The sequence below is a fragment of the Mus caroli genome, unplaced genomic scaffold, assembly GCF_978045245.1.
Source record: "Mus caroli unplaced genomic scaffold, Mus_caroli_1 scaffold_18, whole genome shotgun sequence".
Taxonomy (NCBI): Eukaryota; Metazoa; Chordata; class Mammalia; order Rodentia; family Muridae; genus Mus; species Mus caroli.
Window position 1 is genome coordinate 78778471 of NW_028227273.1, and position 72089 is coordinate 78850559.

Genomic DNA, 72089 nt, shown 5'->3' on the forward strand with positions numbered 1-72089 from the left:
TGCAAATCACGTAAATTATTTAGAATTTTGTAGTCTTACATTTAAAAGGCAGATTAAATTAATAGTAGTATAGTTTGCTTAGATAATACATTCAAGAAAATTAATTTTCAGTATATAATTACTGTTAAATTAATGAGTTACTTTTGTATTGTTTGTAGTGAGTCTTTGAGACTAAAAAGGTATTTCACACTTACACACAAGGCACATTTGAAGGGGTTAGTAACCACGAGGTTGATATCTGCCAGAAAAGAATACACACCACCACACACACTGCTGTCCTCCGCCATATGCCCAATAAAGCACTGCTGGTTTCCTAGTATAAGAGAGTGGACAGGAGGTGGCTTGGGCTTACAATGTCACTAAGAGGTCAAATCCTGCTCAATGTTCAGGATCTTTACCCGCTAAGATGCAGAATGCAAGAACAGTGAATCATGGGAAGGACAGGAATTTCCTCCAGAGGTCAGAAGCTGTGGTCATGTCAAGCAATCTCCTGTGTCCTCTGTGCTGTGGTTACATCGCTGGTCTTTGTCTGCACGCATGGAAGCTGCATCAGAAGGCTGCTCCCAAGCACAGCGTCCACTACAGCACTGGCCACATTACAGGCTGGTGCTCCACACTCAAACATTCAGCTGACCTCAGAGCTGTAAGGCTGGCCGACACTTAGGAAGTGTCATCCCCTAACAAATAAAAATGTCCCTGATGAAAAGTCTAGAATAATTTCTGAATCTCTTGCTAGATTGTGGTACTGATACCAGAGACAAGCAATAGAGAGAAAGCCACTCTGTGGAGGAATGTTATAGCTGCTCGCGTTGCCTGTGAGGTCCAGGAATAGATGTCTAATAGGCGGTTGAATTAGATTAGTCCAAAGCTCAAATTACAGAGTGCTCTGGATTGAGGATAAAGGCTTGTCAGGCAGAAACACAAAAGCTCATATTTTTAGATATTTAGCAACCTTTACTTTATAATTATCCCTTTTTTGGTTAATGACAAATTTAATTTTTTGCCACCAATGTGAGGCGCGCTGTTAAAAATGGGTAATGAAGAATTGTTACTCTTCTTTCGTATCTCCTGTGATAAAGGACATTGGTTTGTGTTCTGTACAGAGATTTCGTTCAAGGATTGTTAACTGATAAAGAACAGAAAGAGAGCGGACATGCTTAGGAGGTTTGGGGTGAAGCTCTTCTCATATTGACCATATTTTATTCTTAGAAATATTTCTATAAGAGAGTTAGGAAGGTATTGCATAATACTTACAATGACTGTGGAAAACTAAAGAGGTCACCAACATGTCTCAGCATATGAAGGTGCTTTCTGGCAAACCTTACATTCTGAAGCCAATCTTCAGGATCCTCATAGTGAAAGGGGAGAACTGAGTGTCACAGGTTGTCCTCTGATCTTCATACATGTGCTTCTGGCACACACATTTATTCACACATATGAGCACACACACATACACACAAACACACGCACATGCAAGATAAATGCTAGATAAATGATTTCTTCAAATGTGCTATAGGATCGATGTACCCACACAGACACATTACATAGATAGATATATAGATGATAGATAGATAGGTAGATAGATAGATAGATAGATAGATCTATTAAAAAAACTTTTAAGAATACTTACCCAGGCGTGGTAGTGCATGCATTTAATCCCAGCACACCAGAGACAGAAGAAGCAGGTGGATCTCTGAGATTGGGGCCAGTCTGTCTGATAGATCGAATTCCAGAGCTACACAGAGAAACCCTGTCTTTAAAAAATAAATAAATAAATAAATAAATTTAAAAACAAAGATGTTATAGGAGAACTCTTCTTTTTTTCTTTTCTTTTTGTTATTCCATTTGTGTGTGTGTGTGAGTGGTGTGTGTGTGAGTGAGTGTGTGTGTGTGTGTGTGTGTGAGTGGTGTGTGTGTGTGTGCCTGTGAGTGTGTGGTTTAGCAGATGTACATATGTGGATTCACATGTACGTGAATGCCCAGGCCTGTGACGACCCAAGGCTGGTACAAGGAATCCTTTTTTAATGAACTTCCACCTCAACTCACTGAGGGAAGATCTTTCACTCAAATCCAAAGATGGCCCACACAGCTACTCTTTCTAGGCAGCTTGTTCTGAGGATTCCTTGTCTCCACCTTCCAAGACTGGAATTACATGGGGAGCCCAGACTCACTCAAAATGTATGTGAGTCCCTGGGGATCTGAACTCTGGTCTCCAGAGCTGTGCTTTGCCATGGTCCTTCTCCCTATACCAGAACACTCTTAAAACAATTCTCCATCATTTCCAGAATTACCATAGTAGCTCAAACGGACACATTAGAACTTAGTCTTCAAACGGATTCCCCTGGAGATCACCATAAGATAACCAGCTTTAGCAAGTATATTTGTCAATAACCCAGGCACAGACTCGCAGTCGTCTTCTAACCCAAATTTTGATTTACCAAATCCAGAAAACACTTGACTTGCTTTTCTTTGTGGTCAAGTTTTTAAAAATTGAAAAAAAAAATCTAGTTTTGGAAACAAACTCCATTTCATTATACAGCTGAGGCTGGCCTAGAACTTGCAATGTAGCTCTGCTGGTCTTGAACTCATGGAAATCCTCCTGCCTCAGTCTTTAACTTACTAGGATTACAAGCCTCTTGTGGGACTAATGGTATGCATCACCACGTCTAGCCATTACAAGGTCCTTAACCCTTCATCTAAGTACAAGTTCAGAAACTTGAGGAGAAATACACCTTTACTGTCAGTAAATTCTAACTTAAACTTAATGTTGAAAACAAAAAAATTGATAACAAACCACTATAATACGAACAATTCTTTTATCTGCAAGAGAAAGCATATGTTCAAATAACATGCAATTGTTAAAAAATATCATAGATCATGTTTACAACTATCACTCCTTTGAAATTATAGCAGTTATTAGACATGTTAGATTATATTTAATTTAATAACATATTACTGTATAACTCAATATAAGACTGTTTTGTTAGCCATATTTGATAAAATTCTCTCTTTCACTATTTTATATATTTTCAGGACAATTTTTACCAACCAGATATAATGATACATGAGAGCTTGTAACCTCAGCTCTCTGGAGGTGTAGGATCAGCTGTTCAGAGTCATCTCAGCTACACAGGGAGTCTGTGACACTATGATACACAATTAAAAGGCTCCCCCAAAGTAAACAGTAAACACAGTCATTTGATTGAGAATGGACCCCATAGGATCATATATTTGGTTCTCTGTCTCTCTGTCTCTCTGTCTCTCTCTCTCTCACACAAATGTGTGTGACCCAGAGAAAGTAAAAGACTTCAGTGAATGGAAGAATAGCTCTTTGCTGATAAATTGAGATGTATTACTGAATTCTGTGAAGAAAATTGGACCCAACCTGGCACATGACACAGAGTTCTGCCCAGCCCTGGGTTTGCTGGGTTTGCTGTCTGTTAACTCCGTAGACTGCAGTCCTCCTTCATCTGGTTACTATTCCTCAGTAGTTGTTTTCAGTCAAGGATAAAAACCATTTAATCACAGATCTTAAGCCCATTAGGAACATTAATTAATGTCTGGAATCTCTTAATGAGGTGGGTTAAAAACGGTTGTCATTTCAGAGTTAGAAGATCATGTCTAGGCAAGTTTGGTGATTTATTCTTAAGCCACCCAGAAATTTTGGCTTATTTCCAGAGTCAATAGTTTTATCTTCTACACATAAATAGTTCTTCTTTTCACTCCCAATGTAGATTACTGAGGCATCTTACTTTGCAAAATATTTTAAGTACAGAGACAGTCTTTCTTAAGGTAGAAACATTTGACAGCATCGCTTCTCAACCCAGCAATTTACTTACTGCATCATTCTTCAAAAAACAGTAAATGTTTTGGATGGAGAGAAAATGTCTCAAATCAAAATAAACCATTAGTTATGGCCACCCAAACAACACCTGCACAATGACAACACCAGTTGATTATGGCTATTAGGCTAGGGAGTCTCTTGCAAGGCCCTATCCTAGGTGAATTATTGTGAACAATTAGTGGCTTCTGAGAGGAGGGAGAATAGATTTTCTCCAGGCTGAATCTCCTCCACTACCAAGTGGTCAGCCCTAAACTCACATACATGCAGGCAATGCTAAATGAACATGGCAGTTTGTACACACAGGTGTGTATATAATATATATTATATTACATAAATATATACTACATGTATACATATATAAATACACATACATACACACATACATTTGAGGAAGTTGGGAGGGATTATAAGAGCAGAGATAGGGATGGAAATGATGTAAAAACAGTAGTCATGTATGACATTCTCAAAACAAACAGACAAAAAAACCCAAAATACTTTAAAGTAAAAAATTCAAGCCCACCGAGGCCAAGGATTCTCTCCTCTAAGACCCTGACCTGACTGTTTTGAGAAGTCTTACTTTGTAAACCAGGCTGGTCTTGAATTACTGTTTAAACTAAAGATCTCCCAACCTCATCTTCCCAGGTGCTGGCATATTACTAGACCTAGCTCTGTGTCTAACCCTAATTAACGTTTTTGCTGTTTATTTGCTTTTATGTAATAATGTGCATTTTAAAAAATTACTTATAACTTATCTTTTTTTTTAATGGTGTTTGATCTTACTTCAAAACTTTCCTGAATTTTTATTTGGCTGGACAGAAAGACAGAGGACATAAATGCAGACAGGCACATTTGAGTAAATAAATGCTGGATAAGTAGGTTCTCCTCGTAGAAAGATGTCAATCAACAGGTATAAAAGGGATGAGGAAGCAGATGGTGGTGCACGTGTAATCCTAGAGGTAGGATCATCTCTGATTAGGAGACACTAGCATCATGAGGTAAAACCTTCTGGGAAGTGTTTCCCCGTGGTCAGCACACAGAAGTTTTGGTCCAGGAGGGACATGGGCATCTTGAGCTAAACTTGGAAACATCTAAGTCTCCTATTTAGACCTGGGTTTAAAAACATGTCAAGGTCATGGAGAGAAGCTGAGAGTTGGTACCATGTGTCAAGATTGGAATTCCTGAAGAGAGGCCAGACGAGGTCGTTGGAACAGGCTTCGGTGACATTTTTGTGCCTCTAACACATAGGAAGTGCCAGGCATGGTGGCGCACACCTTTAATTCCAGCACTTGGGAGTCAGAGGCAGGCGGATTTGTGAGTTCGAGGCCAGCCTGGTCTACAAAGTGAGTTCCAGGACAGCCAGGGCTATACAGAGAAACCCTGTCTTGAAGAACAAAAACAAAAACCACCACCACCAACAACAACAAAAAAAAAACACATAGGAAGCTTCCACTTAAAACCTGCACAGGAAAAAAAGTCCACATACTAACATCCTTCTCCATAAAAACAAAGCTGATATTATAATGGAAAGATGGCCAAAGAGGTTAAGCAAGCTTTTTGTGAAATATAAATCACTAATTTCACCTTAAATGTTTTAAAAATTGGTGGACAAGCAGAGCTGAAGAGGTGGCTCAGCAGTTTAGGAGGGCATGCTATATAATCACGAGTTATGGGAGTTTCATACTGGTATTACAGGCTGGGTATCTCATAGCAAGCTCCCAGGAGTGTGCTCACAGACACAAGCACACAGACACATACATACATTTAAAAGAATGAAGGCAGCCGGGCGTGGTGGCGCACGCCTTTAATCCCAGCACTCGGGAGGCAGAGGCAGGCGGATTTCTGAGTTCGAGGCCAGCCTGGTCTACAAAGTGAGCTCTAGGACAGCCAGGGCTACACAGAGAAACCCTGTCTCGAAAAACCAAAAAAAAAAAAAGAATGAAGGCACGTTGATAGACTATTATAACAAATATAATACTCAACTACAATTGGCTATTGTAACAGTTAAACACTCTGAAATGTTTAAAGCATGTGATACAATAGGAACTTTTCATATGCTGATCATGGGACTTTAAATCAAGATAGACAGTTAAAGGTAAAAACAAAAACAAAAACAAAAAAAACCCCAGCTCTCTGTGTAAAGAACACAATCTTGTCCCTTTTCCAGGATGTTCTCAACAAAATAGCGTAGATTTCTGAAGGTTACTCAACAGACACCAAACTTATTTCAAAGGCTTGTGGGGTGAGTGTTTTTATTCACTATAGCCATTGATTGAATTACTACCACTTAAATGACCATGTCAAGGCTGGTCACATGGTTAATCGGTAAGGGTTTCTGCCCCCAAGCCTGAGTAGGATCCCTGGAGCCTATACAATGGCATGAAACAAACAACTCCTATACACTGTCCTCTGACTTGCACACATGCACATGACATGCATGTTCACATGAACACAAAATAAACCAAAAAACATTTAAAAATATGGGGCTGGAGAGATGGCTTCAATGGTCAAGAGCACTGACTGTTTTTTCCAGAGGTCCTAGAGTTCAATTCCCAGCACCCACATGGTGGCTCACAACCGTCTCTAACAGGATCAGATGCCCTCTTCTGGTGTGTCTGAAGACAGATACAGAACTCATATACATAGAATAAGTAAATCTTTTTAAAAATTTTAAAAATATCAATCCTAATATCCAGGATTACAAGCAAATGACAATAACAAAAATTGCTTAATAAGTTATAGCATAAGCATATGAATGAGATATTATATGGCCAGTAAAAATACTTTAAACAGTTATTTAAATATAGAAATTGTTCAGTGTATGTTAGTTTTAAAAGTGAGGTAAATACTGTTTTCATATTCTGATTCCAATTTTATTTCCTTCTTTCTTTAGTTCATTATTTTTCCGTGTGTGTGTGTGTGTGTGTGTGTGTGTGAAGCTCATGTGCACATGTAAGTATGTAGGTCAGAGGATAGCACTGAGTGTCATTTCTCAGACGCCATCTATGTAGGGTGTTTATTGTTTTTGTTGTTTTGTTGGTTTTTGTTTTGTTTTGTTTTGCTTTTAAGATGGGATATCTCACTGGCCTAAAATTGGACAAATACTTGAGCTGTTTGGCCAGTGAGTCCCAGGGATCTGGCCATTTCTACCTCCCCAGTGCCACCATTACAAACCTTCACCACTATTCTGTGGATATTTTTACTTGGGTTCTGGGGATCCAACTTAGTGCGTCATGATTGAGCAGCAAGCAGCTCACTGACTGAGCTATCTTCCAGCACCCCACTTATTATTTATTTATTTACTATTTTTGAGATGGGGTGCGCCACCACACCCGGCTAACTTTCTTTTTAATTGCTATATGAGAATGGAAGGGCTGGAGAGAGGCTCAATGACTACGAGCACCTGATGCTCTAGCAGAGGAGCTGGGTTTGGTTTCCAGCATCCATGTGTTGGCTCAGAACCATTTATAACTCCAGTTCCAGAGCACTGGGTGCCATGTTCTGACCGTCTCAGGCACAGGCATACACATGCTGCACAGACATACAGACAAAGTAAGTAAGTAAGTAAGTAAGTAAGTAAGTAAGTAAAATAGATTTAAAAGGACTATGCAGCCGGGCAGTGGTGGCACACACCTTTAAACCCAGCACTTGGGAGGCAGAGGCAGGCAGATTTCTGACTTTGAGGCCAGCCTGGTCTACAAAGTGAGTTCCAGGACAGCCAGGACTATACAGAGAAACCCTGTCTCGAAAAACCAAAAAAGAAGAAGAAGAAGAAGAAGAAGAAGAAGAAGAAGAAGAAGAAGAAGAAGAAGAAGAAGAAGAAGAAGAAGAAGAAGAAAAAGACTATGCAGTATTATTAAATTTTTAAAAATTCTCATTGAATTCTTACACAGAGTTCATCGTTAAGGAGAATCAACACTCATGACATCCGTTTAGGGTGTAGTGTCAAGAGTGTACTACAATCTCAGTGCCCACAGACCATAATTACTCTCAAGTGTCAAGAACACAAACTGTCAGCAGGATCTCAGGGTTTGAGGAGAATGAGTTTAGACAGGGTCACACGTAGCTCAGGCTGGCCTTGATCTATGTGGCTGGGAAGGATCTTGAATTTGTGATGCTTCTGTCCATAGCATGGCTGTGTCCCACCCCCACCCCCACCACATTTTAGAAACTTTGTCTTATCTTACTTTCCCTGCCACTGTCCTTTACAAAAGCAAGGATCCCTGCTTGGTGTGGTGCCTGATGTCTGTAATCCCAACACTTGGTGGGGGAGGCAGAGAGACAAGAGTTTGAAGACAGCACAGGCTACACAAAACCACTCACAAACAAACAAAAATAGGGTGGGATTTAAGAAGAAAAAAGAAGGGAGGTAAATAGAGGTAGAAAGATGATGCCACCGGAAGCTTGATTTTACTTGGGGTGTGTCCCTTGGGCGACTGTAAGAACATTAAAATGTGCTCCAAAATGGGTAACCTAAGACAGCTGAAGTGTGGTGGCTAACAATGTAAGACATGAAGACCATGGAGAAACCTTTTCTTGCTCTCTCGAGGTTCCTGTGACCTTCCTTTGTTTTGCTGTCATTGTTTCTCCCTTGTATAGTAAAAGATACTGTCCATATTGGATTAGGGCCCACTCTAATGACCTAATTCTTAATTATTTCAGAAATTTTTTTTTTCTAAATATGGACTTATCCTGAAATACTGGGGGTTGGGCCTTCAAATCTTTCGAACTCACAAAATCAATTTTATGCAACAGTAATTTAAGAAAATCATGAGCAAATCTTAAAGGGACTGGAACAGCGGATAAAAAAAAACTCTGAATTCAAGGCTAAGGAAATCAATATTTTTAAGTAGGGGAAGAAGAACCTTGAAGACTGACAAGAATCAGACCAGTGACAGGCAGTTCTCACTCTCCCATTAAGACTTCAGTGAGGCAGCCAGAAAGTTTCAGGTTTGCTTTTGGTTGGTGATTTTTTTCACAACACAGCCATCTGCAGATTTAACAGGTAAGATGTGAGGACCAAGAGGATAGCAGAAACCAACAGTGGAAATGGCTGGGTGTGGTGCAGAGGGAAGCTCTGCTAGTTCCCAGGGGAATTCTGAAGCAGCTCTGGGATACCTCGATGCAAAACAGACAGAGTGAGACGTGGGGAAATCTGCCATGGTTTACAAACAAAAGGTGCCAGAATGTTCTGTATACTGCAAAGTCAATTCAAATGTGCACTCAAGACACTGTCCAGCAACTGGAACCACACTGAGTCATATAAAACCTGTAATGAGCTTAATATTCACAGGCCACATGTTGGGCAATCGTCCCTGATCTATGGCCTCATTATGACATCATTCTCTTTAAGAACAGTTTTGTTTTTTGGAAAACTCCACTCTAGAATGATTTGTGGTTGTTTTGAGTCAAATCAGCGCAGATGTCTCCTGTGGTAACACTGAATGTCTTCTTAAAGAGTGTCTGTGCAGATGAAATTGGTTGTGTTTCAGAAGTTTGAGGTCCAGATGCAATTGGATCTGGAGAGGACAAGATGCAGAGTAGAGCTTTATAAAGGATTAACTGTTCTTCCGTACTGGGTGTAGACAGTCAGAATTTCTGTCCCTCATACTTACCTTGGACGCAACTACTATTTATTATTGGTCTTAGAAAAATCAACTAATTTTATAACTCAAACTGGTTTAAATGTGATATTGCAAATATTTTAGATATTAGAAAAAGTAACTTCTCTTTTAGTTTTAAAAGTTGTGTAGTATTCATTATAAATGTCACAAAGGGGATGGGGTCTGCAGTTCAGGGTCAGCATGAGATTAGAACGCTTAAGACCTTGTACATAAACCCTCAGCACTAAGAAAGTAAAAGGATGAAAGAAGAAAGAAGGGAGGGAGGGAAGGGAAAAAGAAAGAAAGGGAGGGAAGGAGGGAAGAAGGGAGAAAGAAAGAAAGAAAGAAAGAAAGAAAGAAAGAAAGAAAGAAAGAAAGAAAGAAAGAGAGAGAGAGAGAGGGAGAGAAAGAAAGAAAGAAAGAAAGAAAGAAAGAAAGAAAGAAAGAAAGAAAGAAAGAAAGAAAGAAAGAGAAAGAAAGGAAGGAGGGAGGGACTGAGGAAGGAGGAAAGGAGGGAGGGAGGAAGAAAGGAAGGTAGGAAGGAAGGAGGAAGGGACAAAGAAAGGAAAAAGAAAAATGACACAAAAATTGGAATATATGGGTAATCAATAAAAATTTCAATTTATTTGTCTACTTGTTTGATATTTTGACTTTCTCCCTAGCCAGGTTACATAGATTAATGCATGGGACTGTGCCAGGAGAAGATAGATGGCAACTGGCTATTTATAACCTTGGGCTTTCCACCCATGCCCAAGTTGCAGGAAATAACAACTCTGAGACTTTATTAGAAATAACTGCCTAGGACAAAAGCCTTGGATTGTTCCATGAGTAGCCCATAACTTAATCATTCCGTTATTCTATTAAGTTCTGCCACAAGCATGGTTATTGCTGCTGTCTACTTCAGCATTCTGGAGTGAATCACTCTTCCCAAGACTGTCTCTCTCCCAGACTCCTCTCTCTGTCTCTCTCTGTGTCTCTGTGTCTCTGACTCTCTCTGTGTCTCTCTGACTCTCTCTCTCTCTCTGACTCTCTCTCTCTCTCTCTGAAAGATATCCCACCTTCTAATCCTGCCTCAGCTCATTGGCCATAGGCTTTTTTATTGATAGGTGGTGCTTCCATACATTGTACAAAAGATTCACTCTACAGTTATTAGACTCACTCTCACAGATCTATAAGAAAGTATATTTGCCTGTTATGAGATACACACCTATTCTGTGCAGAATGGTCACTATTCAGTTGCTTGTCAGAGTAGGCCCAGGGTTGCTAGATTTCAGACTTTTCAAGGGAAAAGATCTCTTCCAGAAGACTCCCTAGATTTTAAAATAAACCTTACATAGAATGTGCAAGGTTCTGGGTTTGATTTCAGTTCCATAAAGAAGTTCAGAAACTTGGGACTGAAGAGATGGATCCACAGTTGAGAGCGCTCACTGCTCTTCTAGAAGACATGCATCTGAGTCATGACTATCTACACCTTACCTCTTGTAGCTCAGACCTATTGCAGCTCACAACTTGTAATTCCAGCTCCAGGAGATCCAACATCTTCTTTGGGCCTTTAAAGATATGCACACACTTAGCAAATATTCACACACACATAAAAACAACTATTTTTTAAAAGAAGTTTAAAACTTCCTGTCTGAAATAACATAATGGATCTTGAATGGTTTTAACTATTCTTATTGCATTTATTTAGTTTGTGTGTGCGTGTGCGCGCGCGCGTGCGCGAGCAAGCATGCACATGTCAAGTCCTCCACATGTGTGCCCATCAGATGACAACCTGAAGGAGCTGGTGCATGCTTTCCACCAGGTGGGTCCCAAGGATCAAGTGCCGGTTCTCGGTTTGGGCAGTTAGCACCTTGACCAGCTGAGCTGTCTTGCCAGCTGGAAGTGATAGAAAGAACTTTGATTCTGCATCGGATGTGGTAGTGCGTGCCTACAATGCCAGAACTTGGAAGCATGACGTAGGAGTAACGTGAATTTGAGGCTGTCTAGTCTACCTCAAAGGGAAGTCTTGTCTCCAAACAAATAAGCAAGCAAACAAACAACAACAACAATAAAGATCACACTATAGCTAAACCAAAGTAAATAAAAATACTGCAAACCATAGAAACACTGTATTTTATCTATAGACTGGTTAAGGCCAAATTATGTGGTGAGGTAGGGTGTCATATTGCCAGCCAGACTGTGTGTGGGGTGCATGTTGAGAGCATCTGTCAGGACCAGGTGTGTATAAATGCACGCATTCTCTGACGCCATAATTGTGGTTCTATAAATTTTTTTTTTTTTTTTTTTTTTTGGTTTTTCGAGACAGGGTTTCTCTGTATAGCTCTGGCTGTCCTGGAACTCACTTTGTAGACCAGGCTGGCCTCGAACTCAGAAATCCGCCTGCCTCTGCCTCCCGAGTGCTGGGATTAAAGGCGTGCGCCACCACGCCGGGCCCTATAAATTTATTTTAGCAGATGTTTGCACATTAACATAATACATACAAAAGGACCATATACCACCTTTCAAATAAAAAGTCCTGTGAACAGTTGGAAAGTCTAATAAAAGGGAAGGAGCTGCTTAACGTCTTAGTTTGTATTAATGCACAGGGATGCTAAGTACCGCTAGAAGGAAATGAAGGGGCTGAGCTTACCAAGACTTATCAAGATCCTCATATACATTACTAGTGGAAAGTTTCTCCTTCTTTCGTGTCTTTGTGCAGGAAAAAAATTTATCTGGAAGACACAGGCAGTATAAGCAGATTTTTCACTTACCACAGTGAAGCAAACATGTGTGGACAGTATATTCTAGAGAGATTGAAGCAGGCCCCTGAAAGGGGAATAGCAGCAAAAAATACAAATAAATAAATAAATAAATAATCCAATTCCCTACTTAGAGATTTAAGTTTGTCTTTCATCAAACACAGGTATAAGAAATCCCTCTAACAAACCTGTGTATGAAGGTTCTTTACCTGTAGTTGGAAGTGAAGGCAGTAAGATTATTTTGACAACTGAGTTCTACCCTCCAGACACATACAGGAGAGAACTGACTCCCACAGCTTGCCTTCTGATCTACACACACACACACACACACACACACACACACACACACTGTGCACTTGCACATATAAAAGATAAAAACAATTAAATATAATTTTTGAAAAATCTGCCTTTAAAATAGTACCTGGTCTAGAATTTACAGCATAACGTCACTCTTTTTCACTATTTATTCTCAAAAAGTTCAATGACAGCCCATTCTCAAAACCTAACTTAAATTGTCATATGACTATGCATTTTAATTTTAATAGAACTTAAAATACTGAGGTCAAAGGACTAAAGCTCAAATGAGTGCTGCCTACAGGAGAATCTGTCCATTGCAGAGAGGGAGCCAGTTGAGTAAGCCTTGGCCAAGAGCCTGGGACAGGAAGTGCTCGCAGAGTCCCCAGGGTTGTGGTACTGTGGGACTGTTCAGGTTAAATACTGTTCATTAAAGTTTTGCTTCCCAGGAGAGAAAAACAATAGTGACTAAAACTGGCATGTTAGCAAAGCTACCTCCAGAGACTTCCTGAAGCTCTGTGAGGATGGTGCTCGAGTATTTCAAGAGGTTTCTCTTACTGTCTCTTTTACCTCATTACTGCAAAAGACACTTAAGGTGAGGAGGGTTGTTTTCAGACTGGCATCGTAGTTCCCGGTTTGTTGAAGAGGAGGTCCTCTGGTAATTTAGCAGGAGAGTTTTAATTTCATCTGTTGCGATGGATCCTGCCATCCTGCATTCCTAGAGAGACTTTTGAAAAATAACTGTTACAAATCTGTAAGCAGATGATTTGGTTGCAGAGTGAAACAGAGGACGGTGGAGGAAGTTGGAGGAGCAGAGGCAGGAGAGACAGAACTGATTAGTGCAGGGTGGGGATAGTGTTGATTCACTACTCTCACAGCCAGGAGCCCGCCCCCCCCCCCCCCGCCCCGCACTAAACTGCGCTAGCAGAAGCAGTTAGGGAGCTACAGAGTATCAAAGAAGGGGAATAAGAAAAAAGTAAAGGAATTGTGTAAAAAATTGTATCCAGCCTGAGGGGAAAGGATGAAGGTCCCTTGCAGCCGGAGTTTCTCTTCTTTGTGAAAACTTTTTTTTCCCCCAAGATCAAACGGGAACCAATGGGGCCCTTGGGAGAGGTTACCTGGAACATTTTGGGGGAGGGGGTATAGAGGAACATTCCTTAAGTAAAACATTTAAAGGAACGAAAATGTAAGTATGAGGATAATGCAGGGTAAAGAAGGGGGCTAACCACCGTGTGTGTGTTCTTGTGTGAGCATATGGGTAGAAACCAATGGTCATTGTCTACAGTCTTCATGTTTCTCTTGCTCTCCACCTTGGTGTTGTTTTTTGGATTTTGGTTGTTTTTAGGTTGTTTGTTTGTTTTTACCTTTTTGGTTTGTGTTTTGTTACTTGAGACAGGGTCTCATTATGTACCTGCTTGGCTGGCCTGGAATTTGCTATGTAAATAAAGCTGGCTGCAAACTCAGAGGTCTGCCTGTCTCTGCTTCTGGAGTACTGGGATTAAAGGTAGGCACCACCATGCTGAGGCTCCACTTCACTCTTTTTTTTTTTTTTTAGAGAAAGGGAAAGGGAGAGGATGAAGGAGAGCAAAAGAGACTCTACATCGCCCTGACCACACTCTGAACCTCTTGAGTACTGGGATCAAAGGCATCACCACCATCACACTCAATCTACCTTAGTTTTCCAATGGTTCTCATTAAACACTCAGCTAACAGATTCAGCTAACCCGCCTGACCAGTGAGTTTTGTGGATCTTTCTGTCTCCACATCCTAATACTAGGCTTATAGATGCATGTTGCTATGGATTTTTATGTGGGTGCCAGTGATCCAAATTCAAGTCCTCGTGTTTGTACAGCAATGATCTTACACATTGATTAGACACCCCAATACTGCACTGAGGTTCTCAAGAATGCTGAACTTACTTGGGACAAGAAGTCTGGAGCTGAAAACAACCTAAAATGCTTTGAAGTTAACCCCCACACACACACATTTCTGTCTCTCTGGATACATCAGGATCTGCTTGGGTGATCTGACACCCATTTATTAAGCCATTTTCAATATCAGACTGTTATTTCTAACCACAATGGAGAAGCATGTGTTATTTTAAACCCTCAGCCCCACTTTGTACATAAGACCTCATTCTCTCATCAGTTCTGTAAGACTTTGGTCAGAAAACAGATGCTTACCTATTACCAGTGACTTCAAACCCTCTTGTAATTCCATTTGATCCAGACCTTCCTTTTTAAAACTTCTCATTTTTGAAGCCAAACATGTTGTTGCACACCTTTAATCTCAGTACTTAGGCAGCAGAAACAAGAAGATTTCTGTGAGTTCCAGGACCAACCAGGACTACATAGAGAGACCTTGTCTCAAAAGACAAACAGGACTACACCGTCCAGGAAATCAGTTAGGCAGCCTTCAATCTCCCTCCTCCCCTCCAATTCCAGTCTTATCCATGACTTTATAGCAGAACATCTTCTGCAGCCTCCCTTTCCTGTTTGACCATCTTCTGTGGCCTTCTCCTTCCAGTCTGCACCCATTTCCAGCATCTATGCAGATGCCTGTGGCACCTCCAGATTTCCTACCACCTATGGACTTGCTCAGAACCCCACCTCACCCCTTCTAGCCCATCCCCATTCCTTGGAGTCAGCTCCCAATACCTAGAAACATATATTACTAGGATCCCCCAGCGGATCCTCTTAAGAGAATCTCAGAAGCATTTCTTACCAGGCAACCCACAGCTGTCACACTCTCCTAAGAACCAGAGAGGCAACTGAATCCAAGCAATGGCACACCAACACCAGATACCAGCACCAAGAATTACATTCATCTCAGACTCAGATGTTTAGACTCCAGAGTGAAAAGATAATCAATAGCAGCCAGGATGCTATGTCTTCACTTAATCTCAGCAACCCTACCACAGCAGGCCCTGAGAAAAGCAACGTAGCCGAAACACCAAACAAGAACTTCAAAGTAGCCTTTGTAAATATGTCCAAAGACCTTAAAGATGATATGAATAAATTCAATAATGAAATCTTTAAAACACAGTGACATGAAATGTAAGGAAAAAAAATGTAAAGAAATGAAAGTGAAATGGGATAAAGAAAACCCAAACTAAGGGAAAATAGGAATCGAAAAACTTAGGAACTTAAACAGAAACTCCAGAGTCAAGATTCACCAATAAAGTACAAGACATGAAAGACAGACTCTCAGGCATTGAAGATAAGATAAAAGAACTGTATACCTCACTTAAAGAAAAAAAAAGTGTGTGTGTGTGTGTGTGTGTGTGTATTAGGCACAAAACACCCAGAAACTCTGGGCACTATGAAAAGATTAAATCTATGATTGGTAGGAATAGAAAAAGAAGAAGAAACCCAGGTCAAAAGCACAGAAAATATTTTCAACAAAATCGTAGAAGGAAATGCCAATCCAGGGACAAGAAGCTTATAGAACCAAGTAGATAGGGCAAGAAAAAAGTTCCCTATGACATATAATAATCAAAACACTAAGCATACAGAAGTTAGAAAAACTATTAGAAGCTACAAGGGAATAAGACCAAGTAACATATAAAAGGCCTATTAGAATAAAACCTGATTTTTTTTCCAGTGGAAATTCTAAAAGCTGGTAAGGCCTGGACAGATGTGCTACAGATTCTAAGAGACCACAGATGTCAGTCCAAACTACCATTGCCTGCAAACTATGGTACTACTGTGGTATATTGAGAAAGAAAAACACTCTGTGATAAAAATCAAATTTAAGCAGTATTTATCTATAAACTGAGCTATAGAGATGGTTCTAGAAAGAAAATAGGTGGAACAACATTATGAACTAACCAGTACCCCAGAGCTCTTGACTCTAGCTGCATATGTATCAAAAGATGGCCTAGTCAGCTATCACTGGAAAGAGAGGCCCATTGGACCTGCAAACTTTATATGCCCCAGTACAGGGGAACGCCAGGGCCAAAAATTGGGAGTGGGTGGGTAGGGGAGTGGGGGGGGGAGTGTATTGGGGACTTTTTGGAGAGTATTGGAAATGTAAATGAGGAAAATACCTAATAAAAAAATGAAAAAAAAAAGAAAACACAGTAAATAAATAATATCAGAAAACCACAAGTCAGGAAATAAACCCACAGCACAACAACAAAATAACAAGAATCAAGATACATTGCTCACTGATAAATCTTAACATCAATGGTCTCTATTCCAGTAGAAAAGGCAAGGACTAACAGACTGAATTTTAAAACAGGGTTCAGCCTTCTGCTGTTGTATCCCAAAAGCCATACCTTAACATCAGGAATAGAATGTATCGAAGAGGCAAGGCAGTGTAGCCATTTTAGTTTCCGACAAAAACGACTCAAAACAAAACTGACTAAAAGAGACAAGGAAAAACACTACATACTCATCAAAGGAAAAATTCACCAAGATGACATTTCGAGTCTTAATATCTATGGCCAAAACACAAGGGCACCCACTTCTGTCAAAGAAACACTGCTAAAGCTTAAATCATATATTAACCCTTCCACACTAATAATGGGAGACTTCAATAACCCATTCTCACCAATGGACAGTTCACCCAGACAAAACTAAGCAGAGAAATACTGGAGCTAATAGATGTTATAAACCACAAGGACCTTACAGATATTTAGGATATTACAGACCATTCCACCGGAACATAAAATAACATATCTTCTCAGAACTCCATGGAATTTCCTCCAAAATTGACCATATACTTGGACACAAAGTAATTCTCAATAAATGTAAGAAAATTGAAAATAATTCCTTGCATCCAATGTGTTATGATGGGGGAGGGGTTTTGTATATGTTTCCATAGGAAAAGAGAAACTATAGATTCCAATTTGATAAAAGTCAGATATGATGGGGAAGATCTCAGCTACACACAAAAGGAAAGAGATGAAGAAGACCAAACAGAACAGATAACATGATTTGCTGATTTCTTTGCTTGGGAACAGCTTTGAGAACAGCTGAGACTTAAATGTCTATGTGTAACCAATAAATCTTGTTAGCTACAAAGTCCTCAGGAGCTATCACAGAGTTCTTTTATTTTTGTTTTGGTTTTTTTGTTTTGTTTTGTTTTGTTTTTGGGGTTTTGTTTTTTTTGTTTTTTTTGTTTTTTTGATTTTTCGAGACAGGGTTTCTCTGTGTAGTCCTGGAACTCACTCTGTAGACCAGGCTGGCCTCGAACTCAAAAATCCGCCTGCCTCTGCCTCCCAAGTGCTGAGATTAAAGGCGTGCGCCACCACTGCCCCCAGAGTTCTTTTAAATGACATAAATAAACGTGTATATTGCAACTTGCTAATAATGCAAACTACCTTAAGAAAGACAGATATCGCCGGGTGTGGTGGCGCACGCCTTTAATCCCAGCACTTGGGAGGCAGAGGCAGGCGGATTTCTGAGTTCGAGGCCAGCCTGGTCTACAAAGTGAGTTCCAGGACAGCCAGGGCTACACAGAGAAACCCTGTCTCGAAAAACCAAAAAAAAAAAAAAAAAAAAAAAAAAAAGAAAGACAGATATCTTTCACCTGCTCAAAGAGTAAAGCATCTTTGTTAACTGATCTGTGTATCTTGAACATTCCATACCTAAGTTAATGTAGAACCGTATCTTCCTTGTGAGAGCTTGTATATTCACAGAGAATAACAACCTGACAAACAACACTGACAAGACTCACCCTTAGGGATGCTGAACCATTGAGGGATATTGTTCTAGCCTTCTGTCTGACCCTAGTCAGACTGCCTCAATGTGATTTCCTCAAAAGGCTTGCTTCCAGGACAAACTCAAAGCAGCTAGCTTAATTGGTCTGGCATTACAGACTATTCCAGTCAGGACTTCAGTTAAACCCTGAATTTTTTTAACATATGCAGACTGCACAACAAATGCTTAAGCTAGATTTCTTTTTTGGTTTTGTTTTGTTTTTGTTTGTTTGTATTTTTTGTTTGTTTTTGTTTTTTTGAGACAGGGTTTCTTTGTGTAGCTCTGGCTGTCCTGGAACTCACTCTGTAGACCAGGCTGGCCTTGAACTCAGAAATCTGCCTGCCTCTGCCTCCCAAGTGCTGGAATTAAAGGCGTACGCCACCACTGCCCAGCTACTGGATTTCTTAAGACTTAATCATTTTCCCAAATTTTTTTGCCTCCAACCCTCCCCCCCAAAAAAACAACAAAAACAAACAAATTTTAAAAACCCTATGTCTAAAAACAACAGGAAATGGTTTTAAGAGAACAGTGCCCCATTCCTCTTGGGAAAAAGGCCAGGGGGATGATTTTTGTCATTGATGAGCTATGAGGGTTTGTTGCAATTAAAGGAGTTGGTTACAAGTTACTAAATGGTCTAGATCAGGGAGAAAACAAGATATAGGAATTTAGACTCAGAGATTTCTCTCTTTCTTTTTCTTTTCTCTATCTGTCTTTCTCTCTTATGTAGAGGAGAGGGAAAAGAAAAGAAAGAGGGGCTATAGGCATACTTTAGGGAAAAGGGGTAGATTATTGGATCTACTCTTAAACCAAGAGACAATCTATAACCAATAATCTTACATTGGAATAGACCTCTTGATAGTGGTACAAATATTAAGGTTATTTTTGTTATAATATACTATGTATATATGTTTTCAACTCCTATTGGAAGTATTGTACCTAGATGATTTTTAAAAATGTAGGTGTAAAGTTTTAGTTCTTTCCAAAGCTGCTATTACAAATGTTTACGATAATTAAGTAATACAAGTTAATAGTCAATCAGAGGTATTGTCTTGTAGGTTTGGTTATTCAAAAAATAAATTGTATTTAGTGTCCTGTAGATATTTTCAAGGTTAATCAGATAATAATAACTAAAAAATAAGGAAAGTTGGCCTATTCAGATATGCTAGGGATAGATCATCTTCAGAAACCTCAGAGACTTGCAAAATATGGCATTTAAAGATATTTTATTAATTTAAACCTTTTTTGGGCAATGAGATAGATTTCCTCCTAGAAGTAACTCCTATTCCTCTTCAGAGAAGATGATGAGCATCAGAGAACCTCCTTTTGGAGGTTGTTTCAATTGTGGCAGCCTGTCACTGGGCAAAAAAAAAAAACTGCCCTTGCTTCAACTGCAAACAAAATGCTGTTGAAACTGGACAAACTTAGTATAATAAAGTCTTATTGCTAAGCTTTTCAAGGACAAAGTAGGCTAGCTCTTCATAAATCCTGTTCTAAAAATAGGTCTGTCAGATATTATGGGCCATAAGGCTGAAGATAGATGCTCCAACATTATAGAGACAAATCTGGGGGACTGTACAGTTCCTCTGTCATTTTAGAAGCTGCTTGCCTGCACTTCCTGTATACTCAGGTAATATTTACTCCTTCCCAAGTCTCTGATGGGGTTGAAGACTAGGTAGTTATAGTCTCACAATTAAGCTTAAGTTGCTTAGGATTTAAGAAGATGTTTTTAAGTCTAAGAAAATAGAAAGCTCTAAACTCACCAAGTTAAGATAGATAATAGAGTACTTTAAACAAGGTTTCCAAATGCAGGTGTACTGGACATTGTGAATGTAAATCTTACCTAATAGTTTTCATAATTGTTATTATTGTATGTAGTTTATTACTGCATGAAAAAGAGCTTTTTTATTGGACTGAAAGGGGGAATTGTAAGGAGAATATGAATGAATTATGTGTCCACTAAAAAAAACTATGGCCTATAGAAAAGGGTAGATTAGAAGTAGGGACATCTGGGAGGCAGAGAGGATTCTGGGATAGATCTAGGTATGAGAAGAGTTGTTGGGGAAGATGTGAGGAGGACAGATGCATGGTATCTGAGCAGAGGTAACCAGCCATGTGGCAGAACTTAGATTAGAATAAATAAGATATTCAGTTATACTCTTAATGGGAAACACCTAAGGCTCATGGCCTAGGTATTTGTAAATATATTTCAGTTTCAAAGTCATTATTTCAGGAATTTGGGGCTGGGAGAGAAATAGCCTGTTATACCTATCAGAACAGCTTGGGTTGAAGCTGATTATCAATAAAAAGAGAAACAACAGAAAGCTTACAAACTCATGGAAACTGAACAATTCTCTACTGAATGAAGATGGATCAGGACAAAAATTTTAAAGAAATTTAAAACTTTCTAGAATTGAATGATAATAAATATATAACATATCCAAACTTATGGGACAGAATGAAGGTGGTTCTTAGATGCTAGTTAGTCCTTTATAGGACTAGTTAGTTGTCTAGATTTAAAAAATACTAGAGTGTTCTCATATTAGTAACAATATCACACTTGGAAGCTCTAGAACACAAAGAAAAAGACACCAAAAAAGAATAGGAATACTCAAACTCAGAGCCAATATCAATAAACTAGAAACAACAAAAAATACAAACAACCAATAAAACAAAGGGTTGGTTCTTTGATTTAAAAAAAAAAATCAGTAAGATTGACAAACCCATAGCCAAGTTAAGTAAAAGGCAAAGAGAAAAGATCCAAATTCCCAAAATTAGAGATAAAAGGGCAATATAACAAGACACTGAGGAAATCCACAGAATCAAGACAGACTTTAAAAACATTTATTCTACCAAATTGGAAAATCTAAAAGAAATGAATAATTTTCTGCATATATATTGCCTAACAAAGTTAAATCAAGATTAGATAACAATTTAAACAGACCTGTAACTACTAGTCAAATAGCTTCAGTAATTAAGCTTTCCAACAACAACAAAAAGCCCAGGGACAGATAGTTTTTGCACAGAATTCTACCAGACTTTCAAAGAAGAGTTAATGCCAATATTTCTCAAATTATCCCACAAAATAGAAACAAAAGGAACATTACCAAAGTCACTTTATGAGGCCACAGGTATCATGATGCCCAATCCATATAAAGACTCAACATAAAACAATTACAATCCATCAATGTAATCCATTATATAAACAAACTCAAAGACAAAAACCACATGATCATCTCGTTAGATGCTGAAAAAGCATTTGACAAAATCCAACACCCATTCATGATAAAAGTCTTGGAAAGATCTGGAATTCAAGGCCCATACCTAACCATGATAAAAGCAATATACAGCAAACCAGTAGCCAACATCAAAGTAAATGGTGAGAAGCTGGAAGAAATCCCACTAAAATCAGGGACTAGACAAGGCTGCCCACTCTCTCCCTACCTATTCAACATTGTACTTGAAGTCCTAGCCAGAACAATTAGACAACAAAAGGAGATCAAGGGGATACAAATCTGAAAAGAAGAAGTCAAAATATCGCTTTTTGCAGATGATATGATAGTATACATAAGTGACCCTAAAAATTCCACCAGAGAACTCCTAAGCCTGATAAATAGCTTCGGTGAAGTAGCTGGATATAAAATTAACTCAAGCAAGTCAATGGCCTTTCTGTACACAAAGGATAAACAGGCAGAGAAGGAAATTAGGGAAACAACACCCTTCTCAATAGTCACAAACAATATAAAATACCTTGGCGTGACTCTAACTAAGGAAGTGAAAGATCTGTATGACAAGAACTTCAAGTCCCTGAAGAAAGAAATTAAAGAAGATCTCAGAAGATGGAAAGATCTCCCATGCTCATGGATTGGCAGGATCAACATTGTAAAAATGGCTATCTTACCAAAAGCAATCTACAGATTCAATGCAATCCCCATCAAAATTCCAACTCAATTCTTCAACGAATTAGAAAGGGCAATCTGCAAATTCATCTGGAACAACAAAAAACCTAGGATAGCAAAAACTCTTCTCAAGGATAAAAGAACCTCTGGTGGAATCACCATGCCTGACCTAAAGCTGTACTACAGAACAACTGTGATAAAAACTGCATGGTACTGGTATAACGACAGACAAGTAGACCAATGGAACAGAATTGAAGACCCTGAGATCAACCCACATACCTATGGTCACTTGATCTTTGACAAGGGAGCAAAAACCATCCAGTGGAAAAAAGACAGCATTTTCAACAAATGGTGCTGGCACAACTGGCGGTTATCATGTAGAAGAATGCGAATCGATCCATTCCTATCTCCTTGTACCAAGGTCAAATCTAAGTGGATTAAGGAACTCCACATAAAACCAGAGACACTGAAACTTATAGAGGAGAAAGTAGGGAAAAGCCTCGAAGATATGGGTACAGGGGAAAAATTCCTGAATAGAACAGCAAAGGCTTGTGCTGTAAGATCGAGAATCGATAAATGGGACCTCGTAAAGTTGCAAAGCTTCTGCAAGGCAAAAGACACCGTCAATAAGACAAAAAGACCACCAACAGATTGGGAAAGGATCTTTACCTATCCTAAATCAGATAGGGGACTAATATCCAATATATATAAAGAACTCAAGAAGGTGGACTCCAGAAAATCAAATAACCCCGTTAAAAAATGGGGCTCAGAACTGAACAAAGAATTCTCACCTGAGGAATACCGAATGGCTGAGAAGCACCTGAAAAAATGTTCAACATCCTTAATCATCAGGGAAATGCAAATCAAAACAACCCTGAGATTCCACCTCACACCAGTCAGAATGGCTAAGATCAAAAATTCAGGTGACAGCAGATGCTGGCGAGGATATGGAGAAAGAGGAACACTCCTTCATTGTTGGTGGGATTGCAAGCTGGTACAACCACTCTGGAAATCAGTTTGGAGGTTCCTCAGAAAATTGGACATAATACTACCAAAGGATCCAGCAATACCTCTCCTGGGCATATATCCAGAAGATGTTCCAACTGGTAAGAAGGACACATGCTCCACTATGTTCATAGCAGCCCTATTTATAATAGCCAGAAGCTGGAAAGAACCCAGATGCCCCTCAACAGAGGAATGGATACAGAAAATGTGGTACATTTACACAATGGAGTACTACTCAGCTATTAAAAGGAATGAATTTATGAAATTCCTAGGCAAATGGATGGATCTGGAGGGCATCATCCTGAGTGAGGTAACATATTCACAAAGGAACTCACACAATATGTACTCACTGATAAGTGGATATTAGCCCAAAAACTTAGGATACCCAAGATATAAGATACAATTTGTTAAATGCATGAAACTCAAGAAGAATGAAGACCAAAGTGTGGACACTGTGCCCCTTCTTGGAATTGGGAACAAAACACCCATGGAAAGAGTTACAGAGATAAAGTTTGGAGCTGTGAAGAAAGGATGGACCATCTAAAGACTGCCATATCCAGGGATCCATCCCATAATCAGCTTCCAAACGCTGACACCATTGCATACACTAGCAAGATTTTGCTGAAAGGACCCAGATATAGCTGTCTCTTGTGAGACAATGCCGGGGCTTAGCAAACACAGAAGTGGATGCTCACAGTCAGCTATTGGATGGATCACAGGGCCCCCAATGGAGGAGCTAGAGAAAGTACCCAAGGAGCTAAAGGGAACTGCAACCCCATAGGTGGAACATTATTATGAACTAACCAGTACCCCAGAGCTCTTGACTCTAGCTGCATTTGTATCAAAAGATGGCCTAGTCGGCCATCACTGGAAAGAGAGGCCCATTGGACTTGCCAACTTTATATGCCCCAGTACAGGGGAATGCCAGGGCCAAGGGGTGGGGGTGGATGGGTGGGGGACTGGGGGGGAGTGTATTGGGGACTTTTTGAATAGCATTGGAAATGTAATTGAGGAAAATACCTAATTAAAAAAAAAGGAAAAAAAACTACCAAAAAAGAATAATTTGAAATAAAAAAAAAAAACAATTACAGAGCAATTTCCCTTAAGATAGATATAAACAAACTATCGGAAGAAAAAGAACCAAAGAAAGAACATGAGGTATACATGTAGATGCAAAAACACGAATGTTTGTACCCACAAGAATCCCCTAAAAACACAAAATTGGAAGCTATTATATATACGAAAAGGATGTGTAAAGTTAAAAAAATAAAACCACAATACTGTTGTAGTAGTCAGGATTTTACTGCTGTGAACAGATACCATGACCAAGGCAAGTCTTATAAAAAAACATTTAATTGGGGCTGGCTTACAGGTTCAAGGTTCAGTCCATTATCATCAAGGTGGGAGCATGGCAGTATCCAGGCAGGCATGGCGCAGGCAGAGCTGAGAGTTCTTCATCTTCATCCAAAGGCTGCTAGTGGAAGACTGACTTTTAAGCTCCAATGGTGAGAGTATTAAGCCCACATTCACAGTGACACACCTATCCCAACCAGGTCACACCTATTCCAACAAGGCCACACCTCCAAATGGTGCCATCCCCTGGTCCAAGAATATACAAACCATCACAACTGTTTTCCTACAAAGTAATTTACTAGGTTTTCTTGTTTTTCCTACACCACATTTGAAAGTATGTGCAGCAGGTCAGAAACCATGATGAAATTTCCAAAGAGATCTTGTGGTCGATCAGTTGTAGAGAGGAACACAAAGCAGTTTAGACATACCTGCTTCTTGTAGTGATAAAGACTTATTTGAAGGCCTCTGCCAAGGATAAGAGAGTAAGTACCTAATAACACATGAACACTAAACATTATCCTAATAAGTAAAGTAGCCTGAACAGAGTCGGAAGTTACAGCAGATAATGTTACTCTTATTACTGGTAATTACTGACCTTACAGTTTTAATACGTGGCTGCTACAGAGTAAACTCTAGTAGACAATTTAAGTACCACTTCAGAGTCAGGATTGTAAAGAAATAGACTTGGGCAGTAGACTTACTGTTTTTTTTTAACTTGTGAGGAAATATAGAATAAAGGTATTATTCACAGGCTAAACTTCAAGGAGCAGTGATTTAATTTTGCTCTCTTCAGGTGATCCTCTCTTAAAGATATTTCTATGACTAGTGGAGAATTGGCAAGAAACAATTTGGGGGGATTGGTGATAGAGGGACAGTCATTGTGTTAAGATCGAAGAAACTTCCGAAGTCTTGGTTGTTAAAGCCCTGGTATCCACTCAGCTGTCATTCTACTGGAAGCAATAAGGAAAGTGTAGCTCATTAAAATGGGAAGAAGTAGCATGCAGTAAGTTCTCTACCTATTAGAATAGGCTAAAATAAACTCCAGGAATTTACAGCATCTGCTCTGCAGGGGCCTTATTTTACTTACGCCACTGGCTGCGTTCTTTCTGCAAGAGCTCCACCAAGTGGTTATCAGCTCGGGAAACAAAAATCACAGAAAGTCATTCTAAGGCCCCAAGAAAGATTGGCCGACCAGCAGAAGAGAAGGATGGCAGAGACAAGAGCATCCTCTACCTCCAGAGATGCAGAAGTCTAATCAGCACATCTATATACTTGGTTTTAGTGACCTTTTTGTCCTTACTTGAACTGTGCTTGCACTTCGACCCCCATGACCCAGAAGTTCTGAATCCTCCATGCTCTCTTAATCTGTAAGTCCCTTTCTGTATTCCATTTTACCCTGTGCAACTCTAGATGCCGGTGTCCTCTACTTATGCTTTTAACACTACTTTCAACTCTGAGTGGAGCTGTCCTGACCCCTGTAGCTGAGCAGCTCAGAGTTTCCAAAGAAACATCATCACATAGCTATGCAATTGATCCAACTAAATAGTTGCTTTCTGTACAGGTGAGGCTCTTTGTTACCATCTGTGGGTGATGATCAACTGGTAGGAGATACTTCAAACCATTTCCTCTGTTCTCAAAGCTTCTGCCCATTATGAACTCTTCTCACACTCAACCAAGAACTGGTCTGCCCGTTTCGTTGAGAAGCTAACAGCAGCATGGAGATAAACCACATTCAGCCCTGTTTCTTTCTTGTTAGAGTGTTCAGTGCCCTTGTGTTTCTTGGTGAAAGGGGCCACTAACTCAAGCCTACTTTCTCAGCCTATAGATAAGATATAATTTCATTTCCTGTCTATGTAATGAGTTTTCTAAGTCAAACACACACACACACTTTTTACCTTTTATTTAGTCTGATTTGTTGTTGTTGTTGTTATTCTCTTGTGGCTAGTCTAGTCTAGAGCCCACTACGTAGCTGAGGTTGACTGTGAATTACTGATCATCCTGCCTTCTCCTACCCAGTGCTGAGAGTAGAGGTGTATCTGAACAATGTTGGCTTTCTTGGGACCCTGAGTTTCTTCTGAGATGCATGGCTTCGATTTCTGTCACTGTTACATCATAAGTTACACTAGCTGACAATCCTGGGCCTTAGGTAGAATTTTGTACTTCATTCAATAAACTCAGTGCTTATAAAAGTGAACCTCCTCCTTTTTCCTTACCCTGCTCATCTGATTAAATATATCTTAATAAATGCCGTATCTCTTATTTAGTCACCCAATCCACTTCTCCGAAAATCTTCCTGGATTGTTCACACTTATCCATAAAATGTATCCAGTCACTGCCCCTTGCAGCAACTATTTTCCAGATAAGCCTTGCTCTCCTGTGCTTGTAACCAACTGCCCCACACTTTGGGATACTAAATTTGAACAAGAACCTTGTTTGTAAGCCGGGCATGGTGGCTCACGCCTTTAATCCCGACACTCGGGAGGCAGAGGCAGGCGGGTTTCTGAGTTCGAGGCCAGCCTGGTCTACAAAGTGAGTTCCAGGACAGCCAGGGCTATACAGAGAAACCCTGTCTCGAAAAACCAAAAAAAAAAGAAAAAAGAAAGAAAAAAAAAAAAAGAACCTTGTGTGTGTGTGTGTATGTGTGTGGTGTGTGTGTGTATGTATGTATTTATTTATTTATTTATTTATTTACTTGTGTGTGTGTGTGTGTGTGGTATGTGTGTGTGTGTGTGTGTGTATGTATGTATGTATGTATGTATTTGTGTGTTTGGTGTGTGTGTGTGTGTTTGGTGTGTGTGTGTGTATGTATGTATGTATGTATGTATTTATTTGTGTGTGTGTGTGTTTGGTGTGTGTGTGTGTGTGTTTGTTTGTATGTATGTATGTATTTATTTGTGTGTGTGTGTGTGTGTGTGTGTGTGTGTGTGTGTGTGTGTATAAGTGCACATGTGTTTTGGCACACCTGAGAATCAAATTTGGGTGGTTGAGCTTGGCAGCAAGCTCTTTTATCAGGTGAGCCATCTTGTTGGCCCCATCCTGAGAACTTTTAGATCTTAAGACAGCCTCACAGAATTGCCCAGTCTGGCCTCAAATTTGGAATCTCGCCGTAAGCTCTCCCCACCCCCACTTAGGCTTTATTACTTTCTCACCTAAGCTCCCAACATTCATCTCCTCAAAACCAGCTTTCCTTTCGCACCGTGCGCGCCCTGGTGGTTAAGAGTGATTTTTCTTTTCTGCTTCCCTCTTTCCCCTTTGGTGTTTTGAGAAGATGTTTCACTATGTAGAGTATTGCACAAGAAAGAATTTCCTGTGAGCCTAAGTCTGCCCTGTGACCTTCCTGCTTTAGTCTCTGTAGCAGTGATAATTACATTCTTAGCAACAAGGCTCCTCTCACAGGCAACCAGGTCTGCAATCTCAGGTAGCATCCTCTGTCTGTCAGGATAACCTTAAGGCTTACTGTAGACCTTCATCTTTGACAAAGTCTTACTGATAGTTGTGGCACTGTGAAGCAAGGATGCTTCCACTGGAGAGGTCATGGCATGCAAGGTTGCTCAAACGTGAACATTGTGGAGGACATTATCAAATAGGCAGATACTAAGCCTGGCCCTTAATTTATGGAGTTGGGATTTCCAGGGATAAGTCTTATCTCTACTGAGTTTTATGACCAGGTTGGTTTCTGCAATAAACTTGGGCTAGCTCTAGGCAATCTTAATTTAGACTTCATTACCTTTCCCACTTGCCCTCCAGAATTTTAGTGTTGCTCAATAGGTGACTGCCATTCTTGGAAGTCCTTTCTGTGCTTGTAAAGCACACGGGCCTGTCAGTCATAATCCAGCTTACAGAAAACATCCTTTAACTGATTTACCTTTTACAATGGTGACAAACACTCTTGGTGTGATGTCAGAGGCAAATAGACATTTGACAAAAATTGATTTAATGTATATATAAAAAAGAAGACAAACTTGAAATTCCTTTGTTGTTCATAAATTTTCTCTGTTGCCTTACCTCTAAAGAGAGGCACAAGATGAAAATTGTACAACCACTAAAAAACAAAAAATTCTAATTACTAAGATTCCTTTAAAGTCAGATCATGGAAAAATATTTGTTGTTTGGTTGTTTGTTTTAGAATGGCTGGACCTTTCTATGGCTACATAGAATAGCTTGAATTCTACATATCATGTATGTTCCATCTTCCTTGATTTCTGACTGCTGGGATTACAGAGATGCAACACCATAACTAGAGAGAGAGAGGAAAGAGAAGGGAGGGGAAGGGTGACAGGGAGGATGTAAAGAGAGGGAGGAGAGAGAGAGAGAGAGAGAGAGAGCGAGAGAGAGAGAGAGAGAGAGAGAAGATAAATATGTTGGTACGTGGAAAATAGACTGAGGAAAAATATATATATATTGTGCTGGGTTTTCTTTGAAAGGAAACAAGGTTTAATTTTGGCTTCTCGTTCCAGGGATACAGTCCATTGTGGCAAGAAGCTGTGGCAGCTGTTCATACTTCATCCACACTCAAGAAGCAGAGAGAAAAGAGTGCTTGGCTTTTATTTTTTTTTTTTAAATAGAGTTGTTTGTTTGCGGCATTTGCTTTGTTGATACAGGGTTTCACTACCCAGCCAGGCTTGTCTTTCCCTGTCCCGATTTTCTCCCTCTGACTTCTGAGTGCTGGGATGCAGCCATGTGGCATTATACCCAGATTATGACTTTTTAATAAATATTAGAAATTTGGATGATACATAATATAATCTTGTTACTCTTTGGATCAGAGAGGTATGGGTGGGTTTCTTCTCTGCTTTTCTTCAGATATACAAATTTTATAATTAGAAATACTGTGATAGAGGCTGGTAAGCTGGCTCAGCAGGTAAAGGTACCTGCTACCAAGCCTGACTGCTTGATATTGGTCTCCGGAATTCACATGATGTCATACCACATGCAAGCATGCCTTCTCTCTTTCATATACACATACAAGGTAACTAAATAAATGTAAATTAGAAATAGGATCCAAAGGGCGGGGGAGATGGTTAAGAGCATTGGTTGCTCTTCCAAAGGACTGGGGGTACAATCCCCAACACCCAAATGGCAGGCAGCTCACAACTGTCAGTAATTCCAGTTGTAGGAGATCCAACACCCTCACTTAGACATATATGCAGGCAAAACACCAATGCACATGAAATAAAAATAAAAATTTAGCCGAGTGATGGTGGTGCACGCCTTTAATCCCAGCACTTGGGAGGCAGAGGTAGGTGGATTTCTGAGTTCGAGGCCAGCCTTGTCTACAAAGTGAGTTCCAGACCAGCCAGGGCTACACAGAGAAACCCTGTCTCAAAAAAACAAAAAACAAAAAAACCCAAAAAAACAAAAAAAAAAAACAAATAAATTTTAAAATACAATATAAAGTGTATTAACAGTTTCTTCCTTGGTCTTAGATGAGAGTGTAACTTGCACACATGAACTGGTATTCATGCTTATTCATACAACAAGTAAAAGATGTACTTTGCTCCTTTAAAATCTAACTTCTCTAGAGAATGGCAAAAGCAATATAGTGAAAACGAAGTATAACCTGATCAGGAGGGCTCAGAAGTAAAGCCAGTATGTAACTATTGCCTGATAAAGTCTAGGTAAAACGTTAAGGCCTGGGTAACTGTTACCTGGATAGCCTGCCATTTTGTTCTGTTACTAGTATTATAAGGAAACTTTCTCCTATGTTGTTTCTGCTGCTACTAGGGAACTTTCTCATGCCCAAGAATTGAATAGATATTCTGTTAGGTCCTGTGCCCTTGGAAACCAATCACAATAAAAGTCAGTAGGACTGTTGTGTATCATTTCCCACACTAAGCTTGGACCTGAAACAACCACCCAGCAGCATTTCCTGAACTAGTTACAACAGAGGAGTAAATATGACTGAAAGGGTTTCAGCCAGGTACACAATTCCTTGTAGTTGTAGAACACAGGGCTATGCCAGGAAGAAAGAAATGCTCTCAGGGATGACTTGGGTGTTTTGTTTGTTTTCTCTTTGTACCCTTGGCTGTCCTTGAACTCACTCTGTAGGCCAAGCTGTCACTACACCCGATTTGAATTGTTTTCTTAATGGAAAGCTGGGCAGGGACTTGGCACTCCTGAGAATTATAAGCTAGTTAGATACAAAGTATCTGTGTTGACAGTAATTTAGTAAGACTGCAGTTGACACCATTAGAAGCCGAAAGGAAGCAGTCTTATGGAGTTGTTGACTAAAACGAGAGCGTTTTTAAAAATACAATTAGATTCAAACTGTTATCTAATTTAAACCCAGTGATACTGGAAAAGTTTACCTACTGTTATGGTCAAATGACGTGTGCCCCCAAAATTTGAGTTGAAATCCTAACTCCCACAAAGACACAATGAAAAAAGGGGGGGGGGCTTTTCGGATGTTATTGGTCCATGAGGAAAGAGCCTTCATGGAAGACACCACAGAGAAGGTGTCATTCCCAGGCTGCCACAGCTAGTCAGTGATGTCGCCATGAGCCAAGATGACATTCACAAGAGCCAAAACCTGCTCCTGCTCAGACTCTGGAACCTCAGTAAACACATATGTGCTTTTTATGCCTCATTTAGTTCATGACATTTTCTATAGTGGCATAAACAGATGAGATATCCACTCTTCTGTGTTACTTGAAATAATGTCATGGTTCAATCATGAAAGTGTTTGATTTTTAGATGGGATCCTGTGTCCAGGCTTACCTAAAACTCACAATTTACCCTAGGCTAGCCTTCAATTCTGTACTGGCTGGTTTTGTGTCAACTTGACACAAGCTGGAGTTATCACAGAGAAAGGAGCTTCAGTTGAGGAAATGCCTCCATGAGATCCATCTGTAAGGCATTTTCTCAATTAGTGATCAAGGTGGGAGGGCTCCTTGTGGGTGGTACGATATTTGGGCTGGTAGTCTTGGGTTCTGTAAGAAAGCAAGCTGAGCTGCTGGAAAAATGGCTCAGCAGTTAAGAGCACTGACTGCTCTTCCGAAGGTCCTGAGTTCAAATCCCAGCAACCACACGATGGCTCACAACCATCTGTAATGAGATCTGACCCGTCTACTGGGATGTCTGAAGACAGCTACAGTGTATTTACATATAATAAATAAATAAATAAATAAATAAATAGCAAGCAAGCTGAGCAAGCCAGTAAGAAACATCCCTTCATTGTTTCTGCATCAGCTCCTACTTCCTGACCTGCTGGAGTTCCAGTCCTGACTTCCTTTGGTGACGAACAACAACATGGAAGTGTAAGCTGAATAAACCCTTTCCTCCCCAACTTGCTTCTTGGTCATGATGTTTGTGCAGGAAGAGAAAGCCTGACTAAGACAAATTCTTACCCCGCCTCAGCCTCCCAAGTGCTCGGATTATAGGTATGCACCACCATGCCCAGGTAAAGTGTTAATATTTAGAATTTACTTTGTAGGCAAAGAAACTTTTAACACAACAGGAATACTTGTGTGGTCTGAAAGTCACCTTTGCTTTCTCTTAAAGCTTAGTGACATGGTCATCTCTTAAAACACCACCGTCCATTTGTAGAAGAAACCGGCATGAGTTCAATGGTGTATTAGAAGAAGGATGCTAACTTCCCTTTAGATGGTCTTATCAGCTACATCTTTGTAATAAAGGTCATCAGGAAATCAAAATAGCAGTTTATAAATTTTAGCAAAGTCTACAAATGCTAGAATAGTAAAATTTTTATTTTTGTTTGTTTCTTTGTTTTTATTTCCAGAGACAAGGGTTATTCTGTAACCGAGGTTGTCTAGGAGCTCAAACCAACCCTCCTGCCTCATTCCCTGGCATGCTGAGACTAAAGGTATGAGCCACCATGTCCAGCTTGGACCCTCTTCAGAAATTCTAGATGTACTTGACATGAGTTTAAAAGCTAATATCCTATGGCATTTATAATTTGGTATAAAAGACTCATTTCCTCTTATACAGCAATTTATTCATTGTACATGTTAGGATGACATTAAGTAAAAACTCCCAGTAAAGTTAAAATATTCGATAATTGGGCTTTCTTTTAGTAGTAGGCATATTACATAAAATAGGTTTATATTTGTATTTAAATTGTACACAATTCTCTCTAAATTAAAATAAGCTATAATGTAAACTGCTTACCTGTGTGAGTCACTCCATGCATGAAGCATGAGGAGAAAACACTGGGAGCCATAGAGTGTTGAGAAGTGCCCACGATTCTTAAAATAAATTACTGCTTGGCCAGAAAACTTTGACATTTGATCTTTGATTTTAAAAATATGTTGCTCGCTCTGTGCAAGTGTCAGCCTGGGGATCTAGTATCATGCAGCCTCTTGGGCTTTTCACACTCCTGCAAAGCTGGGACGTAGTCTGACAAGCCTCAGTTCCGGGAATAGTTAACAATGGACCTGAGACTTTTGATCTTATTCAGAATTAGCAAACAGTGATTTGTAACCAGTTAGTAAGGAAACCAACATCTTAAAAAAAAATCCTGATCTTTTCCCTTTGGTGGGAATTACATATTTAATATGCTTTGTGACTAGATTCAAAGAAGCTTAAATATACTTTCTACAATAAAAAAAAAAAACCCCAAGAATCTCTTTTAGGAAGAGTGTTTTCTTTTGTTATTTTTAAAATGAAAGTAAGCCGGGCAGTGGTGGCGTATGCCTTTAATCCCAGCACTTGGGAGGCAGAGACAGGCAGATTTCTGAGTTCGAGGTCAGCCTGGTCTATAGAGTGAGTTCCAGGACAGTCAGGGCTACACAGAGAAACCCTGTCTTGAAAAACTGAAAACATGAAAAGAGAGAAGGAAGGAAGGAAGGAAGGAAGGAAGGAAGGAAGGAAGGAAGGAAGGAAGGGAAGGAGGGAAGGAGGGAAGGAGGGAAGGAGGGAGGGAGGGAGGGAGAGAGAGAGAGGGAGAAAGGAAAGGAAAGGAAAGGAAAGGAAAGGAAAGGAAAGGAAAGGAAAGGAAAGGAAAGGAAAGGAAAGGAAAGGAAAGGAAAGGAAAGGAAAGGAAAGGAAAGGTAGAGGGGATTAGTATAATTAAGGATAGAGTCTAGTTTAAAATACATATTCAGATATACTTTTATATACAGGACTAAGTAAGGCGGCAGTGACTGTTCTCTGAAAGACCTTTTAAATTAGTGGTAGACAGAAATGTTATGGTCTTGGATTTTTTCTTTATGTAATGTGAACTTTAGAATAATTCTGTCTGACCAACACCAAAATCTCATATCCAATACAGTGTTTATACATGTACAGGCCTGAAATTGCTGCCTGTGGGATTCCATTAGCCTCTTGCAGACTGACATTAGCTTCTTCATAGTGGGTTTTCTGTGGTAGTAAGGTGGCTTCCAACTTCACACAATTGGATTCATGTAGGGACTGCATGTCTTTCCTCCTGATTTAAGTATGGACTATCTCTTATGACAGAAGGAAATGAAGGAGACAGAATTCTGAAATGCAAGGGACATTTATTAACACAAAGATACCAGTGGTATCTTTCACCCCTTCTCTCTCTTTTCTTTACAAAGTTTATCTTTCCAAGTCATTTGACTTGAGTAGAAGGGTCACACAAGTCAGACTGGTATCATAGCAACAGAATTCAGCAGCAGCAAGACTGGAAAGCATTTGTAGTAAATTCACCTTCATTAAACATGTCATTTTGTTCACACAAAAATATTTCATAATACCTATTATATTGATGAATAAATGCTTTGGTGACTTAAAGGGAGGACGTTGGAGCTGGAGGAAACTGTTGTTAGAAGGCTTCTGAATATTCTTCCAAAGGTTAGCTCTGCCTATGAAAGACCCTAAGACTCCCAAAGGGAGACACTCACTCAAACCTCGGGACAGCCGCGCACCCAAGAAGACACTGAGACCGAACTTAAGATGTAGAGAGTAAGATTTAATACAGCAGCAACAAGAAAGCACATAAAAAGCACATATACCAGAGCTCTGGGGTCGAAACTCATACACCCAGCATGGTGTAGAGGAGAATCGACGCCCGGCCCAAATTTTTCACAGGCTTTTATAGGAAAAAGCCAGGGGAAAAGTACAAGTTTTACGTCACCAAGGGGTCGTGTCCTATATTTTGGCAATGTACCCGATCTATTGGAACATTCTGGGGTAGTACAAGGAGGCCCCTATCTCAAAAATGTTCTTGGAACAGTCCTCAGTTAGGAGGGGTAGGACTAGGTTTGTTCCAGGAGACCCTTATCTAAAAAATGTTCCTGGAACAGTTTTCAATTGGGAGGGGGTCGGACTCTGGGGTAAAGAGTTCAGGAATGTACTCTGGGGTGAGAAGTTCAGGAGTGTTCCGGGAACAATCTCTAGATGGGAGGGGTAAGAGGACTCTGAGAGTTGAAGAGTTCAGGTGTCCAGTAATTTTCCTCTTTCACCTACAGTGTGAAGATAAACACTAATTCTTTTATCTGTATCACATTGCTTCTAGTGATATGACAACACACCACCCTAATATACTAATATAGTTGCTTTAATGCACCTTACACAGTCAAAGTAATTATTATTTTTATCTTTATATTTATTTTTGAGACAACATCTTACTATTTAGTCCAGGCTGGCCTGAAATTTTCTATGTTGACAAGAATCGTCTTGTAGCCGGGAAGTAGTGGCGCACGCTTTTAATCCCAGCACTCAAGAGGCAGAGGCAGGCGGATTTCTGAATTCGAGCCAGCCTGGTCTACAAAGTTAGTTCCAGGACAGCCAGGGCTATACAGAGAAACCCTGTCTTGAGAAAAACAAACAAACAAACAAAAGAATCATCTCGAATTCAGAGATTTGCCTGCCTCTGCCTTCTTAAGGCCAAGATTAAAGTTATGTGCCCCCATGCCCGGCTGTTATGATTTCTATATGCCTAGCCTAGGAAGTGGCTCTATTAGGAGGTGTGGCCCTGTTGATATAGGTGTGTCACTGTGGGTGTGGGCTTTAAGACCCTCATCCTAGCTGCCTGGAAGTCACTATTCTGCTGGCAGCCTTCAGATGAAGATGTAGAACTCTCAGATGCCTGCCTGGATGCTGCCATCTTCCTGCCTTGATGATAATGGACTGAACCTCTGAACCTGTAGGCCAGCCCTAATTAAATGTTGTCTTTATAAGAGTCACCTTGGTCATGATGTCTGTTCACAACAGTAAAACCCTAACTAAGACCAAAAATAAAATGTTAAAACTAACAAAATTATTTGTTTATTAATATAAAAAAACAAGGCATATTTAAATTTCTCGTGTGTTCTTTTGCTGATTCTTTGGCTGGCTCTCTCTCTCTCTCTCTCTCTCTCTCTCTCTCTTTCTCTCTCGCTCTCTCTCTCTCTTGTTTTGTTCTATGTTTCTGTTTTATTTTACTACTTCTTCTTCTTTTCTTTTTTCTTTTTGGCTTTTCGAGACAGGTTTTCTCTGTATAGCCCTGGCTGTCCTGTAACTCACTTTGTAGACCAGGCTGGCTCAAACTCAGAAATCTGCCTGCCTCTGCCTCTAGAGTGCTGGGATTAAAGGCGGGTGCCACCACGCCCGGCTTTATTTTACTACTTCTTAAAGATGTCTGTCTGTATTTTTACAAGAGAAAGAATTCGAGAGATCTGGTTGTAAGGATATGTTCTGAGACTTCTGGGATCTGGAGAGAATCTGGGGAAGGGGGAAATATAATCAGAATATATTGTATAAAAGAGGTCTATTAAAATACAGTCTGAAAACTTCCTGTTAAATCCCTGAGTCTCTTCTGTACTTCAAGAGCACTGTCTAGGCTGACATCTTGGTGATGACTGTCTAGGCTGACATCCTGGTGATGACTGTCTAGGCTGACATCCTGGTGATGACTGTCTAGGCTGACATCCTGGTGATGACTGTCTAGGCTGACATCCTGGTGATGACTGTCTAGGCTGACATCCTGGTGATGACTGTCTAGGCTGACATCCTGGTGATGACTGTCTAGGCTGACATCCTGGTGATGACTGTCTAGGCTGACATCTTGGTGATGACTGTCTAGGCTGACATCTTGGTGATGACTGTCTAGGCTGACATCTTGGTGATGACTGTCTAGGCTGACATTCTGGTGATGACTGTCTAGGCTGACATCTTGGTGATGACTGTCTAGGCTGACATCCTGGTGATGACTGTCTAGGCTGACATTCTGGTGATGACTGTCTAGGCTGACATCTTGGTGATGACTGTCTAGGCTGACATCTTGGTGATGACTGTCTAGGCTGACATCCTGGTGACTCTGCTGAGTGTATGATGTGGTTGGCAGGGTTTAGTTTGTGCTTTTATTGTAAACAAGCTCTGTAATCTTGTAATTGTTTAAAGGTTTTAAAACATCAATTGTTAACAACTGGCAGAGTCTATTGTCTTACCAAGGATGGCAAAATAGTTGGAATGCTCTCTTATTTCACAATAAACTGCCATGCGCTTGACAAGCAGATGGTTTTCTTTACAAAATTTGGACCTCAGAGATGAAAAGCAAGAGGATCCAAGTTCAATTCCCAACATCCTCATGGTGGCTAACCACTGACGAACTCTACTTCCAGGGGAATCTGATGGTGCCTCCCTGCATACCACACATATGAGGTACAAACATACATGGAGGTGAAACACCCATAAGAAAAATAAATGAGTCTCAAAAATAGCTTTAAAAATAAAAAATAGGCCGGGCGTGGTGGCACGCGCCTTTAATCCTAGCACTTGAGAGGCAGAGGCAGGTAGATTTCTGAGTTTGGGGCCAGCCTGGTCTACAGAGTGAGTTCCAGGACAGCCAGGGCTACACAGAGAAACTCTGTCTCGAAAAACCAAAACTAAAATAAATTAAAATAAAATAAATTGTATTATACACATTTATTTTGTGTTTGAGTCAGGTCTCTCGTTCCACTATATGTGTCCCAGAGATTGAGCACAGGTAGTTATGGTCGGCCCAATTGATTCCCCATAAATGTTACTGGTGGTTTTTTTAAAGGGTATAATATTCTTTCCTTTGGGTCTACAATTTAGAGATAACCCTCTGAGCTCTGACTGACCCAGCAATGTGGCTGTTTTGTGTTGTGTTTTCATTTTGTTGTCCTGGTTACCCTCGTGTTTGGGCAGCTTAGCAATCTATGAACATTTACCCATTTGTTTCTTGTTATGTAAAATCCTTAGTTTCTGGAACTACCCTATTAATCACCAATCTTTTCTTTCTTATTTTTCTGATATGGATGCTCTTGGTTCATCCACTGTGAATCTGGTCCTGTCAGGGTCTTCACACAGAATCCCACACTCTCTATTCTGTTATGGCAGTTTTATTCACACACTTACTGTTGAGATGATTGCAACAAATTTATCATATTCCTCTGCGATGGCCTCTAGGAAGGCTTCCCATTTTGACATGGCCACCTCTCTCCTGGAGTATCCAGCTAGGTCATGCAACACTTGTGGATGGTTTCAGAAATAATCGATGTAGTCAACACTCTTTACATGCTGCATACTGAAGGTCTGGCACATGTGGAAGGAAATTATCTCTAGAGCATGTTAGTAAGTTGTAAAAATGGCTTCCATTGGGCAATTCCTGGATTTGTCGCCAAGGTGTGCCTAAGCTTATCTCTTACTCCTGTGCCAGAAAATGAAATACATGCATAAGTAAAACACACAAAATGGAAAGGGTTTTAAAAGATAAGGGTCGAGCCGGGCGTGGTGGCGCACGCCTTTAATCCCAGCACTCGGGAGGCAGAGGCAGGCGGATTTCTGAGTTCGAGGCCAGCCTGGTCTACAGAGTGAGTTCCAGGACAGCCAGGGTTATACAGAGAAACCCTGTCTCGAAAAACCAAAAAAAAAAAAAAAAAAAAAAAAAAGATAATTTCTTTGCTGTTTAGGTTGAGGAATTTCAAAATAAGCAAATGACGAAGTAATAAGTCTCCAGCAGTTAGAACTGAGTCTCGGAGCGAAGCTTCCCACACAATGGTCAGTGGGCAAACCTCTGTTGAATTAATTAACCTGAACTCACTCACTTCTATGAGAATTTCAAAGATGTTGCACACAGCTGAGTGTTAGCAAAATGTCCTTGCTGCTAGATCTTCTCTTGACCAGAGTTTACATTCTCTTCTATAAGAAAGAATGCTAAGATTCCTTTGCCTCTTAATTATAACACTAAGATAAAATGCTGGGGTTTGTTGTTGTTGTTTGGGGGTTTTGGGGGGGAGGGGGTTGACACTAACACTAGTTTCATATTATGGTTACTAGTAAACTTCTAAGGTTACTAGTTTCTTCTAAGAGAAACATTTGGCAGTAATTAAAGTTCACAAACTGACAGAAATGTTCTGATGTGTATCATGCCTTTGTTCTTTTGCCCATATTTGCATCTCTGAAAACCCAGAAACACATTTGCCTGATTATATATGCTTATTTAACCACGTATACCTACTAAAACTACAAGGGCAGGCTGGTGAGATGGCTCAGTGGGTAAGAGCACCCGACTGCTCTTCCAAAGGTCCAGAGTTCAAATCCCAGCAACCACATGGTGACTCCCTCTTCTGGAGTGTCTGAAGACAGCTACAGTGTACTTACATATAATCAATAAATAAATCTTTAAAAAAAAAAAAAACTACAAGGGCAAGAAAAAGTATGACCCACATAGACATATTGACTGTCCAGCACGGGCTGTTCTCTTCCTTTCCCTCAAAGAATCTGTAGGAGAGTAGCCATCCGCAGACTCATATGACAGGTGCATCGAGGTATGTATCTGGTCTATTCATTTCCATAGTGCAGATTCAGCTCTCAGCAGATAAACCTGCCTCTGCTGTTTAGATTGCTTTTCCTCTAGAAAGTTCTAGAGACACTGTGTCACTCAAACAAAGGCTTTCCATATTCCATGTTTCAGAGAAAAATATCAGACAACTCCACCCTTATGAGGTCTCTCCGTGTTTTAGTATAGTTCATGCTCACAAACTTGATTGTATCTTATCTCTTCCTGTTCTTTACTCCTCTTACCTACGAGCTCTTATCTAGGCTACTTTGGTTGGGTTTAAGTTCTTTATTAAGAGATAACACCTCTTATTTTTTTACTTTCCTTAATATTGAGAAGGGATAACTTTTATTTTGAAAGGCTTCAAAATGATAGTAGTAATGAATGTATTATAATGGATTCTGATACTTTTTTAGTTAGTATTAAAGTTTGTTAGGCTTTAGGGATATATCTCAGTGGTAGAATATTTACCTGTGTGACAACCTAGATTCAATTCCAAGTAGCCTCTACCCCTTCCCCCCCCCAAAAAAAAAAAAAAAACAGGACTGGAGCAATATATATTAGAGGTCAAGTGGCCCTGGCTGCTCTTCCAGAGAATCTCAGTTGGATTCCCAGCACCTACATGATGGCTCACAGCTGTCTATAAACCCAACCTCATTTGGATCCAGTGCCCTCATTTGGCCTTTGTGGGTACTACATTCATATGGTATACAAACATCCATGCAGGCAAACCCCCATATACATAAAAAATAATAAACAAGTTAAATATTTTTAAAGATTTTAAAATAACCAATCATTCTTGCTGATTTAACCAGAAATATAAAGACTTGTGGAGTGAAACATTTTTCTTGGTAACCTTGATAGAGTAGATTTACAAATTGGTTTTTTCTTTTTCTTTCTTTCTTTTTTTTTTTTTTTTTTTGAGACAGGGTTTCTCTGTATAGCCCTGGCTGTCCTGGAACTCACTCTGTAGACCAGGCTGGCCTCGAACTCAGAAATCCGCCTGCCTCTGCCTCCCAAGTGCTGGGATTAAAGTCATGCGCCACCATACCTGGCTCGATTTACAAATTGTTAATAAGTTACCTCTCCTCCTCCTCCCCCTCGTCCTCCTCCTCTTCCTCCTCCTCTTCTTTCTTCTCTTCCTCTTCCTCCTCCTTCTTCTTCCTCTCTCTCATTATTAATACCATGGAGGATGAAAATGTTCAATTCAATATAAATTATTAGCATTGTTATGATTTTGATGTAAACACTCTAATTTTGATCAAATGTAGTCTCTTCAGACCAGCCCTTTCTTTTTTGCTTTTGCCTAGATTATTCACTACATTTTAATTCAAGTATAAGAAGATTTGACTTAGGTTCACCTAGACACATTTAACCATGTATATTCAGAAAAAAACTAAAGAGGTGGTTATATCACTGGGAATGTAGAAATCTTATCTCTCAAATGGTCAGCTAAGTGGATCCTCTCCGTTCTTATCATTCAGATCTACTGCCATTTTGTTTAATTCTGTATTCATTTCTTACAGATTATAATATTTTCCTAACACAGAGTAAATCATTGGTCTATCCTACAGTATCTTTAGGATAACTTTCTTTCTTTTCTTTTCTTTTTTTTTTTAGGATAACTTTCTTATATTTAATTAGGTATATCCTTATTGATTTCCTTTCCTTTCCTTTCCTTTCCTTTCCTTCCCTTTCCTTTCCTTTCCTTTCCTTTCCTTTCCTTTCCTTTCCTTTCCTTTCCTTTCCTTTCCTTTCCTTTCCTTTCCTTTCCTTTCCTTTCCTTTTTTAAGGCAGGATTGCATTGTGCATTCTGTATCCCTGACTAGTCTGTAACTAACTGTGCAGTCTAGCTGGTCTTGAGTTCAGCGATTCACCTGCCTTCCTTCCAAAGCACTGGGATTAAAAGCATGTGCTACCCTGGTTTATTGATGTTTTTAAAGAATTTTTTTTCTACTAAGCTCAAAGACTAATACATGGATTCCAGCAATGTGTTTTAGATTGGTTTTATTTCTTGATATAATTTTTATATCACATTTTTAGCACTCACTATCTTATGAGGCAATACCTTGCCGAGTTTTAAATTGGGTGAAATTTAATATACTTTCAAAATTCCGAATCCAGCTAAAGGTTTTTTTAAAAAAAATCAAAATGCCATGGGAACTTTTATGTGAACAATCTGGTTTTCTTCAGCAACGCTGTTACAGTAATGTCCTCTAAGCACTCTCCTGATGAAAGAATAATTTAAAGTACATATAATGTCAAATGCTCCTTCTTATATACCAGTCCTAAGGAACTCATCACTTCTTTGTAGCCCTTTCAAAAAATTTTTTGAATGTCACTGTACTGGTTAGTTTTGTGTCAACTTGACACAGCTGGAGTTATCACAGAGAAAGGAGCTTCAGTTGAGGAAATGCCTCCATGAGATCCAACTGTAAGGCATTTTCTCAATTAGTGATCAAGGAGGAAAGGCCCCTTGTGGGTGGGATCATCTCTGGGCTGGTAGTCTTGGGTTCTATAAGAGAGCAGGCTGAGCAAGCCAGGGGAAGCAAGCCAGTGAAGAACATCCCTCCATGGCTTCTGCATCAGCTCCTGCTCCCTGACCTGCTTGAGTTCCAGTCCTGACTTCCTTTGGTGATGAACAGCAGCATGGAAGTGTAAGCCAAATCTTCTTGGTCATCATGTTTGTGCAAGAATAGAAACCCTGACTAAGACAGTCACCAATTCTTTTCCTTTGAAATGCAGAAAAAAATGTATTGTCCCAAATGGGGTTTTTCCCATTTCATAAGTGAAATTTTCGAGTCTTTCAACTGATAGTGTGTTGTTTAATCCATAAAGCAAGATATAACTAAGACCCTGATAATTAAGCGGAATTTCCTAGTGTAACCAGGTGGTAACTTGCTATATCAGCCCTGAAAATATGAGTAGGGATGGTAAAGAAGTTTTATTTCTAGTCCACCCTTTTCTTGTCTCTGGTCTACTATTGCCATTAGGCAAATTATTTGACAAATAATTCTCCCAAAGTTTTCAGCAAGAAATATGGAAATGTAAAATATATTCACAGTCAATTAATCATGCATATACACACAATGAGGTTCTCTATATACAAAACAAGATTTATATATATATTTGTATATTTATATAATTTGACTAGATTGGCTCTACCATTTCAAATTCTGAAATTCTATGAATCTTTGATAACAGACTTAGTAATAAAGTCTTGTGATGATCTTCATACCAGACTCAAAACTATAGCTTCTTCAACCTCAACTTCTAGAATATCTGAGGTTACAGTTGTGCCCCACCATGCCTTTATTCTAAGATTGTATTATTGGAAGAGGGCACCAAGAGGCAAAGCAACTCCTTTTATCTGAAAATTCATCTTTTGTTGGGAGATACAGATGACGGCCAGGAGCTGGGTCCATGAGATCTATATAAAGTACTGTCAGTGTTTTTCTTGTATGTATTTTACAAATAGACTGTTTTGCGTTTACACAGTGTCTTTGAACTGAAGAGCACTTATTTTAGCATAAATGTAGAGAGTCAGGATAGATGGGGATCTAGAAATAGTTGTTGTTGTTTTACCTTCTACTTTTAAAATGCATTGGTGTGAGCTCATACAGTTCACCTGACGGACACTCAGATGTTTCTGCATCTCTGAGTACCATCTCTCCAATCCTAATCTCTCTAGCCCCCAGGCTTTCCTAGTCCACTTATTTCCTAAGACTTGCAAGAGATTTACTACATCCGTGACTACACATGTTAGTTCATCGGACTTCAAATAAATGATTGAGAAAATATGTTCAGTTTAATGAAGGAGTGCTTCCTGTAGGCATTCTGGGAAATATTCCTCAAAAAGTTCTGGCTGGGACATCATTGGCTGCTGGCTTCCTGTCTTTAGATAGCCAAAAGCATTTCGTATTTGAGGTGATTTAAATGACTTCAGCCATATCCCCTGCTCTCCAGAGCTTTCGCTCACTTGAGCAATTTATACAACCAGTTTAGGAAAACAATGTTTCTGCTTCCCTTAAGAAATTCCACAAATTCCTTACAGCAAAGAAAAGAAACTTGCTTCTGGTAAGAGATCTCTTATGTCCTCAGAAGTCAAAGTGGCAAGAAGACTTGCCTTATCTCATCTCTTATCTCTTTGACCTTTAAAATCTAGTCTACAGCTCTCCTGGGGATGAAACACAATTATCCACAGGCAGCGTACCTCAGGCACATTCTTAGTAATGAAGTAATGAGTCAGATCTGCATTCAAATATTAGTTGAGACATTTGCTAGCTGTGTGACTTTGGGTATTGTCCTTCAGTTTTTCATCCCTAAAAGCAAAACACAGTGTCTAGTGTGATGTGTTTTAAATATTTGTAACATAGAAGCATAGTCTTTGGAATATATGACATATTCAACAAATATTAGATACTAACTGGCTGCTCATGCTGATTTTATGTCCAAAACGTGAGGACTCTTTCGAAAGCATCATTAACGATCCATTATTACTTCCCACGGAGATGGCCAATGGTCCCTTCTCAGTGCTTCCCGTTCATCAGGTATGCTCAGTTTAGCTCATGTCTTTCTTAGAGCTTCTAAAATAGCCCCACCCCCGCTTTTCTCTTTCTTTATTCTAACTCTATCCTTTGAAGCAAAATGATCACAAGTTCCATAGAACCATTCACATTTCTTTCTTTCTTTCTTTCTTTCTTTTCTCCCCCCCCCCCTCTTTTTTTTTTTTTTTTTGGTTTTTCGAGACAGGGTTTCTCTGTGTAGCCTTGGCTGTCCTGGAACTCACTCTGTAGACCAGGGGCTGGCCTCGAACTCAGAAACTCGCCTGCTGGGATTAAAGGCCTTCACCACCACGCCCAGCTCACATTTCTATTTGTGACTGAAAATGTGGCAGATGTGCCATAGTGTTATTGAAAATCATAACTTAAAAAAATAGCAAGAAATGATCATTTAATAGGGACTGATTTAGAGAACTTACAGCCAAGCTTTGAGCTCCAGGAAGTCACATTTGTCACTGTTTACATCACTGTGGGACCTGATGTTACAGGGCTGGAGAACAGGAAATATGAATTACTTGGTAATTACCAAGAGTCAGATTTCCTGCACTTGCTATATATACTGATACTTACAGTAGAGGTAAGCATTAGTAATTTAAGCAGCTTGTCTTGCTTCTGCCATAATCTCACTGTTTGACACTGGAAAAAAAACATTAAGTATTTATGATCCTTAGCTTGCTGGTCTATAAAAGAAGGAAGTTCTGGGGGCAGGGTTTGTTACTCAATGGTAAAGTGTTTGTCTCTGAGATCCAGGACTTGATTTCAGTACCAAAGCAAAGCAAACCAAATAAACAAAAGAAACACGGTGCTTTGCCTCTTAAACATGCATAAGGAGGAGAAATCATGGATGACAACATCAACACTGATTAATATGTGTATTTTGTGGAATAAAGTGTGCTAGCATGGATAGTTAATTTTAACATAGTTGCATAAAAGGCTGATTCTAACAGCCGGGTCATATTTATTTATTTATTTATTTAAATATATTTACTGTCCATCTGTACTCATCTTTTGAGAGCTGTCTTTTTTTTTTTTTTCCACAGTGGATGCCTTTTTTTTTCCTATTTAGAATACTCAGCATATTGTCTACTTGTCTTTTAAGAAGGGTTGCAAACGTGACAGTCTTTCACTGACTCTTTACTTCAGGCTGGTCTGCATTCTTTTGGCTTGACTAGTACCCAGGTAGGTTGACACAGTTGTCAGACTTGACGGTAACACTCAGTTCAAAATGGCTTTAAGGAATTCAAAGCTGTCAACATGATGATCTTTGGGAGTAATTCTTCATTTTTTTTCTTTTTAAACAACTTTTGTTTTATTACTTTAGTCATTAGTTCTTTGGGTTTCCTTGCTTCTCTTTTTAAGGAGCTTGGTACTAGAGAAACACCAATGAGATCTTCAAGTTGTCTGTTGCCTTCCAAAGCCTGTATACTACTTAGATTTTTCATTATCTCCATGGTTTTCTCTGCTGATATCTCAATTTTAGATAGCAACACCATGAATCCATCACTGTCTTTCACTGTGGACTCCTGTCTTACAGGAGCTCAAGTTACTCCGTTTTCTTGTTTCATTTGATGGTTCGTTTCTGTGCTCCTGTTCCTTGGGGGTTGCGGGAGAAGAAAATGGGCTCAATTGATAAGTTCCAGTAGTAGGAGAATAAGCTGTAATAATTTTCTTCCTCACGATTTTTGAAGGACTAAATGAGTTTTTTTCAAACTGATCATCCAGTTTCAGTGATCTTTTAACTGGCATTTCGGGAGTCCGTTGCTGGACAGAACCAACTGAGAAACCTGAGAGCTGTCTTTTTTTTTTTTAAGATTTATTTACTTATTATATATATATATATATATATGAGTACACTCTAGCTGTACAGATGGTTGTGAGCCTTCATGTGGTTGTTGGGAATTAAATTTAGGACCTCTGCTCACACTCTGGTTGGCCCTGCTTGCTCTGGTTGGCCCTGCTTGCTCTGGTTGGCCCTGCTCGCTCTGGTTGGCTTTGCTCGCTCTGGCCCAAAGATTTATTTATTATTATAAATAAGTACACTGTAGCTGTTTTCAGATGTACCAGAAAAGGGTGTCAGACCTCATTACGGGTGGTTGTGAGCCACCAAGTGGTTGCTGGGACTTGGACTCAGGACCTTCAGAAGAGCCGTCAGTGCACTTACCTGCTGAGCCATCTCATTAGCCCGCCTGGTCATATTTTAAAAAATGAGAAATTGTCTTTCCTGCCCAGGTCCATGGCTTTCTCAGCTTTTATCAGTCAGTGCGATGTGTCACACGATAATTAGAGAAGAAATTGTTTCCTGATCATACTGTGTGTGAATCCAGTTGAAGTAGTTACGAATGGCTTAGGTGACAATGTGGCAATAGGCTTTGCTGTATAGATCCAGAGTCTTTGATGAAGTCGGGTTTTGAGTTCTCTGTAAAAGGCAGGCCTACATCAAGTAAGGCTGTGGAAGAACCAACAATGATTTTTTAAGCAATGCAAACTACAGTTAAATATACATTATAAATAGGAATGCCTCTAAATACAAAAGAGCCATGCCAGATAGATTTTTCATGACAATAACTCAGAGTAAAAACAATACCTTATTTTCAGTTTTTGGACATGCTCACTACACTATGTTCTTGGTATTAACAGAAACTGTTCATGATTTTAAAATAGCCTTTAGGACCACTTATAAAAATTTCGATCTGCTGGGCGGTGGTGGCACATGCCTTTAATCCCAGCACTCGGGAGGCAGAGGCAAGCGGATTTCTGACTTCGAGGCCAGCCTGGTCTACAAAGTGAGTTCCAGGACAGCCAGGGCTATACAGAGAAACCCTGTCTCAAAAAACAAAACAAACAACAACAACAACAACAAAATTGATCCATAATCATTTTTTGCACTGGGAAAATTATAGTGAATGACCAGGAAACAGTATAGTTGTAAAATTTTAGGAATGTTGAATCATGCAAGACGGCATTTTAACAGGAGGCCTTTGAGATATACATGCGTCTGCCTTGTCACTTTGGTTTGGTAATTAGGGTCCTTTGGAAAAAGAATTGAGCACCACTTGCATATATAAAAGGGTGGGGGCCATGTTTCTCACAGTGGAGAGACAGTTTAGATAACAGTAGCCAGGGAATGGCAGCATGCATCATTAATTCTAGCACTTGGGAGTCTAACACTGGAAAGTCTTAAGTTTGAAGCTGGCCTAGGCTACCGAACAAGTTTATGGCCAAGTCTTGGCTATATAGTGAGAACTTTTCTCAAGAACTCTCTAACAACATACACACACACACACACACACACACACACACTTCTATTTATATTGTATATACACAATAATATTCATGTTCATTCAAAACAAATGAGTCAGAATTTCAAGAGGTCCAGCCTAGCATTTCTTACTATCGGGTCAAAAAGCTAGCATTACCTCCCTTTATTTTTGTCTTCATTAAAAAATTAGAACCTGAGAAATTGAGGTTTTTCTTCAAGAATGACTCTAGCTTTTGTCAGTGCAGATGACAAAACTGTCTCAAAAATTTAAATGTAATCTATATTCATATTTGCTGTGATTAAAAAACAAAAAGGAGCCGGGCGTGCTAGCATACGCCTTTAATCTCAGCACTTGGGAGGCAGAGGCAGGCAGATCTCTGAGTTCAAGGCCAGCCTGGTCTACAGAGTGAGTTCCAGGACAGCCAGGGCTACACAGAGAAACCCTGTCTTGAAAAACCAAAAACAAAACAACAACAAAAACAAACAAAACAAAATAAAACAAAAAGGATGACATAATGAGATCATTACAAGCCAATAGAAAGGGGTCTGGTGGCTAAGTCAAGCTTGAATTTAACCTTGTCTTCATAGCAAGACACTGTCTCAGAAAACAACAGCAACAGAAAAAGTAAGTAGATAGGAGCTGGGCATAGTATTATTTTATAAAAACACACAAACTTTGGAACTGGCAATACATCAGGAGGGAAGGGAAATGAGGTAATTGTGGTATTTGTGGTATTTGTGTCAAGGTGAACCCAATAACCAGCTTAGATGTAGCTAGTTCCCAGGGGTTCAACTCTACACTTTTCTTTCTTTTTTTTTTTTTATTTATTTTTATTATATGTAAGTACACTGTAGCTGTCTTCAGACACTCCAGAAGAGGGAGTCAGATCTTGTTAGGGATGGTTGTGAGCCACCATGTGGTTGCTGGGATTTGAACTCCGGACCTTCGGAAGAGCAGTCGGGTGCTCTTACCCACTGAGCCATCTCACCAGCCCTTTTTTTTTTTTTAATTACACTTTTCTTTTTCATCCTAATATTATCTCCTTGTTAGGACTGAACAAAGATTTTATAGATAATTTAGGTAATCTAACAATATTTCTTCTTGGAAATCACTTGAAAATATCATTATTATTATCATCATCATCATTACTATTATAATTTACAGTGGAAAGTACAGCACTATATTGCACATGTGGAGGTCAAAGGGCAGCTTTGTAAAGTTGTTTCTGTAGTGGTTTGAATGAAAATGGCCTCCAAAGGCTCATCTTTGAATGCCTGGTTTCCAGTTAATCAATTAATGGAATTCTTTGGGAAAGGTTAAGAGGTGTGGCCTTGTTGGAGGAGGCGTGTTACTAGACGTGGGTTTCAAAAGCCTATGTCAGGTTCAGTCTCTCTCTGTCTCTGTCTCTGTCTCTCTCTCTCTCTCATCTGTGGGTCAAGATGTAAAGTTCTCGGCTACTGTCCCAGTACCATGCATGTCTGCTTCCCTCCATGACGATAATGAATTAACCCTCTAAAACTGTAAGCAAGCTCTCAGGTAAATCTTTTCTCTTATGAGACTTGCAATTGGTCATGGAGTCTCTTCTTAGCAATGGAACAGGACTAAGGCAGTTCTCTCTTTCCATCTTTATATGGGTTCTAGGTGAATTTAGATCTCTAGGTTTGCTTACCTGCTAAGTCACCTCACCAACCATCTTGAAGACTACTTGTAATTGTAAAATGCTTTTAGGAAAGTTATTTGCCCAATCAGAAAAGTCCCAAGAACAGTTTTCTGGTTTTTTTGTTTTTGTTTTTCCCCCCACAGTTCACAATAATGAGTAGTATGAAAGCAATCTGGTGAGATACATATACATATACATATACATATACATATACATATACATATACATATACATGTATATATATATATATATATATATATATATATATATCAATGCTTTTGAGATACTCCTTTCCCTCTCTGTGACTGTTGAGAGAATTTTAGTGTGCCACCTGCTACATAGAAGTTGTCTTTGGAAACTTTGTTTCAGTTTAAGGATAAATTAGGTGCAAAGGGAAAGATTCTATCCTCCTCCTCTTCCTCCTCCTGCTGCTGCTGCTGCTCCTTTTTCTTCCTTCTTCTAGCCATGGAATCCAACTTGTACTGCCTGTATACACACATTTGAGTGTGTAGCCACCCAAGCGAGAATTGCTGACCAACCAAGGTTCACACTTTTAAAGAAAACTGTCTTTCCTTCCCTCAGAAGCCACCATATGTCAATAGCTCCTCCGCCAGGAGTTCAGTTTTGTGAGCACCCCCTATGGGAGAATGTTGACTGAATAGACATTTTGCAGCAACCATAGATGCCGTGAGCCCACGTGTACAGAGACTTTGCTTGCTCTCTCCTCCTCCCCGATCTCCAGCTCTTACGGTTCTTCTGTCCTCCCCACCTCCAATCATCCTTGAACCTACGAGGGAAGAGATATGTTACAAGTGTCTCACATGTATACTCTGCACTTGGGCCAGTTGTGAGTGTCTTATTTAACTATGGCCCACTGCACAAAGAAACTTTTCTGATGAAGTTGAAGAGATAGAGATACAAATTATATTGTATAGAGATACAAATTTACAGAGTATTCGGTACTGTATCCATTTAGCAGAATAGTACTAGTAGGTTACATGTGAGGTCTATAACTCCCCAGTCATTGAGTTCTTGGCCAGATTTATAGTACTGGTATGTGTTTCCTCCTGTGGAGCTGACCTTAAGTCCAGGCAGGAAGCAGTTGGTTAATCCCATAACATGTAGCACTCTTGCGCTCACCGGCATATTTTGCCAGGTTGGTTCTCATTGCAGTTCTCAGTGTTCATAGCTGTAAGACCGTTGATGATCACCTGCCTCCAGCCTCTTCTACTACTGCTACCAGTACCTTCTGGTATATGAAAGCTAGGCATCAGAGAGAAAGCGTCTTGGTCAGTACCAACCTGCCTTCTACATGCTGTATAGTCAAGACGTGGTGTCTTCAGCAATCGTCTCACAAGTTCTGGTGGACCACCAAGAACACTGACAATAACCTGTATTATTTTGGTTTCACCCCTAACCAACAACTTGAGGGTAATTTTCTCCTTTACCCGCTGACATTGGACTTTTTATTTAGCCCCTGACAGCTTCCAGGAGTATCATTATCTCCTGTATAGGGTAGTTCAAATTAAACTCTTTTATAGGAATATATTATATATAAATATGCACATATATTCTATTATGCATATGTTACAATATATACAACTATAATATATTATACATATATTTTATTATACATGTTATTTATTACATATATACTTATGAAATTTATAAAATAGTCAGTTTTCATACAGTATTTTAAAACATTTTTATTGTTAATCACTCCTGCCCCCCACCCCCTCTCCCACTCTTTCTTCCTGTCTCCTTCTGCACCTCCTTCCCCCGATTCTCCTACTATTCCTCTTCTCACCAGTGGTCCTCTTTTAAGTTTCTTGGCTTCAATGGATATACCAAGTTAAACACATACATCTAAAAATTCAGTACCAAAAACCACATATCAGTGAGAACATGTGATGTTTGTCTTTTGGGGCCTGGATATAATCAGCAACAAAATGTGAAGTTTCAAAGTTATAAAGTTGTGAATTATAAAGAAACAAAACAGCACATACCTGTAATTGTAGCATTTGTGAGTTGGAGAAATGAAAAGCCTGAAACCAAGGCCAGTCTCAAGAAAAAATAAGCAAATAAGCAAGCAAACAATAGCCAATACTCAGCAAATAAATGTCTGATTTAATTACTTTATTCTTGTGTGTGGAGACATCACTAAACTTCAGTTATTCTTTGAAAATGTCTATGCCAAGCAATCACTTCATATTTTAGTTACATTATATGTATAGCTGTTCTGTATTATTGCTTCATAGTTACCAGCAGAGGAATAACTTCTCATGTTCCTTTCAGACTTTTATCTTGATAAAAAATTATAACTAAAATTAACCTTGACTACACTTTGGTAAGTGTATTGATCTGTACAGCTGAGAGATAAGCACAACATTGTCAACTTCAAATTACTAAGCATAGATAGAATAGCAAACCTCAGAATCAGTAATAGACATCAGAAAGTTGTTCCTCTCTGTTACTTTGCCCTACACTTGGTCTTTAGACTTTACTGTCACAACAGTGTATTAGCATTTTAAATGATTATGAAGCAAGTAAAGGGTAAAAGGTCCATTGTAAACCAATAGTCTAATCCTGTCTCCTTCAACATATCCCCGCCCCTTTAAGCTCTGATTCCATTGTAGAGATTCATCTTGTGTGCTGGTTGGGGTTGTTAACTTTTCTTTAATCTTATTTCAAATCCTCCTCCACTTCCTGGCTGCTGGGGTGTTTTGTTCTTCACTGACTAGGTGGGCGGGGGCATGTGAGAAGTACTGTGTTCAAACGGGAGGCAGAAAAGGACACTGTGGCCAGGCAGTGGTGGCACATGCCTTTATTCCCAGCACTTGGGAGGCAGAGGCAGGCGGACTTCTGAGTTCGAGGCCAGCCTGGTCTTCAGAGTGAGTTCCAGGACAGCCAGGGCTACACAGAGAGAGAGAGAGAAAGAAAGAAAGAAAAGGACACTGTGGTATCATGGACTCTAGAATTAGATGTAGCTGCTGTGTCAGCTTTCTGAGAGTACCTGAGAAAACCGGCTTAAAAGGAAGAAAGTTTTATTTGTATTCAGTCTCAAGATTCAGTTCATGATTACTTTGTTGTCTCTGAGCCTGTGGTAGTGTAGTATACCACAGTGTGGTGGTAGTGGTGGTAGTGCTTCCGGTTTACCTCGTGATGGTCACTAGAGTAAGATACAGGAAGGGTGTAGGGGATCAATATCCTCTTCAAGGACATAGTCCCAAAGATCTTCTTTTCACAAAGCCTCACTTCTTCATAGTTTAATTCCATGGGTTAGGACCATGCCTTGAACACTCAGGTCTTTGGGAAAGACCCAAGACCAAACTACAGCATCTAGGGTTAGATTCCCCACTACCAACTCATTTCAGGACTTTTCTTAGCAGAGTGAATTTTCCTCACCTATAAATACTCAGTTATAATTTTATTTTTATTTATTTATTTATTGGTTTTTTTGAGACAGGGTTTCTCTGTATAGCCCTGGCTGTCCTGGAACTCACTTTGTAGACCAGACCTCGAACTCAGAAATCCACCTGCCTCTGCCTCCCAAGTGCTAAGATTTAAGGCATGCACCACCACGCCTGGCTTATAATTTTATCTTAACAAAGCTTAATGGTTATGAATATTAAATGAATTAATTCAGGGCTCTACACATGCTAGGCAAGTGTTCCACTATTAAGTGAGAGCCCCAACCCTCCTCATGCAAGGGTACTGGAATGGGCACAGTGTATGCTCAGGCCCAGTTTATTCTGTCCTGGGAACTGGACTCAGATTCAGGGAGACTAGGTAAGTTCTCTGCCGATTGAGCTACATTTCTAGCCCAAACATAGGGTTTATTATTGTTGTTGCTGCTGTTGTTAGTGGTGGTGGTGGTGGTGTGTATGTGTGTACTTGTGTGAATCATAAGACAACTTTTTGTAATTGTTTCTCCACCATGTGTGTCCCGTGGACAGAACTCAGATTGTCAAGCTTGACAGCAAGCACTTTACCATCTGAACCACCTTCCTGCCCCAAGATCTGAATTCTTTACAATAATAATGTGCCAGAGATAAGTGAAAAAAATATGTTGATTTTGGCATTACAACACAGTAGTAGTTTCCTATTGAGAATTCAAAACTGACATCAGTGAAGGAATCTATCCTCTTCTTTACTCTGCTCAGAGCAACTGAAGCATCTCTGGAGCAGCATAGCACTGGGGTGTGGGGAACCAGAGAGGGAGAGTGGGAAGGTGAGGAGAATTAAAAACTGTGGTGGTGAAATTATAGCAACTGATGGGTCTGAGAAACACAGGGATTGCCCAAGTGCTCCTGGGTGTGTCTGTTAAGGCATGTGGGTAGGTAAAAAAAAAACAGTAGCCTTCCCTTGGTTCCTCCTCATAATCCTCTCTTATTTCCTACTTGGCCACGATATGAAGAGTTCTGCTCAGTCATGTCCTCCCACGGTAGACTTCTGAAATTGTTAAATAAGTCCTCCCTCCGCTAGCTTGTCTCCACTGGGCACTTCATCACAGCAACATGAAAAACCTAGGATGAGAATATACAGAAGGCTGCAGAGGCTGTGAGAGAGAGAAGATACAGGACAGTTTTTCTGCCTGTGTTTCAGTCGGCCCTTTGGAAATGCTATAAATATCTTGAACACTGGAGAAGTTTGATGTGGCACATGTTTCTTTGGAGTCGGGGAGTCTCTCAGTGGTTAATGCTTCTTATGTCGTCTCCAACACTAGAAAGTGCTGCCCTGGGTAGCCAAACAGGTATTGTGAAAATGGTAAGTTTTATACTATGAGCTTCTGCCTTGGCACCATTGGTCCTTCATATCTGGGGCAGGCTGTTGCTAGGGTGTGGGGATCTTCAAACTACCCTACAAGTCAAGAAGCAAGCAGCTCAGATCTTTTTCCAATATCCATGTTTAAAAAAAAAAAAACAACTTGCCGAGCGTGGTGGCGCACGCCTTTAATCCCAGCACTCGGGAGGCAGAGGCAGGTGGATTTCTGAGTTCCAGGCCAGCCTGGTCTACAAAGTGAGTTCCAGGACAGCCAGGGCTACACAGAGAAACCCTGTCTCAAACAAACAAACAAACAAACAAAAAAAGCCTGAAGGTGGGTTGTTGTCTAGCCTCAGCCAAACCTGTGCCTGAATGGTACTGAATGTCTTATGAGAGACCTTAAGCCAGACACCACCGAGATTCTCCTGAATATCTGACCCCAAACAAACTATGAGATAATTCATCTTTGTTGTTTTAAGTCACTGTGTGTTGAGGTAATGTATTATAGCAATGGAAAATTAATACATGGAGAAAGAAATTAAAAAGAAACTCTTCAAGATTTCCTGACTCTGAGGAGTTTGCAGCCACTGAACACCGTGCTCTAAGCTGAGCAACTTGTTTACTGTTTCCAGTTCCATGCACCTGGTTGGCTTTTTCAAGGTAAGACTTTAAGACTGTGGACTTTATTACCTCACCTGTCTATTACAAGGGGTGTGGTGTTCTGGTTGCAATTTTATGTGTAGAAAGGAGGAATGCAAGGTACAACGGTCTATTGTAGCAATGGTCTATTGTAACTCATCAGCACCATTTCCATACACACACAACTAGATACAGTTACCCGAGACTGAAAACTCTGGATAAGATTATACTCCACCCATTTGCTGTAAGAACCACCAGTTCTGCTGGAAACAGTTCCCAACCCCACTGGCACTTTCTTTTATTGCTAAAGAACTTTATTTAAATCCAATTATACTGTAATTTGGCATCATATTTTGCCTCCCCTTAAAAGCAATTTTTTAAAGCTCTGTTCATAAGGCTGGTGAGATGGCTCAGTGGACAGAGATGTTTGTGCACAGTCATGACAACCTGAGTTTGAAAACCCATCCCCCCTAGATGAGAGAGAGAATTAACCATGAGAGTTGTCATCTGACCTCCACAATGTGTGCTGTGGCATAAGTGTGCTTGAAACAATCAACTCACATTTTCTCTCTCTCTCTCTCCCCTCTCTCTCACCCTCTCTGCCTCCCCCCCACAGAGCACATTGAGAAAAACTTCTTTTCATAACACAGTGTTCTAAGACCTCTTTGTATTCCACACCACAGTTCATTCCAAACACAAATCCTTAAAATTATTGCTTAGTTGATTAGCATACCATAGTTTTATAGACAATTTTGGAAAACAACACATATCAATGAATGATTCTAATAATGAAATATCTTCTGATTTTCTTTTTAAGTGAAGGAAAATCTATAAAAAATAATTCATTAAGAAAAAAAGCACATCCAAGATACAATTTGCAAAACACAAGAAAATCAAGAAGAGGGAAGACCAATGGGTGGATACTTCATTCCTCCTTAGAATAGGGAACAAAATACCCATGAAAGGAGTTAGAGAGACAGTTTGGAGCTAAGACGAAAGGATGGACTATCCAGAGACTACCCCACCAGGGGATCCATCCCATAATCAGCCACCAAACCCAGACACTATTGCATATGCCAGAAAGATTTTGATGAAGGGACCCTGGTATAGCTGTCTCGAATGAGGCTATGCCAGTGCCTGGAAAATACAGAAGTGGATGCTCACAGTCATCTATAAGATGGAACACAGGGCCCCCAATTGAGAAGCTAGAGAAAGCACCCAAGGAGCTGAAGAGGTCTGCAACCCTATAGGTGGAACAACAATACGAACTAACCAGTACCCCAGAGCTCATATCTCTAGCTGCATATGTAGGAGAAGATGGTCTAGTCAGCCATCACTGGGAAGAGAGGCCCCTTGGTCTTGCAAACTTTATATGCCCCAGTACAGGGGGATGCCAGGGCCAAGAAGCGGGAGTGGGTGGGTAGGGGAGCAGGGCTGGCGTGGGGCGGAGGGTGTATAAGGAACTTTCGGGATAGCATTTGAAATGTATATAAAGAAAATATTTAATAAAAAAAGAAATAAAAATTAAAAAAAAAAAAGAAAGAAAAAAGCATGGAAGCTGGGTGTGGTGGCACATGCCTTTAATCCCAGCATTTGGGAGGCAGAGGCAGGTGGATCTCTGAGTTCGAGGCCAGCCTGGTCTACAAAGTGAGATCCAGGACATCCAGGGCTATACAGAGAAACCCTGTCTCAAAGAAAGGAAGGAAGGAAGGAAGGAAGGAAGGAAGGAAGGAAGGAAGGAAGGAAGGAAGGAAAAAGCATCACTAGGCAGTGGTAGCACAGGCCTTTAATCCCAGCACTCAGGAGGCAGAGGCAGGCAGACCTCTGCGTTCAAGGGCAGACAGGTGTACAGAGCTAGTTCTAGGACAGTCTAGGATAAAAAGAGAAACTTTGTCTCAAAGAAAGAAAGAGAGAGAGAGGGGGGAAAGAAAGAAAGAAAGAAAGAAAGAAAGAAAGAAAGAAAGAAAGAAAGAAAGAAAGAAAGAAAGAAAGAAAGAAAGAAAGAAAGAAAGAAAGAAAGAGCAAGGAAGGAAGGAAGGAAAGGTGAGGGAGGGAGGGAGGGAGGGAGGGAGGGAGGGAGGGAGGGAAAGAAGGAAGGAAGGAAGGAAGTCCCCACACATGGTTGTTTTACAAAGTTAGCTTCTAGCGCCCTCTGATGGATAAATACTATGGGTGCTTAAATTTGCTGGTGGCTGCTTGTTTAGGAATTAGGGAGATCGGAAACAAACATTTCCCCGTGTGTTTATTTAGGATGCTTTGAATTTCTGTGCCACTGTGACTCACTTCTTGCTCAACCACAGAACTAAAGAACAGAGATATATTTTTATTGTGGGGAAGGATAAGGAGAAAATCTAGGCATTCCTTGGCTTTGGTAATAGGATACTGAGTCTCAAGGAACATAACTTTGAATATGACACTTTTTTATTATTGATGCCTTTGCATTATTCCCTCACAACAACCTGGAGCCTGAATATTAAGGGAACCAATTTACTCCAATAATTCAGGTTCCAGAAGATCTCTTAGGGGGGAGATGGGAGACACAGAAGGAGACATCATCACAGGGCAAGCACATTTGATTTGTATTTTGACTCTTACTTTTTACACAGAATATTTTTATTGAGAGGAAAAGATGTCTTGGTCATTCTTTCTTAGCCCAAGGCTCCTTAAGCTCACATTATGATGCTTGGTGGCAGGTGTCATTTCCCACTAAGCCATCTCTTCAGCCCTTGGTTTTGTTCCTCTCTAAAATATAGAGGTGATATTATTACTCATACACACAGAAATATTCTAATTTTATTTACTTGGAATTAATTTCTATTGTGATGTTCAATGTATCTGTTAGTGCAAATAGCCTGAGTTAATTCAGGGTCACATACACAGAAGTCCCGTTTTCCTTGTGTGATGCTAAGGTTAAGGCAAGCAGGGTCTTGAATAATTTGGCGTGTCATCCTGTACCTCTGCTGGCACCAGCTGGGGAATTTCCTGACCTCTTTGGGGTTTCCTTATGTGGGCTAACAGTTTCTCCCTCATTCTTACTGAAAGTCCCTTTTGGGGACCCTTTCCAAGTCACACTCTAAAGTTTATAAACAAAGTCATCTAAGAGGAGAAGCAAGATGATCCCAGAAGATAAAAAGACAGTAGGTAGGACAGACACTGCGTGGAAGTAGTAGGGGTAGAGGCACCACTGTGCTTGCATTTCTAAAAGAGTAAGGACAGTGAATTTGGAAAGCTAATTGTACCTGTGTGACACATAAGATGGCAATGCTTTGGTGCGAATGTCAAAACTCAGGATTGATACTAAAGAAAGTTCATTTGCAGGGGCTTAAGAGATGGCCCAGCAGTTCAGAGTGCTTGCTAGTTGTGAAGAGAAGCAGAGTTTGGCTCCTGACCTCCTGGAACAGGGTATTTGGTGCCCTCTAAGCCTGGCCACGAACCCCCCCTCCCCCACACACACACACATGTGCATGCACCCACCCTCCACATAATTAAAATAAATAAAATCTTTTTTTTTTTTAAAAAGGAAACTCCATTTGTGAACATACCTTAGCCAATAGAGGCATTACAAACTTATCTTTAAGCGACATCCTGAGCATTCATTGTTGAAACACTAATTGATTATCTTCTGAACAGACAAGAATGCTTTTCTAGAGATTAGTGACAGCTAGTGCTCACTAAAACTTAAGCTCAAGTTTAAATTTTTAATTAATATTCATTTTTGGCATTCATTTTTATCATCTAGTGGGTACTGGTATGTAAACATTTTCTACTATTAAATTTTAAAATATTTCAATTAATTAGTTAATTTGTATGTGTAGTATGTGTTTGGATATCCACCATGACACAGTGAACAACTTGGAGCTCATTCTGTTCTTTCAGTCTGTGGTGGGTCCTGGGACTTGAACTCAAGTTGTCAGGCTTAGTAACAAGCAGCCGTATGCGCTGAGCCAGCTTGCCAGCCCATCTAATTACACTTTTAAATATATAGGCTGGAAAATCAGTTCTAATGCCAAATTTTAGTAGTTCAGACACCTTTTATCAGCTTCAGAAGAACGTTTTGAAGAAGCATGGTTTGAAAAGGACTGGCACAAATTTGGAATGTTTTCGTACAATCTTGGTGGCTATATTCTTATTCTCAAAGGATTGGGCGTTGATTGGTGTTTGAATGAAGTTATTAGTTGTAGTTTGGAATTCATCAATGAGACATAAATGGGGGAGCAAGTAAAGGACAGGAGAAAGCGGTGTGCACACAGTCCCATCAACGGGGTGGGGGTGGGGATCAAGTCTAGCAGGAGGCAACGCTGGCTGGAGAATCTCTCTCACTCCCCAATCACAGGAGAAAGGTTTGTCAGAGGAAACCTAAACTAGCCTCCCATGGTTATTTCATGTCAGAGACCATCCCGTGAGAAAGCAAGCCCTTCACAATCTCCCACCCTGACAGGCCAAATGGCCTCGTGCTAGGAGCTGGTTATCACCCCCTCCTCCCTATTCCCTTCCTGGCACCTGAGGCTGTAAAAGCTGAATTATAGTCCCCTCTTCCCTATCTCTTCCTGAACTCCCATGCCATCCAAGGACATGAGTTACGTCTGAGCCCGGCCTGACACCCAAGGCTGTCAAGGAGGATCTATGTTCCAGAGATAAGATGCAGAGTGCCCGCTGCCTGGCGCCTGACTTTGGCCCTCATGTTAGCATATGCCCACTTCTTTGTTCTTTGTAAAATTCCCTCTCAAGCCCTCCCCTATTCCCCGCGATGTATGCTTTAAAACAAGGCACCTCAGCCTAATAAACGAGACCTTGATAGGTACCCTTCTTGGTCTCCTGCCTCTCCTTCCCTTCCTCCCATTTCCTTCCAGGTTTGCAGTCCCCCTCGCACCCATGAATAACTGAATCCCGCGGGACGGGATAATTTCAGCAATAGCATTGGGGTTTGGAGTAATCGTTATTACTTAGTAATAATATCTTTTGCAGAGATACTAATTACAATTTGTTGCCCACTAAGATTTACCAAAGTCATATTTCATGAACTTTCTCTAAATCTCACCTAATGGTATAAAATAAGCTATTGAATATAGGACTATCAGGGAACAGACTAGAGTGGCTGTGATAACTGCTTTTCTGGAATTTTCTAATGACTTGGGAAAATAGGGTTGAAAATAATCTTTTGGGTTTTTTTTTAATAGCCTGAAGTCTCACTATCCTTTTTCGTGCATATGAAATTTATTACCGCTGTGTATTCACCATTAAGATTTATGGTCTTGGACTGTACTTGCCTTTGCATACCTTTACATAGGAGAAGGAGAGACATTGGCTTCTTTGACAACCAAAGAAGACAGGATATAGAGGTCTGAATTTTCTCAGGATTGTTGATCAGCTGGACCACAACACATTCCCAATGGCAGGATTTGACTGTTTGGTTTCAACCTCTTCCCTGTTCCTACCCTACCCTCCTCTTCCTCTCAAGTTGGAATTGAACCTAAGGCTTCATGCATGCTGGGCAAGCACTCTATTGATGAGTTACATCTTCAGCCCAATTCCTTCATTTTCTAGCACAATTCCCTTTCCACACAGAGAGGGTGGGGCGTTCTGGGCTGTGGTTAAAAGGTTTTCCTGTGTTGCTCATTGTGAAACTGTGATCCCATCTATGACTTCAAAACATGGCCATCCTACCAGTCCCTGGTTGAAAGAGGGAAACGGCAGAGGTAAATTCTCAATGTTCTGTGTCTGGTTCAATCTCCTCCCATTCAATAAAGTTTTCATCTCCCAGTTCTTTATTAATTTTGGCATGAAGCGTCATAAGATTCATCTTCTACAGATGACTAGGATGGAAATAATATTTTTATTGTATTTTGAGAATTTTATATGTACATACTGTGTATTTTTATTATATTTACCCTCCACTCCTTGCTCAAACTCCCTGATCTATCTATCATGCCTCTTCCCACCTTCTGCCTTTTTTTTTTTTTTTTTTTTTTTGTAGCCCATGGGTTCCACTTCTGATATTCAAGGGTGTGGGGCCATTCACTGGAGCATGGTTGACATACCAGGGCCACACTTTTAAAGAAAACTGTCTTTCCTTCCCCCCGAAACCATCAACTATCAATAGCTCCTCAGCTACATAAACCAGGCTTATTGTTTCTTTTGCAGATATTTTAAATATTATTAGCTTTTGTTGTTTTTGTTTCGAGATGGGACCTTGCTGTGCCAATTGAGTTGGATTTAAACTCCACATCCTCCTGCCTCAGCCTTTTGAGTGCTGGCATCATAAGGTACACCACCACATCATCAAGATTCAGTTTTGGTTTTGATATAAACTCAGGGTGCACAGTATAATCTGACCTCAAACTCTTGGTGATCCTTTTGCCTCAGCTCTCAAGTGCTGAAAATACTACCACACATGGCTCAAAGATGCATTTCTGAAAGCCATTCTTCTACTGGGATGACTGACAATAACCTCAATAGATTAAGGTGAATGCAACTCTCACAAACACGAGCCCCCACCCCTACCCCCACCCCCAATAAAGCTCAAAAATAAATGTATCTTTGAGTTAACTCTTTCTTACCAGATTCTGAAAATGCCATAGCTACTCACATGTCGCTCTCCTGGAAGAGATGTGCACGTAGTACAATTATATAGTATATGCAAGATATATAGATAGAGGAAACCCTAACTGTAAGCTTCTGGCTACCACAGTGATATAGCATTCTTCCCTTTGCCCACTTAAAAATTATGTTTTAGGGAACTAGAAAGATGTCTCCATGGTTTAGAACAGTTGTGCTCTTGCAGAGGACTCAGGTTCAATCCCAGTATACACACGGTGACTTATAGCCATCCATAACCACGGTTCCTAGGCATTGCACCCTCTTTGAGCCTCTGAGGTCACAGGGCATGCAACCAGTACATGCGTCTCCATGCAGGAAAATTACTCATACTTATAAAATAAAAACAGATAAATCTTTTAAAAGTACTCTGTAATTTGTACTGCAAGTGTAAATGTATTAATGTGTTTTCATACTAATATAGTTAATTATAAAAATTTCCAAATTTAATTGTAAATATTTATATTGTGCAGATGTAAACTGTCCATGACTTACAACAAAGATTTCAGAGTGGTGTAATTGAGCATTGCGTATAATTTGGCTGTCATACAATGGTAGTGCTTCATTTCAAAATGACCATTCTTTTTTATCTCAAGAAGGAAGGGTGAAAGCTACAGAAAAATGGAAACTGAAGTTAGTGGTGTGTGCCTTTAATATCTGCTTCCAGGAGGCAGAAACAAGAGGATATCTTGTGAGTTTCAGGCCAACTTGGACTACATAGTGAGTTTCAGGCTAGTTGGGGATACAGGATGCGATCCTGTCTGAAAAGATAAAAAGTAAAACTGGTAGGTCTCCTCAGAAGAACGCTCTTCAGAAAACAAATGCATAGAGTTGAGTCATTCGTAGTTAGAACTAGTCTAAAAATAAAGTTATCACTGACTTTTTTTTTCTTTTTCTAAGGATTTTCTTATATGTAAGTACACTGTAGCTGTCTTCAGACACACATCAGATCTCATTACGGATGGTTGAGAGCCGCCGTGTGGTTGCTGGGATTTGAACTCAGGACCTTCAGAAGAGTAGTCAGTGCTCTCTCTTAACCGCTGAGCCATTTGTCCAGACCCTACCATTGGCTTTCAAATGGTCTTTTCATGGATCAAATGACAAAAAAAAAAAACGAGATTCGCATGCAGTTGTTCCAGTGACGCCGCTGCCTGTGTGTTGTGAAAGGAAATGATCCTCTTAATCTACGACGCGGTTTTCTAGGGCTTCGAGTTTGACTGAAATTGGTACTTCTGAGATCAGGCCTTATCTATGCTTCCTTTGTTAGCTAAAATGGCTGCTGTTGTTTCTAAACTCTCCCTGTAAGATAGGGCCGGGCACAGCTGACCGGAGTCAGGTTCCACTCTGCTTTCTCGGACTGAACGTGCCCTCTATTGAGCCAGTTCTTTGGCACCATCTTACTTATTTTAAAGAAGGTTTATACAAGGCTATGAACTAGACCCTGTGGTTGGCTGATGCGTTCTGCTACTCCCAACTTTGCCTCTCAATACTAATTATTTTATGATGATGGAACTGGTCATGTGATGAGGCTTCTCAAGGGCTTACACATCCAACGTACTTTTCTTGAGAAACTCCATGTGTCAATCCAGAAATGACACTGTAAAAAGTTCTAGATCAGGGATGTAAAAGTAACTAACATGTCAATGTGTTTTCAACCCAAAGCTTTGGTTATTCAAGGTTGCAATAGATTATGGGAAGAGGAACACATTCATCCTAGCATTCTTACCTCTCCTGATGGGTACTGGGCAGGGTTTTTTGTTTTGTTTTCTCTCAGACAGGATTTTACTATGTAGTCCTGGCTGGACTTCACAGATAGTCACCTGCCTTTGCCTCCTGAGTAAGGATTAAGGGTGTGTACTGATAGAGTGTCTCTCCTGTTAAACAGGTTTCCTGCAAGATTACAGGCAATCTGAGTTGGTTATTTGCTGAGACAGCTTATCTCACCTTGGGCAGGCAACTCCGGTAGGGAGGGACTATGGGAGGAAATGTATGCTACATTCGGCAGTCCCTTCTACCCCTGTAAAAGGTCATGGCTATTTCTTTCCACAGGTAGTCTCAAGCAGCCAGGTGTGTCTCCATAGACTCAGGCTGGCCTATTAGAGGTTAGGCCGCTGTCCCTTTTTCTGTCTTCTGTCTCTTTAAACTGCCTTGAAAACTAATGTACAGTGCCAAGACCCAGGAAAGGAATTTGAACCCATTAGTCACCCACATGCTCCCTGGCTCTCATATGTTTGAGGATCCTGGAACAAGTGGGCTGGTAGGGCCACCATTTCTCTGAGGCAGCAATTTCTCTTTATTCTCCATTTCTTCCATCTCTCACTTACCTCAGTACAGCTCTGACACAGACTGACCTTCTATGTGGGAGACCACACTCCATTTCGCAGACCACACATATAGTGAAAACACCAGGGAAAGGTGACTGTGCTGGCTGGTTTTGTGTGTCAACTTGACACAAGCTGGAGTTATCACAGAGAAAAGAGCCTCCCGTGAGGAAATGCCTCCATGAGATCTAGCTGTAAGGCATTTTCTTAATTAGTGATCAAGGGTCAGAGGGTGGTGCCATCCCTGGGTTGGTAGTCCTGGGTTCCATAAGAATTGTAAATAGTAAACGGGTTAATTGAGTTACCAGCTAGGTGGGGAGCAAGCTAAGCTTAAGGCCTAGGAATTAATTTATAAGTAAATATACCTCTGTGTCATTATTTGGTAACTGGGTCGGTCATAGAAAAGCCCAGTTACACAAACACTCGAATTGGTTATAGATATGAGATTACTGGATTTAGTCTTATAGAGATTCAAACATATTCTGGATATGAATAATATGCAAAGTTATACTGGCTGGTTGTGTGTCAATCTGACACAAGCTTGAGTCATCACAGAGAAAGGATTAGTTGAGGAAATGCCTATTAGTGATGGGGAAGAGAGGTCAACCCTTTGAGGGTGTGCCATCCCTGGGCTGGTAGTCCTGGGTTCTATAAGAAAGCAGGATGAGAAAGCCTGGGGAACCAGGCCAATAACCAGCAATCCTCCCACCATTCCATGGCCTCTGCATCAGCTCCTGCCTCCAGGTTCCTGCCCTGCTTGAGTTCCTGTGAACAGCAATGTGGAAGTGTAAGCTGAATAAACCATTTCTTCTTTTGGTCATGGTGTTTCATTGCAGCAATAGAAACCCTAACTAAGACGACTATTTGGGGGAAATAGATGTTTAAAAAAAGGGGGTGTGTGTGTCTGATGGACTCACTTTAAGCAAATTGCCATCTTGACTGCTGATGTCATCAGAATGGAAGCAACCATGCAGTTAGCTGCCATCTTTGCTACTGTTATAAAGGAAAATGCCATGTGACTTCACTGACATCTTAGTTAATGTGACCACATGGCATATAGCAACTATAGAACTTCCTAGTCCTACTGACCCATCTGGTTACTGGTCATCCATTCTCTCTCTCTCTCTCTCTCTCTCTCTCTCTCTCTCTCTCTCTCCTCCCCTTTCTTAAATTAGACTAAGGCCTCCAAGATAATTTGTCGTCTTATTTTCCCTAGACTAAGGAGAAAATACCAAGCCTCTAACATATTTTTCAATAATAATAGTTATTTTTTGTATGATGGTTTTGCCCAATAATTGAAAAAGAATATATAAGGACAAAACCATGAACAAGATATAAATAAGGAAAACAGGATTTATGAACAACATATGTTTGATGATTAAGCTTTATAAATTCCTAAGGTTTTAAAGGTCTGGCCTTTAATCAGGGTTAGGGTTAGGGTTAGAAGCAGGTGGATTTCTGAGTTCAAGGCCAGCCTGGTTTACAGAGTAAGTTCCAGGACAGCCAGGGCTACACAGAGAAACCCTGTCTCAAAAAGCAAGCAAGCAAACACACAAAAAAGGTTTTAAAGGTCTGTTCAGGCTAACAGAAACTCACTTAAAGATGTCTATCTAAATACTTATGTCTTTGCTAACTTGGTTAAGCTTTAGCTATTTGGAGAAAATGAGTCATATAAAAAACTGTGATATCGGTCAGTCCCTGCAGCCGTTGCCTCCGGCCGCCCTCAGTCAGCAGCTCGGCGCCACCTCTGGTCCGCGTCGGCGTCTGTGGCGGACTCGACGAGGCGGCTGACAGGGCGGTGGCGGGCAGACGGACAGACGGACGGGCGGGCGCTCCTCGGGGTTTGGCGGCTAAGGCATCTCCATGGGTCCGGCCAGCTGCGCAACCGTGCTATGAGTGTTTCCACCACTCCAAGGAAACAGCATTCAGAGTTCTTGGATAAGTTGGCCTTGTGAGGAGCTGGCGATAATTTAATTCCATCTCCAGGTTTTCTGTAGGCACATCGAGAACCATGAGCAGCTTTACTAAGGATGAGTTTGACTGCCACATCCTTGATGAAGGCTTTACTGCAAAGGACATTCTGGACCAAAAAATCAATGACGCCTCTTCCTCTGATGATAAGGATGCGTTCTATGTTGCGGACCTCGGAGACATTCTAAAGAAGCATAGGAGGTGGCTAAAACCTCTTCCCCGCGTTACTCCCTTTTACGCAGTCAAGTGTAACCATAGCAGAGCCATATTGAGGACCCTAGCTACCATTGGGACAGGATTTGACTGTGCAAGCAAGACTGAAATACAGTTGGTACAGGGGCTTGGGGGTGCCTCCAGAGAGGATTATCTATGCAAATCCTTGTAAACAAGTCTCTCAAATCAAGTATGCTGCCAGTAACCGAGTCCAGATGACTTTTGACAGTGAAATTGAATTGATGAAAGTTGCCAGAGCACGTCTAAAGGCAAAGTTGGTTCTGCGTATTGCCACTGATGATCCCAAAGCAGTTTGTCGCCTCAGTGTTAAGTTTGGTGCCACACTCAAAACCAGCAGGCTTCACTTGGAACGAGCAAAAGAGCTAAATATTGACGTCATTGGCGTGAGCTTCCATGTGGGCAGTGGATGTACTGACCCCGAATCCTTCGTGCAGGCAGTGTCGGATGCCCGCTGTGTGTTTGACATGGGAACAGAAGTCGGTTTCAGCATGTATCTGCTTGATATTGGTGGTGGCTTTCCTGGATCTGAAGATACAAAGCTTAAATTTGAAGAGATCACCAGTGTAATCAACCCAGCTCTGGACAAGTACTTCCCATCAGACTCTGGAGTGAGAATCATAGCAGATACTATGTCCTGTCAGCTTTCACGCTTGCAGTCAACATCATTGCCAAAAAAAAAAAAAGACGTGTGGAAGGAGCAGCCCAGCTCTGACGTTGAAGATGAGTCAAATGAGCAAACCTTCATGTATTATGTGAATGATGGAGTATATGGATCATTTAACTGCATTCTTTATGATCATGCCCATGTGAAGGCCCTGCTGCAGAAGAGACCCAAGCCAGATGAGAAGTATTACTCATCCAGCGGCCAACATGTGATGGCCTTGATCGGATCGTGGAGCGCTGTAACCTGCCTGAAATGCATGTGGGTGATTGGATGCTGTTTGAGAACATGGGTGCATACACCGTTGCTGCTGCTTCTACTTTCAATGGGTCCCAGAGGCCAAATATCTACTATGGAATGTCACGGCCAATGTGGCAACTCATAAAACAGATCCAGAGCCATGGCTTCCCGCCGGAGGTGGGGGAGCAGGATGATGGCACTGCAGCCCATGTCTTGTGCCCAGGAGAGCAGGATGGACCATCACCCTGCAGCCTGTGCTTCTCCTAGGATTAATGTGTAGATGCCATTCTTGTAGCTCTTGCCTACAAGTTTAGCTTGAATTAAGGCATTTGGGGGACCATTTAACTTAATTACTGCTAGTTTGGGATGTCTTTGTGAGAGTAGGGTTGGCACCAATGCAGTATGGAAGGCTAGAGATGGGGGTCACACTTACTGTGTTCCTATGGAAACTTTGAATATTTGTTTTATATGGATTTTCATTCACTTTTCAGGCATGATACTAACGTGTGCCCCTCAGCTGCTGAGCAAGCATTTGTAGCTTGTACATTGGCAGAATGGGCCAGAAGCTTATGTTGTGACCCATTGTGAAAATAAAGTATCTTGAAATAACTGGGCATCAGGGAATGTTTGCAAGTATCCCTTAAAGAAGGCACAAACACCTGCACAGGCTGCTGTATCCCAGCAGTGAGTCTAGCCCAGCACAGCAAAGAGGAGAGGTGGATGGCACAAGGCTGTGCCCTCTCTGTACAGCATCAGTCTGCTTAGCTCATCCCAAGTGTGTGCAGTTGGCTGAGAACTTTGGTGCCCAGAGTCAGTTGGTGAGGAATGTCATCTGCCTAGTGACCATTTGGCATGGCCACTTCCTAGGGAGGTCATCTGAGGTTCTTTGAACCTTGCCTGCAGAAACCCTGACTGTTCCCCAAACCTTGACTTCAACTGCATCACCACCTAGTAACAGTTGGAAGTATCATACAGCATTTGGCAGTCAACTTCCTGTAATAAATTCAACAATAGCAAAAAACAAAACAAAACAAACTGTGATCTCTTGTAAAAGTACATCATAAAAGGATCAGGAAAATGAAGTTACCAGAATTCCCAGTCTCTCTGTGGACTGTATTTATAGTTTAAAGTTTATTTTTATACTGAAGCATCTTCAATTCAAAAATTAGACTTCTAAGCCTCAAACTTAACAGGGATAAAATTGTAACAGGATAAGATGGTGCAAAAGTTCCTTGGTTTTAAAAGCTGGGCATGGTGGCATACGCCTTTAATCCCAGCACTCGGGAGGCAGAGGCAGGCGGATTTCTGAGTTCGAGGCCAGCCTGGTCTACAGAGTGAGTTCTAGGACAGCCAGGGCTACACAGAGAAACCCTGTCTTTTTTTTTTTTTAATATTTTTTATTAGATATTTTCCTCATTTACATTTTCAATGCTATCCCAAAAGTCCCCCATACACTCCCCCCCCACTCCCCTACCCACCCACTCCCACTTTTTGGCCCTGGCGTTCCCTTGTACTGGGGCATATAAAGTTTGCAAGTCCATTGGGCCCCTCTTTCCAGTGATGGCCGACTAGGCCATCTTTTGATACATATGCAGCTAGAGTCAAGAGCTCTGGGGTACTGGTTAGTTCATAATGTTGTTCCACCTATAGGGTTGCAGATCCCTTTAGCTCCTTGGGTACTTTCTCTGGCTCCTCCATTGGGGGCCCTGTGATCCATCCAATAGCTGACTGTGAGCATCCACTTCTGTGTTTGCTAGGCCCTGGCATTGTCTCACAAGAGACAGCTATATCTGGGTCCTTTCAGCAAAATCTTGCTAGTGTATGCAATGGTGTCAGCGTTTGGAAGCTGATTATGGGATGGATCCCTGGATATGGCAGTCTTTAGATGGTCCATCCTTTTGCCACAGCTCCAAACTACACGGATCCTCTGGTAGTATTATGTCCAATTTTCTGAGGAACCGCCAAACTGAGAGAAACCCTGTCTTGAAAAACCAAAAAAAAAAAAAAAAAAAAAAAAAAAAAAAAAAAAAAAAAAGAAAGAAAGAAAAAAAAAAGAAAAAGTTCCTTGGTTTTGTATTTTTGCTGAGGCCATTTAAGGTATAATTAGAATTTGATCTCCTTAACAGAAAATCCCATAGAAAGTTGCCCAATTCTGTTCTAAGAACCCAAGATCAGGATGTCCTAGCTGACTTCTGTCAAATTGCCTGCTTACATGAAGTGTCCTTCACCCTTCCCCGAAGCTGCAGAGCAAGACGCCAGGGTGTGGTTTCTGCCTTTAAAAACCCCTGTGTTCTGGATACTCAGCTACATCTAGGTCCCTGAATACCTGAGTGTAGTTACGGCCAGCTGGAATAAAGACTTACAACTGGCTAAAAACTCTGAGTTGTCATCTCTGGTAGACTCCTTATAGCAAAATCAAATCCTAATCTTATAAAAGTTACTAGCCTGCCAATTGGTGGTGGCATATTCCTTTAATCCTAGTACTTGGGAGGCAGAAGCAGGAGAATCTCTGAGTTCTAGGCCAGCGAGGTCTACAGAGTTCAGGACAGTCAGGACTACACAGAGAAACCCTGTCTTAACCACCACCACCACAACAACACACACAAACACACACACACACACCAAGAAAGAAAGAGAGAAAGAAAGAAAGAAAGAAAGAAAGAAAGAAAGAAAGAAAGAAAGAAAGAAAGGAAGGAAGGAAGGAAGGAAGGAAGGAAGAAAGAAAGAAAGAAAGAAAGAAAGAAAGAAAGAAAAGAAAAAGGAAAGAAAAAATGAAAGAAAAAAGGAAAGAAAGAAAGAAAGAAAGAAAGAAAGAAAGAAAGAAAGAAAGAAAGAAAGAAAGAAAGAAAGAAAAGTGATTCAGCCATATCCACTGGAATCAGGGAGAATCCTGAAGCCAGCACCACTGTTTGACACTATTACAGCGGAGCTGGGCCAAACGCTGCTGCAAGTTCTGTCTTTCTGTCTCTCCCTTTGTGGGTTTGGTCTCTGTGTGTTGCACTCCTGGGGACTTTCTGCATTATGATTCATTTTAATGTCTTTTCCTAAGAAAACTATGCCTGAGTCTTTCTAGGAAAACCCTAAAATTAACTTTATCTGACCCTATTTGGAGTCTTCTTTATGCCCTGTAGAACATTAGGCACAGACAAGCACAGAGCTAAGTGAGGCCATTTCTCCAGGAATCTTCCTGGGGTATCTGCCCCTGAGCTAACTCAAACGGTATAATTGATGAAGGGTAAGCAGAGACAACTGACGAACTCTGACTGGTCAGGAGAATAGCTTACAGATTCAGGGCCTCTTTTTATTATATTCTTAGAGATCTCTGAAAATGTAGTTTAAAGATAGGGAGTCATACAGGGTACACTCCTGGAGGAATAGAACTCAGTAAATATAATAGATTGACTAAAATAAACTTCCTACTTTATAGCATAGATGATGAAACATATAGCAAAAGAAGTTGGTATGATAAATAAACAAATCTTTAAAAAAAAAGGGGGGGGGGCTGGTGAGATGGCTCAGTGGTTAAGAGCACTGACTGCTCTTCCAAAGGTCCTGAGTTCAAATCCCAGCAACCACATGGTGGCTCACAACCATCCATAATGAGATCCGAGGCCCTCTTCTGGAGTGTCTGAAGACAGCTACAGTGTACTTACATATAATAAATAAATAAATCTTTAAAAAAAAAAGAAGTTGGGTATTAGTATTTGCTATACATAAAAAGACTGGTTCAGGGGGCTGGTGAGATGGCTCAGTGGGTAAGAGCACCCAACTGCTCTTCCGAAGGTCCGGAGTTCAAATCCCAGCAACCACATGGTGGCTCACAACCATCTGTAACAAGATCTGACGCCCTCTTCTGGAGTGTCTGAAGACAGCTACAGTGTACTTACATATAATAAATAAATAAATCTTTAAAAAAAAAAAAAAAGACTGGTTCAGATATTTTCTGTTTGTCTGGAGTGCTTTGAAACCTAAAAGCAGGCTGTCACATAATAAATGTGTGTGCTTTGAAGGAAACATTCTTTAGATTCTTTAAATTGGAGTTATAGGGCTGATAATACAAATAAAATCTGTTCTATTTGTATTTTCTAATTGTAACTGAACTTGTAACTCTGAACATATAATGTAAAATCAAACACATAATCTGTACTTCATTAGTCTGTCTTTGTTCTGTGAAATCTATATAAACGAAGAAACACCGGATTGCTAGTCAGTCAGAGCTGGGAGATTCCCTCAAATCACCTGTGCCTGACTCATTCCTTCCCCTGGCTAACTCCTCATCTCCTTTGGGGGGAGGGGGGCTGCTGATAAACAGCTAGAAACAGCCAGAAGCAGGACCCTGGCAAGAAACCCTATCTGTGGGGCTTTGGTGGGATTACTAACTTATTGTAATCTGTTAAAGATAGCTAAAACATACAAGTTAATGGTCAGTCACCTTATAAATGATCAAATTCTTTAATGGCTCAGAACTATGTTTGTAGTCATGGGAAGTACAAATGTAATCCATTTAAAGAGACAAGCTTGGAGGGAGAGACCAATTTATATCTCCTATTATACAGTATTTTTGTACATGTAGTTGAAATTAAGCCTAAAACAAGTCAAAAACAAATTTAAGGTAAACTTAAAGTTTAAGGTTAAATAATATTCAAAATTAAATACTTTTTTTTTTGGAAAAACTGGATATGAAGAATTAGATGAATGAGTAAAACGGTTTAAATTTATAATGCACTTACAAGGCTAGATGTCCCCAAGACCCCAGTACCTCTCTTGGATGAAGCATAGTCCTTCCAGAGTAAGTTGCATTACAGGACAGATACAAAGGGAGATACGACCTACCAGAAGCCTGCTACTTCTGCCCACAGTTGTGAGACCTGACCAGCTCTGGCTGTGTTGGCCAACTGAGGAGAACCTCCTCCTTATCAATAGAAAAGATGAATTACTCCTCATGTCTCACATGACAGGGAGATGGATTCTCTTGCCCAATCCACATCCTAAATGTCTAAAACAAGAGAAGGACAAATAGCAAGTCCTCTGCCCTCGGTGTCTCCAGTGCTGATGTATGAGGATGCCATTGAACAGGGCAACATTGTATCTAGGCCCATCACCTGACTGGTAGGTATGTGACCTGCAAGCTGGTTCAATTGGTCATTCCCTTGACCCTGGCACATCTTAGCAAAAGCTAATTCCGGGATCCACACCCTGGCTGAAAGAGGTTGTGAGATACAATCACCAAGCTCACAGTTTTGGAAACTTATTCAGAGTTCCAAGCAGTATCTTCAGGACTTCGCTAGACAATCCTACAAAAATGGCTCAGTAGCATTCTCCTTCTCTTTTAAATTACCAACTAAATGCTGGATGTAACTGACTTCCTTTTACACAGCTTCCAGGTACTTGTTCCTTATGCAGGAGTCTGATGTAAACTAACAGCTATTACGGTTACCGTATCCCTCTGCAGAATGCTAGTACATAGTACATTTAACTTTGTGATAAGTTTGTATTTAACCTGATATCAACTTCTGTTGATCTTGACATAAAAATTTTCTTCATTAACTTTGTCTCTTAATGTTCTCTACACAGTTGTACAGTTATTACCTCATAACTTATGTTCTGGATCTTTGCCAGTTACCATAGTCCCTGGGACGGGCCCTTTTCTGAGGCACCCTAACTACTGCTCCTTTGTCCCCGCATCAATCTTTTGTCAGCTTGAAAGAGTTAAACAGAGATTGGTGCCCTCAAATACCTGAAAGTAGTTAGGTGACCCCTGAAAAAGAAACTAATGAGCCACAAGCCATCCAATGCTTCCTCCTGTCTGTCACCCCAGGAATGCAGGACGGCAACGATATGATCCATCACAGCCAATCAAGTTAAAATTCTCCTCAGCTAAGTGGTCAGAGGACCCCTCTTCCACAGACCCAAAACTACCTACCTCCAGCAATGACATTCCTCAGCAGGAAACAGCTAGGGAAGAATCTACAACCCTGCCCCTGATTCCCTGTTGTTTTTATATCCCCTTAAGTTTGGAACAATGTAGGAGCCCTATA

General features: G+C 40.4%; 2 pseudogenes; one reads left to right on the top strand and one right to left on the bottom strand.

The window, feature by feature from the left end:
- Positions 1–44907: 44907 nt before the first annotated feature.
- Positions 44908–45486, bottom strand: LOC110284328 (centromere protein R pseudogene; annotated as a pseudogene).
- Positions 45487–64956: 19470 nt separating this feature from the next.
- On the top strand, positions 64957–66331 carry LOC110284279 (ornithine decarboxylase pseudogene; annotated as a pseudogene).
- Positions 66332–72089: the final 5758 nt, after the last annotated feature.